This window comes from Ahaetulla prasina, chromosome 3 (genome assembly GCF_028640845.1).
Source record: "Ahaetulla prasina isolate Xishuangbanna chromosome 3, ASM2864084v1, whole genome shotgun sequence".
NCBI lineage: Eukaryota > Metazoa > Chordata > Lepidosauria > Squamata > Colubridae > Ahaetulla > Ahaetulla prasina.
The window spans coordinates 64961960-65034048 of NC_080541.1; positions in this window are offsets into that span (position 1 = coordinate 64961960).

Genomic DNA, 72089 nt, shown 5'->3' on the forward strand with positions numbered 1-72089 from the left:
AATTGTAAGTTGATTTCTGCTACCGATTCAAGCGAACTGGTCTGTACCAGCTGAATATCACCTCTGAAATAATTACATGCAACACGAATATGGTGGCAGAAGGAGGTTGTGTGTTTATGTCTACCTCCATTACTTTTACATGGGGTGAGCAGATTTTTATTTCTCTTTGCTCTGCTATAAAGGTTGGAAATGCAGATATTAAATGCTATTCTCTTTTATCAGTGTTTCAAAAGTGGAAATGCTTTTAGCATAATTTTCAAACTGCTCTGGTAGACCTGAAGAATAGAAAGAGTAGTGTTACTAAGGCATTTGTAAATAAATCTTACTGTATTTACAAAGAACTTCTTAAATTTTCAGGCAACAGAATACATTTAATAAAAAAAATAATTGTCTATTAAATAATCAGCTAAGAAATATTTGCATATCTAAGCATTTGTGTAACACTTGAACAATGGGAGAATATGTGGAAGAAAGGTTTAAAATTTACATTAAATTATAACTTAAAAGAAAATGTCTATAAGATGATGTATCATTGGTATTTGACTCCAGACAAGTTGTCAGGAATGTATAAAGGTATTTCAAATAAATGTTGGAAATGCAAATATAAAGAAGGGACTTTTTATCACCTATGGTGGACCTGTGATAAAGCAAAGAAATATTGGAGCAGGATTCATATCTTAATACAGAAAAATCTTAAAGAGAAAATCAGAGATTTTTCTTTTGGGTTTAATGGGAAAAAAAATTGGAACTTTGATGTTATATATGTTGATGGCAGCAAGACTATTCTACTATTTCCTCACAGAAATGTAAGGACATTTTGATCCCCACAATGGACGAATGGCTGCAAAAATTGATGGAGTTAGTGGACATGGCTAAATTAACTGCGTTGATCAAAGAAAAAGAAAACAAATACTTTTATTTCTACTTAGAAACTGCTTCTGGACTTTGTGCTTGAGGTGGGGAAAAAAATGAAATTTTGACTTTGGTTTTTCTGATTAGATGGATTTGTTGTTATAAAGATAAAGGTAAAGGTTTCCCTCACACATATGTGCTAGTTGTTCCCAATTCTAGGGGGCGGTACTCATCTTCATTTCAAAGCCAAAAAGCCAGCGCTGTCCAAAGACATCTCCGTGGTCATGACTAAACGCCAAAGGTGCACGGAACACTGTTACCTTCCCACCACAGGTGGTCCCTATTTTTCTACTTGCATTTTTTACATGCTTTCGAACTGCTAGGTTGGCAGAAGCTGGGACAAGTAACGGGAGACATGGCTAATTTAAACTATTATGTAAAAGTAAAAAGTTGAGGTTTGATTTTAATGCCTTATTCTACCACACCAAAGAAAGTCAGAAGTCAATGCTTTTTTTTTCTTTCCCCCCTTCTTTTCCTCACTCTTCCCTTCCCTTTTCTTTTCCATATTTTTCCTATTATTTGTTTTTGTATTTTCTTTGTACACTATATTATAAACTAATAAAAATAAAAAAGAAATATGTTTCAGAATATGTAATGTATGAACTAGGCATGTCACATTAACTAACGGATTGCCTTTTGTTTACTCTTGCCTCCTAGTAGTGAGAACAATGCAGAACACTAAAGTAATTTTTTTGTTTGTTTGCAGAAAATGGCTTATGTCTAAAGTTTTGACATTGCTATGAATGTCAATGTCACCATTTTAGAATAGCACACTTAGCACATTATTATTTTCTCTTGGATAGTAGATAGTTTTATGTAACAGGAAGAATACGTGGCGAGAGTAACATTAAAGCTAGGAAGTTAACTTCTTTATAGCCAATACCCAGAATCTATAGTATATACTCCTGCATTATGGAAAGAGTATGAACTAAAATGGTCTGAGTCAGACCAAGAAGAAAAGACAAAGGAACTGAGAAGGGAAAGAAGGAAATAAAATGAAATGAAGGTGAGGATCGAAGGAAGAAAATGATGAAAGCTTAGAGGATATCAATCTAATTAATTGTTAATAATAAATAAATAAATAATAATTAAGCCTATTTAAAATGAAAAATAAGTCTTTGAGAAAAGGAAAGGCCCTAAAAGGTAAGAAATAATACCTATTACAGCCTTGACTTACAGCCACAATTGAGCCAAAAATTTGTGTTGCTAAGTGAGATATTTGTTAAATGAATTTTGCCCCATTTTACGACTTTTCTTTCTACATTTGTTCAGTGAATCATTGCAGCTGTTAAGTTAGTAACATGTTTGTTAAGTGAATCTGGCTTCTCTATTGATGTTGCTTGTCAGAAGTTTGCAAAAAGGGATCACATGACTACAACCATCATAAATATGAATCAGTTGTCAAACATCTGAATTTTGCTTATGTGACTGTAGAGATGCTGTATCAGTCATAAGTGTGAAAAATTGTGGTAAGTTACTTTTTTCAGTGTGGTAGTAACTTCAAACGGTCACTAAGAGAAATGTTGTAAGTCGAGAATTACCTGTACAGGTGGTATATACAAAGGTGGTATATACAAAGTTGAATGCCAACATTCTCAAACAGCCTAGAATAGTAGTGCAAACAGAAAGGAAATCCAATTCCCATATTGTAGGGGAAGCATTTTGGCACCACTCTTAACAATGAACATGCAAATAATATCAATTGTGTAAAGTGTTATCCCAACCACTCACGTTATATCCTCGATTTATGTTGGATACTTCTATAATCTTCAAGAGTTTTGCATTGACCTGTTGCTAAAGTCACATCTTTTTTAGTCTGCAGCAACTAGAATTCCTGCTGGGAATTCACCACAAATGTCTATTACTTTAATACCAGCAATACTCACATTGCTTAATCTGAATTCCATAGGAATTGAATTGCATCTCAAATAAAATATTAATGATCATTGTGAATAATTCATTAATCAATGAAAGTGACTGCAGGATAATTAAATTTATCCCAACCATCTTCTCTATCCAAACCCGAGTGATCCAGTTAGATTTTTTTCCTCCTCTATAAAATTGGGAAATCAAACAAGAATTTGCAACATTAATGTTAACTGTACAATGAAATCATGGGAGCTTCCTGATGTTCAAGCATTCTGGTAAATTCACAGGATATCAGGAAAATAAATGATAGAAATAGCACCTAGATTCTGAATATTTAAAAGAATTATCCTACCCTACCCTACTCTACACTGTCCTGTCCTATTCTATCCTGGACTGAACTGGACTGGATTGGACTGGACTAGACTAGACTAGACTAGACTATTCTCTGAATTTTTCTCAATGAGAACAATTAATCAGTGACAGCTTGCCTTCAGTACTCAATCAATGGAGGTTTTAAAGATGAAATTAGACATCCATTTGTCCAGAATTATGAAAAGTCTCCTCCTTGAGCAAAGGGTTGGACTAGAAGATCTCTAAGGCCCCTTCTCCTTCTCCTTTTGCTATTCTGTAATTATGTTCAAGATATTACTTTAAATGATTTGTGTAAGGAAAAACTTTGTTAAAGTAAATTCTATACAACAGTGGAATAATCTACCTGGTGGAGTGGGGTGAGTCCTCCATCTCTGGAGGTTTTTAAAAAAAGGCTGGATATCACCTCTCAATGGATGGCTTGATAGGTGTCCTACACATTGCAGGGAGTTGATTTAGCTAATCCTTATAGTACCTGCCAGTTTTACTGTTTACATAATTTGATGATAAGTAGAACTTCTGGCCATGACAATAATTCATTCCATAACTTTAGTCACAAACTGATTCAATTGTGACACAATCCTAATTTTGGAAATTTGGCACTTACGAAAAAAAGGGTGCAGAAGGGGCGTTCCCCAAGGCAGTGTTCTTGGACCAACACTCTTCATATTATACATTAATGATCTCTGTAATTGTGTTCTCTTTGCTGACGATGTCAAACTATTTAACATTACCAACAATACGGCTACCCTTCAAAAAGACCTTGACTTTGTACCTGAATGGTCTAAAACTTGGCAACTCCAAATCTCAACCAGCAAATGCTCAGTCTTACATATTGGAAAAAAGAACCTAAACATTAAGTACAAGCTTGATGGACATTGCCTTACAGATGACCCCCACCCTGTTAAGGACCTTGGAGTTTTCATATCAAATGATCTAAGTGCCAAAGCCCACTGCAACTACATCACAAAAAAGGCTTTAAGAGTTGTAAACCTAATCTTGCATAGTTTCTTCTCCAAAAACACTACACTACTAACCAGAACATATAAAACATTTGCTAGACCAATTCTTGAATACAGCTCGACTGTCTGGAACCCATACCACATTTCTGACATCAATACAATTGAATGTGTCCAGAAATATTTTACAAGAAGAGTTCTCCACTCCTCTGAATACAACAAAATACCTTATGCCACCAGACTTGAAATCCTGGGTTTAGAAAATTTAGAACTACGCCACCTTCAACATGACCTGAGTTCAACTCATAGAATCATCTATTACAATGTCCTTCCTGTTGAAGACTACTTCAGCTTCAATTGCAACAATACACGAGCACACAATAGATTTAAGCTTAATGTTAACCACTCCAATCTTGATTGCAGAAAATATGACTTCAGTAGCAGAGTTGTTAATGCTAGGAATACACTACCTGACTCTGTGGTCTCTTCCCCAAATCCCCAAAGCTTTAACCAAAAACTGCCTACTGTTGACCTCACCCCATTCCTAAGAGGTCTGTAAGGGGCGTGCATAAGAGCACAAGCGTGCCTACCGTTCCTGTCCTATTGTTTCTTTTCATTATATCCAATTAATATAGTTATTACATACTTATGCTTATATATATGCTTATATATTGTATAGTTATTTTATTCTTATGTATATATATACTGTGTGACAAAATAAATAAATAAATAAAATAAAATAAAGAGGAAATTGTCCATGAAAAAAAAATGTGAATTTTTTGGCCAAAACCCGATCTGGTCATAGTCAGAAGTGTTCGTGACCAGAGGTTCCACTGTACTTCTGTCCTTTGGCTAATTAGAAAGATTATAGTCAGGTGAAGACTGGATAGTTGACCAATACTTTTTGACTGATAGCTTTAGAAAGAATCAGTTGGAAAGCATCCTAAGAAGAGGATTCTCACAGGTTCTGGAGAACTGGTAGCAGAAATTTTGAGCTTTTCGGAGAACCAACAAATGCCACCTCTGGCTGGCCCCAGAGTGGGTGGGAATGGAGATTTTGCAATAGCCTTCTCCCAGGAGTGAGGAAGAAATGGGGATTTTGCAGTATCCTTCCCCTGCCACACCTACCAAGACACGGCCACCAAACCACACCACACCCACCAAGCCACGCCCACAGAACTGAAATTTGGATTTTACCACTGATCCTAAGACTACTAATATAGAATGATCTATATGAGCTTCTGTGAAAGTATACCCTCATGAAAAATGAAGAATGCTGCCTTGCATGTAAAAATTATATCTGACAGTATGTTTAGAATGTTTCCAGCTGTTTGACTCTGCATAAAGATTAAAAGTGCAACAGCCCTGCCTGCAGATTGTCACTCTAATTAAAGAGAAAATGTAGGTTGGAATGTATTTATAATAGCTGTATCTGGCCATAGCTTGGTGCTTCTCCCACATGTAGGTCCTGGGTGTCAAACTGAATGTCAGGGTTCTAAGTAACACCCCCAACAAAAGGCCCATAGGCCACATCCAGCCCTTGGAGTGCCTTGATCTGGCCCGCAGGGCTGCCCTGGAAACAGCGAAGAACCGACCCTTGGTGCCTCTGCCAGTGAAAATGGATGTGGCCCTCCTGAGCTCTGTTTTCATTTGCAGAAGTTTGTAGGAGACCATCACAGTTGAAAACGGAGCTTGGGAGCCTATTTTTGCTGGCAGAGCTCTTGAGCCATCTCCGCCATCCCTGACATGAGTGAGGTGGTCATGCCCACCTTGGCCACACCCACCCCAGCCCAAGGTCAAATACAACCCTTATGCAGCCCTCAATCAAATTGAGTTTGACACCTCTGGTGTGGGGCCATTGTATGGGGGAAAAAAAGCCATATCTCAAATGAAAATTGTAGTGAGATGATTTGCTGACATGGTGGCTGGTATATTTCCCCCCCTAAAACCCATTCTTCTGAAAATGCAAGGTCGTTTAATTTCATGGTATCCGCTTTAAGCATAATATAGCAGCTGTCTTATTACTGTAGCAATTGTTGTTATAATAGAGTAATACAAATGGAGCATTGTTCGGGGCGACTAGGAACCCTGAAAGACATTTTGAAGCAGGTGGGAATCTGCATGTAATAAAAGAAATAAATATGTCTACAGCCACTACAATTTTCATTTGCTATATAAAATCGAACAGTTTTTCATGTCTCTATAGGAGTGCTTTAAAGCTATATTCACGGAGCCAGCTTGTTACTTTAATTCAATCTAGGGAAGAATACTTAGAAGATAAAATGGCATACTTTTCCAAGAATGTACAGCATGAAGCTCATCTGTGCCTAGTTAGGACCATGACACTCAATTATAATGTAAATGTCTAGTCCATTAGCATTATTATAATTCAAAGAATAGCAATAGCAATAGCAATAGCATTTAGACTTATATACCGCTTCATAGGGGTTTTGCAGCACTCTTTAAACGGTTTACATAGTCAGCCTACAGTATTGTCCCCAACAATCTGGCTCCTCATTTTACTGACCTCAGAAGGATGGAAGGCTGAGTCAGGACTGATCTGGTCAGGATTGAACACCCAGCTGTGAGCTGAATTATCCTGCAATACTGCATTCTAACTACTGCACCACCATGACTCTCTAAAGAATCCTCCCTAAACTTAAGCAGTATATTTAAAAAAAATAATACCTATATTATAAGTAGGTACCTTCCTTTTCTTTTCTTTTTTTTTTACAGAGTAATTTGTTTAAAAAGAAAGGAAAAAATGCCTTAGAAATGGCAAAGATTTTTGGTCAGCAAGACTGAAGTAGCTCTTTGCATTATTTAAAGTTGTCTTTGTTGTTTTAGCACTTTCGGGCTCCATTCCTCAATAAACTTGATTCAGCTCAACAAAATTGATTCAGACTTAAATTCTATCTCAATTGCATTAGCACTTGAAGGCCACCATATAGTGTTTAGGAGTGTGGTGGCTCACATGATTAGCATGCTGGGTTGATAAGTCACAAGTCCGCTTTCGAAACCCAAGTGCTACTTTGTGATGGGGTGAGCTCTTGTGATTTGTTCTAGCTCTTCTAGCTAGATAAATCTAGCTCATAAATCTAGATAGATAAATGTTCTAGCTAATAAATCTGTTTTAATAAATATATTTTACACTATGGAGTCCTTGATTCTCTCTGAGCTTGGTTGTTTTCTTGCAGACATTTTATTACCGAACTAAATAATATCATCAGTGTTCTACTGATCAGTGTTCTGCAAGAATACAACCACAGATCCCACAGTTCAACCCTGTGCTACAAACGTTTTCTTTTATTGATACTTTACACTGTCAGAATATTTTTTTTAAGTTACATAAGTTTTCACATTCCTTGACACAGATAGCTGTTCAATATTGGATTAAACAGCTTCAATAAGGAGAAAGAATGGGAGAGGTGGAGCTTCACAGTGTTACCATTCACAGAGAATGGAGCTCTCCATTCCTGTGCTGGCTTCTTCCTGTTTGTGGGCTCCGAAAGGAGCCAAAGCCGCCTTGTAGGAGTGGCAAAACTAAGGAGGGAAGCTCTGAGAGGTCACAGGAAAGATTGCAACTCTCCTGCTGAGCCCCAGGGCTTTTTTCTCTCTATGCACGATAAGGAGAAGAGGCAGTCTAAGATGGCTGCCATGAAGCTGGGACAATACAAGACTAAATTTATAGAGGGACCTAAGGAGGTTCTGGAAAATGTATGGGATTATTCAGAGGAACCGGTTGATCAACTTTGGGATACAAAATACTAAGAATATTGAATTTTTTGAGAAGTGACTATAGAATAGAATAGAATTTTTTTTTATTGGCCAAGTGTGATTGGACACACAAGGAATTTGTATAGATTTATATAGGTTTGAGTATATGGATTTTGGATTATTACAAAAGAGACACACAATAAAATTTAATGAGATATGTCACCAAGGAGAAAGGAGGTACCCATTAACCCATTTGTAGTGTTTTGTATCTCTTCTGACCATTATTGCTGAAATCTGCAAATCCAATTTCTCATCCAAGCTAATACTTAGCTAGGACACTGCCTAAAAATCTCAGGACTGCTGGATAGATTGGGAACTGGTGCATACTCACTGACTCAGTCACTCACTGTACTATTCACATACAAACACCATCTTGAATTAGGTAACGGTAAGCCACTTCTGCATTTTTTTTCCTCAAGAAAACAACATCAAGATGTCCATATAGTCACCAAGAGTCAGATTTACCTGTGAAATACTTTATATGTAGTTCTTGACTTATGATCACAGTTGAATTTGGGATTTTGGTTGTAAGCCATTTTCAAGCATTTACCCATGTGACTGCTTCACTCACCAACTACAATCCAAGCTCACCCATGTGGTCATCAAAAGATTGCATGGGTTAAGAGAAGCATAGGGGTGCCTTAGGGGGTGGCAAAAACCCTGGGACATGCGGCATAGGTCATGAATTTTCTGGGTGATGCTGTGTGGTACAAAGCTAGAGTTGCCCTGCACAGCAGCATTCAGCGACAGCATGAAGGCTGAGCCTGAAGTAGAGGACCAGGCCTTCAGCAGTCTCAGGCAGCTGCCACCATCCCAGGGCTCTTTGTCAACCTCGCACTACTGCCACCACCTGGAAATATTGCCTCTCACCATTCTCTAAGGAAGATCGTCCCTGCCACTTAGTGCTTCTGAGGAACTGATGCATTTCCCTTAACCTCAGGTGTTTTTTTCTTTGTGGTTGAGAGGATCACACAACATATCTGAGGAACTCCCAATCACACTAGACCTTCTTTCTTAGAGCTTATTTGCACACAATTTTAGAAAATTCTGGAAGCCCCGTGCTTTATTCTTTGGAAACCTCTGGAAGCCCACATGACTTCAAAGTCTTTGGAAGGCCTGAGAGAACAGATCCTGTTTGTACAGGGCTTCTGAAAGCTTCCAAAACAAGCTTCCAAAGATTTTGGAAGTTGCACAAAGCTTCTGAAAGTTTCTGAAATCACATGAGGCTTTTGGAGCTTCCAGAGATATCTAAAAAACAGAGCCCATTCATATGTGACTTTGAAAGCTTTCCAAAGCTTGACACAAACAACGTTCATTCTTTGGAAGCCTCAAGAATGGAGGCTCTGGAAGCCCCATGAGAATGGACCCTGTTTGCAGATGTCAAGAATTAGAAGCCCATTATAATTTCAGCAATTTTGGAGATTTTGAAATAGGTTCAGGAGTTCTTACATTTTGATTTCTGCCCCAACTAATGCAATTTGGATCCCTCTTTTTGGTGGGTTAGCTTATCTCCATGTTTTCTTTATTTATATAACTGTTTTGTTATGATGCTTCCCCCCACCCCCCCAATTGTGTGAGAACTAACTTTTCAACAGGCAACAACAACAACAACAACAAAAACTACAAAAAAAACACACACAAAAAAAACACCAGAGTATTTTATTCAGGAATGGTTTGACAATAATTTTCACTTATCCTTTGATACACTCTAACAGCAGTTATCTTTATTTCATCACCTTATTATACTTTGAAAAATAAATAAATGCAGTAAGTCTGCCTTTGCTACATTGTTAGCTATGCAACTAAGAGAGATATCGCTCTAGCTTCATATTCCTAGATGGATTCTTTCTGAATTGTTCACATCTCTATTAATTTAGGATTACTTGAAAAAAACTATAGGGCTTCACAGATGACTGGACTGAATGCAGATTTCCTGTTCTTAATTTATACAAGAGGGAATTATTTGAAGATATGTTTGCTGAAGAATTGCTTATCAACCCAATGTTTAAAGAAATACAATTCTTGATTATTTGCCATTGCTAAACAAAACAAAACATTATCTCCCTCTCTATAAATTCTTATCACTCACTCTTTAATACCTTTTGGTTCCTGGCCACAAAGAGTATAAACAGAATAGAGATAGAAAATTATTAATTTATTATATCTCCCTTCAATTCATCACTTGCTTATTTGTCTAATACAGTGTTGTTGTTGTTGTTATTGTTGTTTTTAAACTTGTCCATTTTATGAAGTATGGACATCAAATTCCAGGCTTCCCCACCAGCATGCAGGAAGTATTCTGAAAGTTGATGTTCCGGTTAACAATTCCAGCAGTACAATGCAGTGAAACATGTGCATTGGAGAAACAAAACAACCATTTCTCAAATGCATGGCATAACATAGGAGAACAAACCAATCAGGACAAGTTTCAGCAGATCATGTCCATTTGAAAGACAAAGGATATGTTTATAAGTCAGCAAAGTCCACGTTTTGGACAGGTGTCTATGTAGATTCTCAGTCATCCAGTTCATGGTTGTTCCAAAGGTATTTTTTCAGGATGCAACTGGACTTTCTTGTTTCTCTGTGAAGACATTTTGCTTCTCATCCAAGAAATTTCTTCAGCTCTGACTGGATGGTAGGGAATGAAAGGATTCTTCAGTCAGAGCTGAAGAAGCTTCTTGGATGACAAGCAAAATGTCTTCACAAAGAAACAAGAAAGTCCAGTTGACTCCTGAAAAAGCACCTTTGGAACAACCATGACCTGGATGATTGAGAATCTACATAGACACTTGCAGGCAAGCCTTGACTTTGTTTATATTATGTACTTTGTTTACATTCCTTGTTTCCCTATAGCTTTTTCAGCATAGTAGTAAACTTATATCGGTAATCATCCAAGAAACTGTGGATGAAGCACCCTAGTCATTTTGCTAAGAACAAGATTATACTGTATGTTCTGTAGTGCTTTGTTTTTTCAAGGTGGAGAATAAAGAGATATTATCATTATACTTGATATACAAAACCATTCATCTCTTCCTCCTCATCCTCAAATAATCATTCAGAGAAGCAATTAAGAAAGTGAAAAGACATTGGTCTTTTGTTCCCTTAACATCTAAACAATATTCAATTAACAGTATAAGCAATAGAAAGTGTTTTTATGACTCAACTATGATGGTGATCAGAATCTTCAAGGACTAAGCTGTCATATTTTGTAGATCTTCAAATCCTCTTTTTCAATAAATCATGATTATTTGCCACAGTTTTTAAGCTCTACAAACAGGTTTTCCTCCAAAAGTAGTTAATGCATTAATTTAAAATTTTACTTAAGATCACAAAAAATTGTTTTGACTTTTATGTGGGAGGGTATGATTTAACACACTAACAACATCAAAGGACTCTTGCATTGTAATTTAAAAAGAAAAATAGGAACACTATCACAAATCACATTTTGCAGTGGCACTTAACACTTACATAAAAATTCATGAATGTAACATAAACAAGTTTCAATGAATACAAAATAAGATTTCTTTGTGCTTTGAATAACTTGATGAACTTGTCAGAAATATTATAAAACTATTCTTGTTGTACAAAATTAGTCTTTATAATAGTTCATATATACCACTTTGTAATGGTTCACAGAATAGTGCTTTATAATGCCTTGATAAGACCGCACTTAGAATACTGCATTCAGTTTTGGTCACCACAATGTAAAAATGATGTTGAGACTCTAAAAAGAGTACAGATAGGAGCAACAAAGATGATTAGGGAACTGGAGTCTAAAACATATGAAAAACAGTTGCTGGAATTGATTTAATAAAAAGAAGGCTTAGGGGTGACATGATAGTAGTATTCCAAAATCTAAGGAGCTGTCACAAAGGAGAGGGAGTTAAGGTATTCTCCAAAGCACCTGAAGGCAGGACAAGAAGCAATGAACAATTAATCAGTGGAATAACTTGTCTCCAGAAGTTGTGGGTGCTTCAACATTGGAGATTTTTAAGAAGAAATTGGACAACCTTTTGTCTGAAATGGTATAGGGCCGTGATGGTGAACCTGTGGCACGCGTGCCAGAAGTGGCATGCAGAGCCATTTCTCTGGGCATGCCAGACGTTGTCTGTTGCTCTTCGGGTTCCGGTGTGCACATGCTAGCTGGTCTTTACAGGGAGCACCAGAAACTGGAAGAGCAGCTCCCTGGCCCCCATGTACATGCTGGGAAGCTGAGCTTCCGGTTTCTGGTGCACACATGCATGCCAGCCAGCTGGTCTTTACATGCACACACACTCCAGAAACTGTGTTGTGCCTCGTCCGCCCCCCTCTCCACAGCCGGGCCCCTTTCATCTCCTGTTATCTCAGCCAAGGACTGATAGTGCAGACGAACGGCCTGGCATGCCTCCAGCCCCCAGTCCTGGCACCATGCCCGGACAGACTAAGCAAATAAACCCCTCCCCCACAGCATGTGAGCCTGAGGAGCATGAAGCCAGTCACGAGATGGAATTGCCGGCAGCTGGAGGGTGGACAGATCCATGCTTCTGGAGAATGGAGAGGTGACGTCAACAAAAGGAAAGGAGGGGCAGGCCTGGATAAGTGCTGAGTCATGGAGCCACACCCCATGGCCTATATAAAGGATCTGCTTTCTGGCATTCTTTGAGTCAGGCAAAGTCTAATCTGATTGCTGAAGTCACACCTTGGATTCCTGCCTGTCCTGAGAACTCTGACAGAACTTTGGCAAAGCTGTAGAGGCTTTGTGGCCATGCTTGATACAGACTTCCCCGACCTGGCCATCAGAGGAGGAGTGGGACACGACAAACTGGAAGACCAGGCATCAGGCATGCATGTACATGCTGGAAACCAAAAGCTCAGCTTCCCGGTGCATGCATGCATGCCGGGAAACTGCTTTTTCAGTTTCTGGTGCTCTCCCACTTGCAAGCGCATGCTCCTGTTTCGGCACTCAGTGCCAAAAACGTTTCTCAACACTGGTATAGGGTTTCCTGCCTGAGCATAGGTTGGACTAGAAGACCTCCAGGGTTCCTTCCAGCTCTGTTATTCTGTTATACTTAAGGCCAAGTATCCAACAATGACAACAACAGAAATTGGGAAATGGTCAGAAATATATCTTCCATTGTTTCTGCGTGCTGCAGGTCTAAACATCTGAGTAGAATCTTGAAATTAATCCTGATTGATCTTAACTGCACTCACTTTTATGTATTTATATTAGTTTTTACAAACTTATTTAGGAGGATAAAACTGCAGTTCATTTCTTTTGCAACAGCTAATGCCCAGGAGGAATTCCAATACCCATTTGATCAAATGCCTATATTTTATGCATGGATGTATTCATTGATTGGATTTATATATGCCAGTTTATCACTGAAGCATGGTATTCAAGATTGTTAAAATAACACAGCAACATAAAAATAGAAACAAATTTAGAAATATAATTAAGGTGCAGTAGAAACAGATATTATCAATTATGTCCAATATTTTTTTTTAAAAAAAAACATCCAGTAGCTGTTTTAATTTAATCACCAAAGAAGAAATATCTAGACAAAATGTCTAGGTGAACTGCCATTCTGCACACGAGGCTTGGTAATTAGCAAACAAAACACAATTTGCGAAGTCTGAATGAAAACATGAAGACTTTCCTAAAGTTGTCGATTGCAACTCCATTAGCAACTTTCATTCTCCATTCAAACAATCACATATAACGAGCATGTGTCTGAGGGAAAATGCATTTCAAATGATTAAACTTTAAAACATGAAGCAAAGATCCACAAAGGAGATTTTGAACTAATTTATTTCTACCACATACCACGACCAATGGTAGTGGTATCCACTTTTGTCTCCCACACAGAGAAACAATGCTTTTCATTTGGGAACAATCTAGCTGCAGATTGTTTCCAAATGAAAAGATGTTTTTTTCTCTCTGTGTGGGAATATCATTGGTCGTGGTATGTGGTAGAAATAAATTAGTTCTAAATCTCCTTTGTGGATCTTTGCTTCATGTTTTAAAGTTTAATCATTTGAAATGCATTTGCCCTCAGACACATGCATGTTATGCGATTGTTTGAATGGAGAATGAGAGTTGCTAATGGAGTCTATTCACTGCTACCCATTCGTAACATAACTTTGATTGGAATGCATGGTGGGTAGCTTTTACAACTGAACAAGGTTAGGGAGGAAATTTCCAGGATAAAATTATCTGATACTTAGAGCAGGCTTGCTAAAGAGTAAAGGTGTCCCAATGAAAATATCAGAAGAATGACCAGTTAATATGCGGATAATGTTGAGAACAAATAGTTTGTGAAAATGAAAACAAAACAATATCAACATTTAAGATCATCTGTTTAGCTTTGCATGCTTACCACAACTTCTAGAAAATCTCCCCACCCCTAGCATGCCTAATATTTTTTTCTGCAAAAACAAATATTAGGAATGCTAGAATTTATTCATATGGAGAGACCAATAGAATTATGCTGGAATAAACCAGAGTCTGTTTTCTGTAATAGCTGAGGCTAAGATATGATAAAAATTGTGCATTGGTTTTGTCAAATGAAAAGTAAACAAAAAGTAAACATTGCTGTTGCTTTCAGGAGGGCAGAAATGGAGCATGGCACAAGTGATTGAAACATATTGGAATTTGTATGTCTGAAGGGATTGTCTTGGGTAAAGAACCTTTTGTTTGTGCAGAATTTCCCAATTTCCTGAAAAATTGAGTAAAATTCTCTAGATCGGGTACTTATTTACCAGTGATAATGGGCTAATAGAATGCTTACCTTAAGTAATAAAAAGACAACGCAGAGGAAGAATTGGCAAGTCACAGCATTTCTATTGTTGTCTAATGCAATTTAGATTCTGCCCAACTCCAACTGACCTTGGGCAGCTCACTACATATTACAACTTATAAATCCCAATAAAAAACAGAACAAAATGTGATTTAGTCATAAATAAAGGGAAACAAAGAGAGATCCAAAAGGAAGTCCCATCCATATGAAAGCAAGGCTCAGACGAACAGGTCTTCAAGGTTTTATGGAATGCAGAAGTGAGGCATGGCCAACGTCGTGGCATGACAGTGAGTTTTTTTGGGGCTCCAGAAGAACCACTGAGATCCTAGCTGATCAGGGGCTTAATTGACCTAAGCCGTCTCGTAGGGACAGCGAACTAGAGAAGCATGGACTGATCAACTCAGAGAATCCGCAAACTCCTGGGTTGTTCAGAGGTAGCTTCTTGAACTGGACAGCTGAGACAGCGGCCATAGGAACCGCTAAGAAGCTGGAGTGGAGAAATCAAGAGAAGGTGCATCATCTGGGTGACAACTTGACTTTTTAGATAAAAAATTTCCTTTCACTTGGACTTAATATAGATAGAATGGATAAGCGGCTAAAGCAAGGAGGGAGAGCAGGTGTGTATCAGCTCTCCATTGAAGCAGCGAAGAAAGTTAAAGCCCAAAGAGGGAAGAAAAAAGTTCTTTTTTTTTCTGAATGAACTAAATGAATTGATAAATTGATTGGGGATTGACTTAAAAGTGTGGATTTGGAATTAAGAAGAGTTAGAAAATTGTTTGACTATTCTGAGAAAGAAAGAGAAGGATTATGAATGGATTTAAAATAAATGAAAACTGATTAAAGAATCACAGCTTGGAAACATACAGTTTGGTTATACTGCAGTGCCATCTAGTGGCAAAAAAGAAAAGACTTTAAAAGGAATAGAAAGTGATCATAAGACTTAAAGCTGACCTTGACAATGCTGGATGTATAGATACCAAAACAAATGTTAAAGAGAGAAACGCATTCTGGGAATGAATGAAGAGTTTGGAGTGCTGAATTTATTTTTACTTTTTGAATTTTTGTTTTTCTTATTTTTCTATTTGTCTTTCCGAGCTTTTTGAAGTACTGTTTTGCAATTGGTGTTTTGTTTATTTCCTCTTGCTGTTGTATTCCCTCCCCTCACTTCCTGGTGTACTATTTGGTGTGGGAACAAAGCGTGGAAAATTTTTCTTTTTTTTCTTTTTTCCTTCTCTAAATGAGTGAAAAAGATAGAGGTGGACCATTTAAAATTTGGATTAAGGCAAGAAGAGCCTGAAGAAGCTTAAAAATGTTCTTTTTTTTAGTTTTTGGACTTTAGCTTTTGGTTTTTATTATATATTTTCCTTTTTCCTTTCTCTTCCCCTTTTCCCCCTTTGCTGGACAGCTTTTGTGGATAATTTTTCTCTTGGGGGGGGGGTGTATTGGGTTTTTCCATTTTTTCTTTATATTTTTTCTTTCTTCTATTTTTACTTTTTCTAGTTCACCCATTGGGATGAACTAGATATTTGGATTACAAATACTAACATAAGTGGATTACAAATTTGGGATAAATAACATTAAGAGATGAAGAAATTCACAGCACACCTGCATTCAGCAGCAGCCCCTCTATGACAGAAACACTAAAAACATCAGAAACAATGGATTTAAAAAATCTTATACAGTCGCTGCATGATAACTTGCAAGAATGCTTAAAAGAAGTGAAAGAGATGATTGGGAGAAATGAAGAAAGAATTCAAAAAGGGAAATGTGGATTTAATGGAAAAGAAGGTAGAAGAATTGGAGGAAAAAATGACATCAGCAGACAAAAATCAAGAATGAACAGTTATTTCTCTTGAGATGGACAGATCTGATTATTATATAAGATTTCAAAATATAGAGGAAGAGAAAGGGAAAAACTTGCCAGAAATAATGGCAGCAATGCTGGCAGAAGTGTTGGAACAACCCAAGGAGAAGATAATAAATGATATGCACGAGGTATTTAGAGTACACACGAGATATGCAATGAGAAATAAATTACCGAGAGAAGTCCATGTAAGATTCACAAAGAAAGCGATAAAAACAGAGATACTACAAATAACCAAAAACACTGCAACAAAATATAAAGATAAAGAGATAGTGGTGTTGAGACAAATACCTAAAAGAATCAGAGACTTGAGGAAGGAATATCATTTTTTAACAAGACTTTTAATTACAAAGGGAGTGAGTTTCAGGTGGTTAATACCAGAAGGGATACTGGTGACATGGCAAGAACAAAGACATAGATTAGATTCTATTGACAAAGCAAAATTATTCTATGAGCAATTTTGGCGACCATTAGAAAAGGGAAAAGTGGGAGAAGCAAGAGAGACTAGATATTAAGAGGGAAGTGTAAAAGGAAAGAAGAAAAAACAAAGGAACAAGAAGAGAGAGCGATGAGAGAAGGAGCAAGAGCAAAAGATGCAAAAGAAAAAGAGAGATAAGAGCGACAAGATTGAAAGTTAGTAATAAGTAAAATATGGAAGAAGAAATCAAAGCAATATTAATGTAAATGGGCTGAATTCAGCATTAAAAAGAAATAGATTCTTAAACAAATTAAATAAATAAAAAATGGACATTATGTTTACAGGAAACAACATCAGAAAACAACACACAAAACTATTGGAATATCCAAAACTAGGAGTTTTATTTACTTCATTGAAAAAATTGTTTAATTCATGTTTTTTCAATTGAATTGAAAAAACATGAATTAAATTTAACTGAACAAGAATTTTTGGCACATAAATTGAGGTCCACCAAACAGAACTTTTTTGAAAATGCAAATAAACCAGGCAGATGGTTTCATACAAAAGGAAAAAGGAAAAAGAGAAGAAGTTAATTAATCAACTACAAGATGAAAAAGGAAGTATATGTTATAGAAAGAAGAGAAAAAAATAATTCAAAACTATAATGAGAGACTATATAATCAAGAGAAGATACCTGATGGAAAGATAAAACAATTTTTAGAGAAATCTGATTTACCTAAAATACCTGAACTATATAAGGAAACCTTAGAAGAAAGAATATCAGTGATGGAATTGACAGAGGCAATAAAAAAACAAAACAATGGGAAAGCACCGGGCCCAGATGGACTACCAGCAGAACTATATAAATCATTCCAATAGAAGAGGGGAGTGTTAAAAAGGGGGGTGGTGACTGGGCAGGCCCGACTAAATGTATATAACTGTACATTGAATGAATTGTTTGACATGATTGTAAAAAAAATAAAACTTTTTTACTAAAAAAAAAAAAATCATTCCAAGATGCATTAAGTAATTAATTGTTGGACTTATTTAACAAACTACTGGTGAAGGAAAAGATTCCAGACTCTTGGACGGAGGCTTATGTCACACTTATACCTAAAGAAGATAGAGATTTACTACAAGTCAAAAATTATAGACCAATCTCATTGCTGAATGTGGATTATAAAATATTTGCTTCAATTATGGCGAATAGATTAAAACAACTCTTAAATGAATTGGTTCATATGGATCAAAATGGATTTTTATCTAAGAGACAAATTAGAGACAATATGAAGATAATTTTTTTTTTCCACCTAAGATGGCGCCGACGAAGGCTGCCTCGGTGAAATGCTCTCTAATTGTTTCTTTATTTCTAATTGTTCTCTGTGACTCACTACGGATTTCCTACTCACGAGACCATCTGCTAAAAATTAAGGAACATTTCTTTAAGGAGCAGCTTTCTTTAATCTCACCCCCGCCTGTCTTTACAAACACGGAGGAGATTCTAACACAGGAGGAGGCAATTCCCACGGAGCCATGGATTACTAAAAAAACCAAACGACGGAAACGAAGGAAACGAGGTAAAAGATCTGGGATCTTAATCAAGCTAAGAACTCGCACTAAAACTCCTCTGCCTTCAATTTTCCTAACAAATATACGCTCACTTGCAAATAAGATGGATGAAATACTCCTCTTAAACAAATACTATTCTGATTTTCGCAATTCAGCAGTCCTATGCTTCTCTGAAACCTGGTTAAATGAATCAATTGAAAATAGCAGCCTGAACATTCCAGGATTTCAAATTGAACGATCAGACAGGATTCCAGAAACATCTGGTAAAGGAGGAGGCTTATGCCTATATATTAATTCAACCTGGTGTCAAGATTTTAACATAATTTACAAATTCTGTGACAACAATTTAGAGACTCTAATTATCAACTGCAAACCTTACTATTCGCCTCGTGAATTTTCCTCATTTCTTCTAATTGCTGTTTATGTCCCACCACAAGCCTGTGTAAACGAGGCATTACGAACTCTAGCTGACCAAATCATGGAGGCTGAAGCCAAACACCCTGATTCACTGGCCATTGTTTTGGGAGATCTAAACAAGGCAAACTTAAGGAAAGAACTACCAAAATACTTTCAGCATGTCAATTGTCCCACCAGAGGCAAGAATACTCTAGACCACTGCTACACAACACTAAAAGATGCCTATCGGTCTTTACCACGTGCAGCTGTAGGACACTCTGATCATTGCATGATTCACCTTGTACCTGCTTACAGGCAAAGACTTAAAGCCATAAAACCAATAATTAAATCAGTGAAAACCTGGACGGAGGAATCAGAATTAAAGCTACAGGCATGTTTTGACTGCACTGATTGGAATATTTTAAAGATACCTCTGCAGACCTGGATGAACTCACAGATACTGTAACATCATATGTCAGCTTCTGTGAAGACCTATGTGTACCTACAAGGAACTTGCGAATACACAGTAATAACAAACCTTGGTTTACACCTAAACTTAAGCAGCTACGACATTCCAAAGAGGAAGCCTACAGAAAAGGTGATAAAATGCTGTACAATCAGGCCAGAAATGCACTAACAAGGGAGATAAGAGCAGCAAAAAGAAGCTACTCTGAAAAGCTAAAGAATCAATTTTCAGCAAATGAACCAGCAAACATGTGGAAAACTCTTAAAAATATCACCGCCTATGGCAAACCTCCTTCCCAGGCTGAAGGAAATCAACAACTGGCAGATGACCTGAATGAGTTTTACTGCAGGTTTGAAACGAAACTACAGCCACCTATCTCCACAACGCGCATCTCAGACAGACCAACAACAGCCAAGCCTCGTACAACTGATCCCATTTCATTGGGATCACAACCCCTAGTGATCACAGAAAAGGAAGTGCAGGACCTATTTCACAGACAAAAGCCAGGAAAAGCTCCAGGCCCAGACAAGATAACTCCTTCTTGCTTAAAAGTCTGTGCTGACCAATTGGCCCCATCTTCACCCATATTTTCAATAAATCACTAGAGATGTGCTATGTTCCTTCTTGCTTCAAACGCTCTACCATCATCCCAGTGCGAAGAAGCCCACCATCAAGGAACTGAATGACTACAGACCAGTTGCTCTAACATCTGTAGTCATGAAAACCTTTGAAAGGCTAGTGCTTTCCTACCTGAAAACCATCACGAATCCGCTTTTAGACCCCTTGCAATTTGCATACCGAGCAAATAGATCAACAGATGATGCTGTTAATATGGCTCTGCACTACATCCTACAACATCTTGAGTCTCCAAAGACCTATGCAAGGGTCCTTTTGTAGACTTTAGTTCAGCATTCAATACCATCATTCCAGTCATTCTTCTAACTAAGCTAAACCAGCTACAGGTACAGGAACAGACTTGTAAGTGGATCACAAGCTTCCTAACAAACAGGAAGCAGCAGGTGAAGCTAAGCAAGATCACATCAAATACCTGTACAATTAGCACAGGGCCCCCAAGGCTGTGTGCTCTCCCCACTTCTCTTCTCTCTGTATACCAATGACTGCATCTCCAATGATCCATTTGTTAAGCTACTGAAGTTCGCAGATGACACAACAGTGATTGGTCTCATTCGAGACAATGACGAATCCGCATATAGACGAGAGGTCGAACGACTAGCCTTGTGGTGCAACCAAAACAATCTGAAACTGAACACACTCAAAACCGTAGAAATGGTGGTAGACTTTAGGAGAAACCCTTCCATACTTCCACCTCTCACAATACTTGACAACACAGTATCAACAGTAGAAACCTTCAAATTTTTGGGTTCTATCATATCGCAAGATCTCAAATGGACAGCTAACATCAAAAACATCATTAAAAAAGGACAACAAAGAATGTTCTTTCTGCGCCAACTCAGTAAGCTCAAACTGCCCAAGGAGCTGCTGATCCAGTTCTACAGAGGAATTATTGAGTCTGTCATTTGCACCTCTATAACTGTCTGGTTCGGTTCTGCAACCCAACAAGAAAAACACAGACTTCAGAGGATAATTAGAACTGCAGAAAAAATAATTGCTACCAACTTGCCTTCCATTGAGGACCTGTATACTGCACGAATCAAGAAGAGGGCCGTGAAAATATTTACAGACCCCTCGCATCCTGGACATAAACTGTTTCAACTCCTACCCTCAAAACGACGCTATAGAGCACTATAGAGCACAACTAGACACAAGAACAGTTTTTTCCCGAAGGCCATCACTCTGCTAAACAAATAATTCCCTCAACACTGTCAGACTATTTACTGAATCTGCACTACTATTAATCGTTTCATAGTTCCCATCACCAATCTCTTTCCACTTATGACTGTATGACTATAACTTGTTGCTGGCAATCCTTATGATTTATATTGATATATTGATCATCAATTGTGTTGTAAATGTTGTACCTTGATGAACGTATCTTTTCTTTTATGTACACTGAGAGCATATGCACCAAGACAAATTCCTTGTGTGTCCAATCACACTTGGCCAATAAAATTCTATTCTATTCTATTCTATTCTATTTTGAATACTTTGGAATATTATAAGGTACACCCAGAAAAAGAAATGGCGATGATGTTTCTAGATGCACAGAAAGCATTTGATAATGTAAACTGGCAATTTATTATAGAACAATTACAGATGATGGAGTTTGGGGAGAGATTCATAAATATGATAAAAACAATTTATAAAAAGCAATTGGCAAAAATAATGATGAACGGACAGGTGACAGAAAAAGTGAACATAATGAAAGGCACAAGGCAAGGATGTCCATTATCACCATTGTTATTTGTATTAACATTAGAAGTGTTAAATAGAAATATAAGATGAAATGAAGAAATAAAAGGAATGAAAATTAAGAAAGAAGAATACAATTTACAGATGATTTAGTTTTTATATTGGAAGAGCCTCAAATAATAGGCCCCAAACTTTAGAACAAATAGAAGAATATGGAGAGGTTGCAGGACTAAAAATAAATAAAGAGGAAACAAAAATATTGGTTAAAAATATAACAGAAAAACAGAAAAAAGAATTGACAGAAAAACTAAATATACAAATTGTGAAGAAAATGAAATATTTAGGAATATATTTAACCTCAAGATGTGTAACAAAAAGGAAGATAGCTACTACAAGCTAAAGAAACAGATTGAGGAGGACTTGGAGAAATGGAAAAATCTACAGTTATCATTAATGGGAAAGATAGCGATAGTAAAGATGAACATATTGCTAAGACTATTGTTTCTATTTCAGACAATACTGATAAAAGTGGAAAAAACATATTTTGAATATCTTAATAAAATAATAAGGAAATTTATATGGCAAGGGAAGAAAGCGAGAATCAACATAAAAATGTTACAAGATGAGAGACTACATGGAGGATTTGGACTGCCGAATTGGGAACTATATTACAAGGCAGCAGCATTGACTTGGATGAGAGAATGGATAATGAATAAGAAATGCAAGATTATTAACTTTGGAAGGACACGATTTACAATTGGGATGGCATGCCTTTTTATGGTATGGCAGAAGTAAGATGCATACTTATTTTCAAAGATGAGGACCCAGATTGTTGGGGGCAATAAGTTGACTTTGTATATAAATATACAAATAGAATAAAGACTATTGCTAACATAGTGTAAGCCGCCCTGAGTCTTCGGAGAAGGGCGGGATATAAATGCAAATAAAAAAAAAAGATATTATGTAAGAAATGCATTATTATTGGTGTGGGAGAAGGTTAGAGATAAATATTATTTGAAAATACTAACATGGTTATCAACAATGTTAATACATCTAAATATTATCAATATTAGAAATATTCTTAGATATAAAGATATACTAACAGATAAGGGGGAATTGAATGGGAAACAAGACATAGAAGAATAAGGGATTGAGCTGGATTGGTATACTCATATGCAAATATGAACAAGATATGAAAAAGCTAAATTATATGGTTTTTATTTAGAAATGACAGAACTAGGCAGGATACTCACAGGAACAGATGATAAAATTATATATATATATATATATATGTTTTCTGAGGTTTTCACGGGTGTTTGTATGTAGGTCTTTGGTTGTTCGGGTTTTCTCCTGTGTAAAATTGGAAGTGTCTTGGTGACGTTTCGACGAAGTCTCATTCGTCATCTTCAGGCTTCAGCTTCGTGCTTCTGGGAGCAGTGTGTGATCTTATATATATATATCTTTATATATATATATATATATATATATATATATATATATATATATATATATATATATATATATATATATATATATATATATATATATATATATATAAGATATATATAATATATATATATAATTATATATATTATATATATCTTATTATATATATATAATTACTTACTTAGTATTGAATTAGAAGAAGAGCAGATTAAAAAAAACAATGATAGCTTGGGCAAAAAATTTTGGATATTCAATTGAGTTAGACAAATGGCAACAGTTATGGGAAAGGAATTACAAATAAACAATGTCCACAGCATATTTATTTATTTTATTTATTTTTATTTATTATTTAGATTTTTATACCGCCCTTCTCCCGAAGGACTCAGGGTGGTGTACAGCCAGATATAAAGAGAATCAATATAAAATGTTTTACAAATGGCACATGCCACCTGAAAAATTGGCAAAGATGTTTAAAGATAAATCAGCTAAATGTTGGAAATGCCATCAGATACCAGGATCGTATTATCATATGTGGTGGACATGTCCAGAAGCAAAAAACTATTGGATTAAATTAAAACATGGTTAGAAGAAATGCTCCAACAGTTCAGATTTTAAATGCTATTTAAAACCTGAACTGTTGCTACTGGGTATCCTACCAAAGAAATTTGGTAAAGAATATATATATTTGATTATACATGTAATAACTGCAGCGAGGATAGCATTTGCGCAAAAATGGAAAGCAGAGAAAATCCCTACAGAGGGAGAAGTAATTAAGAAAATACTGAATTGTGCAGAAATGAATAGATTGACTTTGACAATTAAAGAAAGAGAGGAATCTGAATATTTTAAGATATGGGGACAATTTTACCATTGGTTAGAGAAGAAATATATATAGGGTAATTTTGTAATGAAACATGGGAAGAAGAAAGAGGAGAGAGAAGATTGATAATAGTAAATAATATTAATAGTATTAGTATAGTATTAGTATTAGTAGTAATAGTATTTATAGTAAAGCAAGAAATGTGGGAGAAATGTTACAATAAATGAAACAATGATATTATGAAATGATTAACATTGGAGGAACAAGAAGAAGACACAAAAGATGTACTTAGATGATACACTGAACGACTGATTGTGTATTGTATGTTTTTCTGTTTATAAAATAAAAAAAATTAAAAAAAGATTTTATGGAATTCTAATCAGCCAAAGGTCACATGGATTTCAGAGGGGAATCTCATAAAATGTTGTGCTGTATTTTATTAAATTGTTTCTTTAAATGTCAATGCTTTGAATGCAGAATACTGTAGTAGCAGCAAAGTATGTGGAGAATTTAAACTCCTTCTGATGGCCTGAAGTATCTTGATCTGAAGGCTACTGCTTTCTAGCCACAGAACTATTGGAAATGAGTGCCAAGATATTAGAAAAAACTTCTCGGCAGAGGAGTTTGCCATAACCAAATATAGATTTTTAGAACTGAAGTCTGAAATCCTACATCTTGCGGTGAGGATTTAAGAAGGACATTTAGAAAACATTAAGAGAAAGCAATGGCACAAAACACTAATATGAGCCTGGCAGGGCTCATGATATACTAGATTCATCACAATGTCCTTCCATTTTCCTAATATTCAAGAATGTTTTATGGTCAGGAGGTGATGAACAGGGAGGCACATAAACAACAGATGTCTACAGAAAATACCAGGAATTTAAAGAAGAAATGGATTACGGGGGTGGGGGGAATGATGAATGTTTTTTAATTTTTAAACAGAACAGAACAGAATTCTTTACTGGCCAAGTGTGATTGGACACACAAGGAATTTGTCTTGGTCCATAAGCTCTCAGTGTACATAAAAGAAAAGATTTGTTCATCAAGAATTCTAAGGTACAACACTTAATGATAGTCATAAGGTACATATAAGCAATCATGAAACAATCAATATCAATATAAATCGTAAGGATACAAGCAACAAAGTTACAGTCATAAAATCATAAGTGGAAGGAGATGGGTGAGGGGTTCAATGAGAAGATTAATAGTATTTATTTTATTTTTTTATTTATTTATTAAATTTTTATACCGCCCTTCTCCCTAGGGACTCAGGGCAGTGTACAGCCAGAAGATAAAAAACATAAGAAATATACAATTAAAACAACAATTTAAAACCGAGCATATTAGAAAATGGCCAATTAAAAAAATTAAAATTTAAAATTACAACCCTAAAATAATAAAACCCCAGTTAAAAATTTTTAAATTATTTAAAAATATTAAAAATATTAAGCCAGTCCCGCTTGAATAAATAGATGTGTTTTCAGCTCACGGCGAAAGGTCCGAAGATCAGGCAATTGACGCAATCCAGGGGGAAGTTCGTTCCAGAGCGTAGGAGCTCCCACAGAGAAGGCCCTACCCCGGGGGCCGCCAGCCGACATTGTTTGGTGGACGGCACCCTGAGAAGACCCTCTATGTGTGAGCATATGGGTCGGTGGGAGGCATGAGGTAGCAGCAGGCGGTCCCGTTAGTACCCGGGCCCTAAGCCATGGAGCGCTTTGAAGGTGGTAACCAAAATATTAAAGCGCACCCGAAAGACCACAGGAAGCCAGTGCAAGCCGCGCAGGATCGGTGTTATATGGGAACAGCGAGTTGCTCCCACTATTACCTGCGCAGCTGCATTCTGGACTAGCTGCAGCCTCCGGGTGCACTTCAAGGGCAGCCCCATGTAGAGAGCATTGCAATAATCCAAACGGGAAGTGACAAGAGCGTGAGTGACTGTGCATAAGGCATCCCGGTCAAGGAAAGGGCGCAACTGGCGAACCAAGCGTACTTGGTAAAAAGCCCTCCTGGAGACGGCCGCCAAATGATCGTCAAATGACAGCCGCCCATCCAGGAGGATGCCCAAGTTGCGCACCCTTTCCATTGGGGCCAATAACTCGCCCCCGACAGCCAGCTGCGGCTGCAGCTGGCTGTACCGGGGTGCCGGCATCCACAGCCACTCCGTCTTGGAGGGATTGAGTTTGAGTCTGTTTCTCCCCATCCAGACCCGTACGGCTTCCAGACACCGGGACAGCACTTCGACAGCTTCGTTGGGGTGGTCCGGGGTGGAAAAGTACAGCTGCGTATCATCAGCGTACAGATGGTAACTCACCCCGAAACCACTGATGACCTCACCCAACGGCTTCATATAGATGTTGAACAGGAGAGGCGAGAGAATCAACCCCTGCAGCACCCCACAAGTGAGGCACCTCGCGGTCGATCTCTGCCCCCCTGTCAACACCGTCTGCGACCGGTCGGAGAGATAGGAGGAGAACCACCGATAAACGGTGCTTCCCACTCCCAACCCCTCCAACCGGTGCAGCAAGATACCATGGTCGATGGTATCGAAAGCCGCTGAGAGATCTAATAGGACCAAGGCAGAGGAACAACCCCTATCCCTGGCCCTCCAGAGGTCATCCACCAACGCGATCAAAGCTGTCTCTGTACTATGACCGGGCCGGAAGCCGGACTGGAACGGGTCTAGATAGACGGCTTCATCCAGGTACTGGGGAAGCTGCCATGCAACCACACTCTCTACAACCTTCCCCACAAAGCAAAGGTTGGAGACTGGACGGTAATTCCCCAAAATAGCTGGGTCCAGGGAAGGCTTCTTGAGGAGGGGTCTCACCACCGCCTCTTTCAAGGCAGCGGGGAAAACCCCTTCCACCAAAGAAGCATTTATAATTCCCTGGAGCCAGCCTCGTGTCACCTCCTGAGTAGCCAGTACTAACCAGGAGGGACATGGGTCCAGTAAACATGTGGTTGCATGTAACCTCCCCAGCAACCTGTCCACGTCCTCGAGAGCCACAGAATCAAACTCATCCCAAATAACCTCGACAAGACGAGGCTCTGTCATCACGCTTGGATCATCGCAATTTTGGTCCAGACTATCCCGAAGCTGAATGATTTTATCGTATAGATAACCGTTAAACTCCTCGGCACGTCCCTGTAAGGGGTCATCCCATCCCCCCTGATGAAGGAGGGACCGGACCACCCGAAACAGGACGGCCGGGCGGTTATCTGCCGATGCAATGAGGGTGGAAACGTAAGAACGTTTCGCCTCCCTCATTGCCACTAGATAGGTCCTGGTAAAAGACCTCACTAGTGTCTGATCAGCCTCGGAACGACTAGCCCTCCAGGTGCTCTCTAGGCGTCTTCTCCGGCGTTTCATCTCCCTCAGCTCCTCGGAGAACCAAGGAGCCAAGTGAGATCTGCACCGGGTCAGAGGCCGCAAAGGCACGACAGTTCTAATTATCCTCTGAAGTTTGTGTCTGTCTTGTTGGGTTGCAGAACCAAACCAGACAGTTATATGTAAGAAAAACACTGGGAAAAATTGGATTAAAATTGGTCAAAAGGTTGAAATATCTGAATTCCTTAACCCATGTCTCTCAAAGCTGATGTAAGATTCTTTCTTCAAAATATTGTGATTGATGAATCTCTATTTCTGTAAGCTATTTCCAAGTTATTAGATCTGGTTATCTATCTGAATATACAACTTCTTGTTGGTGTTTTGTTTTATTTAAATGAAAGTATCTGATTTTCTACATAAAGAATCATTTGGTTTCTCCTAGGGCTGTCAGAAATTCCTGACAATTCTGGTCACTTTAGTCTCAGTGCTCCTTGTTCCCGTGTCAAGTGGTCCAGTTTGATCTGAATCCTTTAGATTTTCCAATATTTGATGACAATTCACAGGAAGTCAGTGAACAAATATCATTTCTTGGTTACTTATATGGAAACTAGGTGAGTCATATGCTTAATAAAGACAGTTCCATCCTCTTCCAGAAAGTGTTGAGTCCCTGATTTTAATATATTGTCTCTTAATGCTGCCACTGATTTTACTGCAGTATAAGTAAAGGTAAAGTTTCTCCTTGCACATATGTGATAGTCGTTGCCGACTCTAGGGGGCGGTGCTCATCTCCGTTTCAAAGCCGAAGAGCCACCGCTGTCCGAAGACGTCTCTGTGGTCATGTGGCCGGCATGACTCAATGCCAAAGGCGCACGGAACGCTGTTACCTTCCCACCAAGATGGTCCCTATTTTTTCTACTAGCATTTTTACGTGCTTTCAAAACTGCTAGGTTGGCAGAAGCTGGGACAAGTAATGAGAGCTCACCCTGTTACATGGCAGCACTAGGGCAGCTGCCGACCATTCGATCAACAAGCTCAACGTCCTAGCCCCTGAGCCACCGCGTCCCTCCAATTTGATGTTAAGTATACTGCAGTATACTTAACATAAAATGGTATTGAAACAATGATATAATTTAGGATGAGACAGATGGTTCTTCCTAACAATTTAAACCTTAAAAGGACAGACATTCCATAATAGCCATTGCTCTGGAAATTTGATTTCATAAATTACTGTTCATCTCAGCATTGAATTATAGATTTCCTATTTTAAAAGCAAATATATTCCATCAAGACACTTGCCAATTCACATTCAGGATAAGTTTTGAGCTAATCACATATTGTTTCTCAAACAGTATGCACTGTCCTTGCTGTAGTCAATGGAGCCAAACCAATTTATATTAGACTGTTCATTTTATTTTGATATTTTATACTATTTGAAAATGACCTAAACAGATTTTCAATGTCTGTAGTAATTTCCCAGAGTACTTCATTTCCGGACTATATCAGAGCTCATGAAATTAGAATACTAATGTTTAAAATGAAAGTACACTTTTAACTTTTCCCAACAATTCTTGCCAAACATTAACTAATTCAGAAGTATGTTGCTAAATTTTGGTCAATACTTTTAGTTTTAAAGTTTAGTTTTAAAGAAATAATGCAATGGTTTTGGCAGAACATAAATAATTAGTTTAATATTGATTCTAGAAGACAAAAGAAATATTCTGGCTATATAACAACATATATATCTTTATAAATGGACTTTTGTTTGATCTGAAGTATGCTAGTCCTTAGATTTCTTAGATGGATAAAAGATACTGTATTTATATGAGGCAATAAGGTTATTTGAAAGTCATTATTTAGATAGGTGGACATAGCAGCTTTTCTAGTTTGAAGTTTGCCACTAAATCAACTGTTTGACACCTGTACCATCCAAACAAAGTATCTGATGTTTGTTAATAGCTCCCATTCAAAATCTAAGGTGTATTCTACCAGACAGATCATTTTCAAAGTATGATGTAGTTCTAACTCAGAGATCTTTAGCTCAAGAACTAAAAACCTTGCATTATGATACATATACCCAGTGGTGGGATTCAGCCAGTTCGCACCACTTCGGGAGAACCAGTTGTTAACTTTCTGAGCAGTTTGCCAAACTGGTTGTTGGAAGAAATCATTAGGGCAGAGAACCGGTTGTTAAATTACTTGAATCCCACCACTGCATATACCTGAGGCACATGACTTGATCTGGAAATTCCTGTTCATACGACCATCTCTCAAAGCACTTGAATAAGTTGAATTGAATTTATTTATTTATTTATTTATTTATTCGTACTTTTATACCGCCCTATCTCCCTAGGGACTCAGGGCGGTGTACAGCCATATAAAAAACACATAAATATACCAAGTAAAACATTCATCTAAAAAACTTATTATATAGGCCAAATATTTAAAATAGACATATAAATAATAAAACCCAATTTAAAACCAAATCTAAAATTTAGACATTTAAAATTTAAAACTCTAGTCCAGTCCTGCGCAGATAAATAGATGTGTCTTAAGCTCATGGAAGGTCCGAAGGTCAGGAAGTTGACGAAGTCCTGGGGGAAGCTCGTTCCAGAGGGTGGGAGCCCCCACAGAAAAGGCCCTTCCCCTGGGCGTCGCCAGTCGGCACTGCCTGGCCGATGGCACCCTGAGGAGTCCCTCCCTGTGAGAGCGCACGGGCCGGTAGGAGGCATTCAGTGGCAGCAGACGGTCCCGTAAGTAACCCGGCCCTATGCCATGGAGCGCTTTGAAGATCATTACCAAAACCTTGAAGCGCACCCGGAAAACCACAGGCAGCCAGTGCAGTCTGCGCAGGAGGGGTGTTACATGGGAGCCACTATCACCCGCGCAGCTGCATTCTGAACTACCTGGAGTCTCCGGGTGCTCCTCAAGGGGAGCCCCATGTAGAGAGCATTGCAGTAGTCCAGACGAGATGTCACGAGAGCATGAGTGACCGTGCACAAGGCATCCCAGTCTAGAAAGGGGCGCAACTGGCGAACCAGGCGAACCTGGTGAAAGGCTCTCCTGGAGACGGCTGTCAAGTGGTCTTCAAAAGACAACCGTCCATCCAGGAGAACGCCCAAGTTGCGTACCCTCTCCATTGGGGCCAATGACTCGCCCCCAACAGTCAGCCGAGGCTGCAGCTGACTGTACCGGGATGCCGGCATCCACAGCCACTCCGTCTTGGAGGGATTGAGCTTGAGCCTGTTTCTCCCCATCCAGACCCGTACGGCCTCCAGACACCGGGACAACACCTCAATAGCTTCGTTGGGGTGGTCCGGTGTGGAAAAGTACAGCTGTCAGGCCTGGAAACCATACTAGACTTTAGGTTTCCAGACGCTGCCACATTTTTCCCCTGAGGGGAAGAAGGGGGGCTGAGGGGTATGGTAACATTCTTCAGGCGGTGTTCACATCTGCAGGAAGAGTGGCGAGAAGATATTCAAATGAACTGGGAGAACATGGGACCATGTGACCATCAAAGGGGTCAGGGGGGTGGGACTCTTGGGGTTTGTATAACTGGGAAAAGAATCCGGAAGTTCAGTTTTGGAATTCCACTCATCGTGTGCCAGTTTCCTCATGCTAGTAAAGAACTCTTAAAGACAATGGCTTCTGAGTTTTCTTTATGCAGAAGAGGTTTTTCTGGAACCTTGACAACAGCTGAGTGTCGTCAGCGTACAGCTGGTACCTCACACCGAAACCACTGATGATCTCACCCAGCGGCTTCATATAGATGTTGAACAAGAGGGGCAAGAGAATCGACCCCTGAGGCACCCCACAAGTGAGGCGTCTCGGGGCCGACCTCTGCCCCCCCCCGTCAACACCGTCTGCGACCGATTGGAGAGATAGGAGGAGAAGCACCGATAAATGGTGCCTCCCACTCCCAATCCCTCCAACCAGTGCAGCAGGATACCATGGTCGATGGTATCAAAAGCCGCTGAGAGGTCTAATAGGACCAAGGCAGAGGAATAACCCCTATCCCTGGCCCTCCAGAGATCATCCACCAACGCGACCAAAGCCATCTCAGTGCTGTAACCGGGCCGGAAACCGGACTGGAACGGGTCTAGATAGACGGTTTCCTCCAGGTACCGGGGTAGCTGACATGCCACCACACTCTCTACAACCTTCGCCGCGAAGTGACGATAATTACCTAACACAGCTGGGTCCAGGGAAGGCTTCTTGAGGAGAGGCCTCACCACCGCCTCTTTCAAGGCGGCCGGAAAGACCCCCTCCAACAAAGAAGCATTTGTAAGCCCATGGAGCCAGCCTCGTGTCACATCCTGTGCGGCCAGCACCAACCAGGGGGGACACGGGTCCAGTAAACATGTGGTGGCGTTCAACCTACCCAGCAACCTGTCCATGTCCTCGGGAGCCAATTAATTGAATAAGTTTTTTAATGTCTGTTTTTAGTATTGTATGTGTTGTTGCTGTATTTTATCTTGGCTGTAAACAGCCCTGAGTCCTTCAGGAGAAGGGCGGTATACAAATTAAAATATTATTATTATTATTATTATTATTATTATTATTATTATTATTATTATTATTATTATTATTATTATTATTATTATTATTATTATTATTATTATTATTACTTAGTGAAGAGAAAATGAGATGAAAGCACAGGTCACTCTTGGGAATCTAGTTACCAAAAGTGGGTAGGACCTTATCCTGCATGAGTAAATAGAATTTGAGGGAGATTTTTGAATTGTTTTTGTTTTATTTTAGAACTATTTTAAGGATTATACTACAGTCTCCATCTGTTCTCCCCTCCAAACACTGAGAACCTATGCTGTCAGATATCAGCAACCTGAGTTAAAGTGATTTCCAAGGTGTCCTGTATCTGACTTGTATTTTTCAATTAACCCCTGGGAGATTTTTCAGACAAGCCAGCTCTTTCTATTTACTCTTGCAAGTTGTGACATAACAAACTTTTTTGCTGTAGCCCCAGTTAGATAATTATTTCTGTCTTTTGCCACAGCAGGCATCTAGTGTTGGACACTTAATCCCAATTAATATGTACTGATGTCTAAACTAAGCAACTCTGTGGGTTGAGGAAAAAGAGAGGTTACAGGGCCATAAAATTTGCCCAATAAGAAACAATCCTTTAGTGAGTCAACTTCTGGTTAATGTTTTTGCCATCCAGATATATTAAGGAGTGACTCCTTGGCACTGTGGTAGTATATTTGGAGAAAAATTCTTATAAACTTCAACGTTAGCATCTCCTGACTTCTCTCTTGGTGTTTTCATTCTTTTGTATCCATACTGCAAACCTAAATTAAGACTGATGCATAAATCACGCGGCAAAACCAAGTTTCCCAAAAGAGAAGTTGTAGGTCAAATGTGGCCTTGGGATCTCTATTTGTCCACATTGAATTAGCTAAATAAATCTTTTATCAGGGGGATTTCCTTTGAAATTCACTTGGTACAAAATGCCTTCATTTGATCTGGAATTATTCTCTGCCACAATCTATGACATTTATATCTACTGACATAAGAGTGCCCCATGGCAAGATCCACTCAACACTACTAGTTAAGTCATTATCACTTTGCAAGAGCAGGAAAATTTAAGTATAGCAAAGGGACATTGGTTATACTCCTCAGAAACACAGCTAAAATCATAACTTATTCTCTCCCTTGAGAAGATGAGAGAAAAATTCCTATGTTCTCTATCAGAAAAGTATGAATTTGGTCAACATTTGAGGTAGATATCTTCAGAATTCAGCCCTCAACATTTTCCATGGTAGCAAAGCGGATGACAATTCTTCTACAACATTCTCTAACAACCTGGGGGATGGGGATTTCAACCCCATTCTTTTTTTCTTGGAAGAATATTTTTTTATGTCTGTCCCAAAGTCTGCTGGGCAAAATTTGATACATAATTAGACAGACCCACTTGACACATGGCTATGGTGAGGAAAGTTTCTTAGAGAGGACAAATAAGTACAGGTGTGATGAGGTGTGATTGCTAGTTTGCCTCCTCGTGGTGAACCCTGGATAGTAGTAGTAGTGTGAAACAAATGACTAGCAACAAGTGGCAGCCAGACTACATTGAAGAATTGGCAGTTAACAATAGTTGGCAGCCAGACATCTTTGTAGAAGTCCTGGCTCTCTACAGATAAACAACTATAAGTCCACGTATTTGCATTACACTAAATAAATAAATAAGGGAGGTGGGGGGTCAGTGGCTAAGATGCTCAGCTTGTTGATCAAAAGGTTGGCTGTTCAGCTGTTCAAATCCCTAGTGCCATATAACGGGGTAAGCTCCTGTTACTTGTCCCAGCTTCTGCCAACCTAGAAGCTTGAAAGCACGTAAAAAATGCAAGTAGAAAAATAGGGACCACCTTTGGTGGGAAGGTAACAGTGTTTCGTGCACCTTTGGCATTTAGTAATGCTGGCCACATGATCATGGAGACATCTTCGGCTTTGAAACAAAGATGAGCACTGCCCCCTAGAGTCGGGAATGACTACCACATATGTGTGAGGGGAACCTTTATCTTTACCTAAATAAATAAATAAGGACAGACGCTTCAAGTGTAGGATAATTGTTTTCCAATATATTGCAATGGAGGAACTATATCAAGTAATCACACATAAAGGAACATCAATGCATTTTTGTCCATTCCTGTGTATCAGTAGGACCCCATCTTAGGCTACTATATCAGAGGAGAGAAAAAAAATTGGTTACCTATTTAGAACCACTTACTCTCACATTAGAAACATTCAACACACAAAACAAATCTATTGGGGTTTTTTTTCACTCCAATAAACAAAACATTTGTTCTAATGGACTTCATTATACAACGGCTTCAGTAGAAGGATAGATATATCAACATTTCTTATGTGATGAAATCAAACATCTTTTTTTATTTTTGAAGCAAAGTATTACATTTTAACTCATTCTCTGGCAATAAATGGAAATGATCTTTGCATCAGCTTAGCTAATGACAGTGTTTTTACTACTCTACAAGGATTTTACAGGAAAGAAGAGGCCCTGTATCTTTCTGGCAATAAAGGTTACGCTGACTATTAGAATGGCAGCCAAGAGATATTCCAGGAACAAGTTTAACTTTTTTTTTTTTAAATAGAAAATGCAAAACCCTGACCATCGATTGCATGCATATTATACAGAACCTCTGCAGAAACTTGAGGCCTGTTCAAATAATTAGTATTAACTTAGTATAAGAAAGAGACTGTGCATCTTTAATATAAGTTTAAGATTCATGATTCTCAATTTCATAACAGTGTCTTAGGTTGAGGAACCTTCTGAAGTTTTGCATGAAATGTCTCATTTTAAGGCTATGACTCTAAGATTAACTTATTTGTCAGGGGAATTTTCTCATGTTTCTCACATTATCAAATATTGTGAATGGGAAATCATCAAAAAAGATACCATTGTGAATTTGTCAGTCAAGTAATTGTGTTGCTTTCTTATATTTTCTTCCTGCATCTTGCAATATACTTGTTATGGAGATCATAATCTACCTGTAGAGGGGTGTGTTGGGGGAGGGAAAACAAAGGTAAAGTGAGATAAAAGCATTCTGAGAATCTAGAAAAGCAGGAGACAACTTGGGCATTGTGTAATAAATTAATGTTTTGTGACTGACATCATTAGAAGGCATGCATGCCAACCTCAGCCAGTTATGGAAACACCCAAAAGGTAATTCAAATATGTCCATTATCTTAAATATCTAGTGCATGGTTTTTTTGGTGTGTGTGTGTGTGTGTGTGTGTGAGTGTGTGCAAAGGGCGATTGGTTGGTTGGTTTTTGCTCACCAATGACCTGCTTTGATAAAGATAAAAATAATAGCAATTTGCAAAATGCAGTGGGTATCCCAGCAGAGATCTGAACAAGGATCTTTGAGCCAGGAAACCACACCTTGAAATTTCAAAAGCATTACATTTTATAGTTCTCCCCCATGCCCCTCTTACATCGGACCCAGTGACCGATCACAGTTAATTTGGGGTGCCTCCAGAGACTACATCATCTCTTTGTCTAATTACATGTTCATCAATACCTCCCAATGACTACCCACAAAATATTTTGCAAGCATGGCTTTTTCTTATCTCCCTCTCCCTGGCATTAAGGAATGTCCCCTTTGCAGGGCCTCTTTCTAAGGGGCCTTAAACAAAAGAAGTTCTATTCTAACACAACATTGTTACATATTGGTATACTTTCAGCATGCCTTGTCTCCAACTATCTTAAAGCAGAATAATGTTTATATATATTTCTAACCTATATACATACTATTTTATTTTTGAATTTTCTTACCATGTTTCATTACCTTCTACGGGAACCAAATAACTTCTACTTTTAAGCTATAACAATTTCATTATTCCAGCAATTCTCATTTATTTGGGATGTAGTTGGATTTATTTAGTGTTTACGACATCCATTTTGGAATGAAAAGTTACACATTGTTTTTAGTTTCCATTTTTAGTTGTTTGAAATATGTGTAACTCTTGAGTTTTCTAGTAAAGCATTAATTGTCTTATAACTGTAACTGAAACCCTACAATATCTCAGCACTCCTTGACAGCCCAAACAATCCATGCTGAAACCAGAGTTGGCAAATGGTTTACTGCTGCTGCAAGTTAGCTCCAAGGCAATGATGAGCTACAGTAGTTTAAAGTTGGCGCTAGGAGCAGCCGCCTCTCAGTGCCTTTCATAGGTCCACACAGGCCCCACCCATCCCACATACGATGAACAGCTGAGCTAGTCTCAGCTGACTGGCACATTCAAACAGGCCGCCAAGCATCTCTGCATTTGCCTGTTACATAATCAGCTGCCATTGTCATGACTGTCTCCATTTGTCGCTGATCCTCCAACGCATCCATTCATCACCGATCCTTTCCCTGGTGCATCAAGCTGCCTAACACCTGGTGCCACCATCACCACACACCATGCCTAAAGATATTTCTGGGAATAAAGGGAAAATGACTATTTCTACCCAAACAAGTTCCTTTGTATAAGGAGGAATATTGGTTGCTACTCTAAGAAAAGAGAATGCATCTGTCATGTTAATCATAATTGTGGTTATAAATTGTTCCATTATTTCCAACTTTGTGGGCATCATTTTGCCAGGACAGTCTGTCGTTGACCGTACAAACTTTGCTTTGTACTCATGCTTGTGTCATCAGCGACAATATTAAGTCACCTTGTCTTCTATCAACCTCTTTATCAATTGTCTTAGATGTGTTCCAAGCTTCAGATCTTCTCCATTGACTCTCTTCTTCACATTATGTGTCCAAAATAGTTTAGCTGTAGCTTCATGATAGTTCTTTCAGTGAACAGACTAGTTTTACCATCAACATTAAATGGTATTGACATTTACCATGGTTCTGGTAGCAATGGACATAAATCTGGGTGATACAACTTGGCTAGGAACAGTCTTTCTTTAAATCTTCTGTGTGTTTATGCTTCTGGAGCCCTAAAATACAGCCACTAAATCTTTCATAAAAGTGACTGATGTATTATGTATTAACAGACAGCTCAGCCTATAACATTTGTACTCACCTTGAGTGCCCTCTGTGAAAAAAACCAAAATATATAGCATCACCTTCTTCCTCATCCTCTTTATCTATCAGCCACAAACACAATATATTTACAGTGTTGGCAGTATGCCTTGATTTATAAGATTGTTTTCCATTTGAGAATCTTTTTTGACTGAATGAATATAAATTTGCCTAAGTGGATCAACCAAAGGGAAACATATTTTCATTAATACAAATCTTTGTCTAATTTAGCATATGCTATCATTGTTTATAAATTGACAAGCAATGATTTTTTTTTCATTTGTTTCGCCTGTATTTTTGAAGTTAAATTATCTTTAGGAAAAATGTCAGAAGCAGCAAACTCCCAGTATTTCAAATATTAATATACTTAAACGTGAAACAATTTAATAAATATTAACTTCTATCAGCTGTAATTATTTAACTCTTGCTTCTAAGTAATCATGATCACCTATGCTTTTAAAATCCACAGTAAATGAAGATGGTAGCATTCTAAATTTAAATTGTCTACTGTAATTGTACAAGGTCTCTTACTGATATCTAAACTGATTACTAAATCAGTTTAGGGCAGTCCTTGTGTAATGTTTGTGGTAACATCTGAAAGAGCATTTCTCAAGCTCGCATATCATTAAAAGCTCATCTACCTTATAGAGAGGAACACACTGAGCTTAATTTTTGCAACAAACAGATAATATGAACTTCAAGACACTGGGGCAGAAATTAATAAGGAGCACCTGCCAGTTAGATATATCAGAAAGTATTAAGCTTGTATGTCACTAAAGGTTAACTATGATGCATTATAGTACATTAAAGAAGGCACTGATAAACTGCATATACAAATGGAATCATAGTTGGGAATTAGTGCAAGTTCAGTATAAAAAGAAGAGTCTAGTTAAATTGGTAACTCTGTGCAAGACAGATCTAACAGATCATTTTTTGCTCATAGCTAAGGAGAGCACTAGCACTAGCAACAGCACTTAGGCTTATATACAGCTCCACAGTGCTTTATAGCCCTCTTTAAGAAGTTTACAGAGTCAGCATATTGCCCCCCAACAATCTGGCTCCTCATTTTACCGACCTCAGAAGGATGGAAAGCTGAGTCAACATTGAGAATGGTGAGATTCAAGCTGCCAAATTGCCAGCAGCCAGCAGCCAGCAGAAGTAGCCTGCAGTACTGTACTCTAATCACTGTGTCATTGTGGATAAAATAGTGTTCCTTGTCCGTTCATATGCAAAAGAATTTAAGATTTTTATTCAGCCCTGACAATAGAATCATATGCGTTAACAACAGAGGCAATTATGTAAATAGGCAGCATGCACAACTATTTCTTTCAGCATTGTATGTAAGACAGTAGTGGGTTCCACTTATCTTCACTACCAGTTTGGAATCGGGAGAGTGCATGTGTGCATGCTTGCTTCGCTCGCTCATGGTGCTTCTGTGCATGTGCAGAACCTTCCTGCCGCCACCCCTACCGGTTTACCCGAATCGGGATGAACCAGTAGAAACCCACCACTGATCTAAGAACATCTAAAAATTTGATAGCTGATATAGCTATCACACTGCAGTTGATGGTAGAGCTTTGATTATTTAATACATTAATAGTAACAGAATAACAATATGAGTTGGTAGGAACCTTGGAGGTCTTCTAATCCAACTCCTGCTTAGGCAGGGGATTCTGTACCATTCTGGACAAATGACTATCCAACCTCTTCTTGGAAACCTCCAGTGATGGAGCAACCACAACTTTTAGAGCCGGGGTGTCAAAGGCCCGCAGGCCAGATCCGGACCACAAGGTGCTTAGGTCTGGCCAGGGGGGACATCCTAGAGACAATGAAGGACTGGCCTGTGTTGCCTCTGTCAGAAAAAACAGGATGCCATTTTCACTGGCAGAGGGTTGCTGGAGGCCGTCACAACCAAAAATAGAGCCCGGGTGGGCTGTGCATGGCCCCCCTGGGCTCTGTTTTCACTGACAGAGGGCTGCAGGAAGCCATCATGGCTGAAAACGGAGCCTTGATGAGTGATGTCAAGCTGACCATCCCACCCTGCCCATGATCCCCCGTCTCCCTGAGGTCAAACACAATCATGATGTGGCCCTCAATAAAATTGAGTTTGACACCTCTGTTCTAGAAGGTTACATTATATTACATTACACACTATTACATTACCTTCCAGAGGTGATGGAAGTGTCTTCAGGTATCCTACAGGAGACAGTAACAGGCATAATGGAAATAAATTAGGAGCACCTGCCAGTTAGATATATCAGAAAGTATTAAGCTTGTATGTCACTAAAGGTTAACTATGATGCATTATAGTACATTAAAGAAGGCACTGATAAACTGCATATACAAATGGAATCATAGTTGGGAATTAGTGCAAGTTCAGTATAAAAAGAAGAGTCTAGTTAAATTGGTAACTCTGTGCAAGACAGATCTAACAGATCATTTTTTGCTCATAGCTAAGGAGAGCACTAGCACTAGCAACAGCACTTAGGCTTATATACAGCTCCACAGTGCTTTATAGCCCTCTTTAAGAAGTTTACAGAGTCAGCATATTGCCCCCCAACAATCTGGCTCCTCATTTTACCGACCTCAGAAGGATGGAAAGCTGAGTCAACATTGAGAATGGTGAGATTCAAGCTGCCAAATTGCCAGCAGCCAGCAGCCAGCAGAAGTAGCCTGCAGTACTGTACTCTAATCACTGTGTCATTGTGGATAAAATAGTGTTCCTTGTCCGTTCATATGCAAAAGAATTTAAGATTTTTATTCAGCCCTGACAATAGAATCATATGCGTTAACAACAGAGGCAATTATGTAAATAGGCAGCATGCACAACTATTTCTTTCAGCATTGTATGTAAGACAGTAGTGGGTTCCACTTATCTTCACTACCAGTTTGGAATCGGGAGAGTGCATGTGTGCATGCTTGCTTGCTCGCTCATGGTGCTTCTGTGCATGTGCAGAACCTTCCTGCCGCCACCCCTACCGGTTTACCCGAATCGGGATGAACCAGTAGAAACCCACCACTGATCTAAGAACATCTAAAAATTTGATAGCTGATATAGCTATCACACTGCAGTTGATGGTAGAGCTTTGATTATTTAATACATTAATAGTAACAGAATAACAATATGAGTTGGTAGGAACCTTGGAGGTCTTCTAATCCAACTCCTGCTTAGGCAGGGGATTCTGTACCATTCTGGACAAATGACTATCCAACCTCTTCTTGGAAACCTCCAGTGATGGAGCAACCACAACTTTTAGAGCCGGGGTGTCAAAGGCCCGCAGGCCAGATCCGGACCACAAGGTGCTTAGGTCTGGCCAGGGGGGACATCCTAGAGACAATGAAGGACTGGCCTGTGTTGCCTCTGTCAGAAAAAACAGGATGCCATTTTCACTGGCAGAGGGTTGCTGGAGGCCGTCACAACCAAAAATAGAGCCCGGGTGGGCTGTGCATGGCCCCCCTGGGCTCTGTTTTCACTGACAGAGGGCTGCAGGAAGCCATCATGGCTGAAAACGGAGCCTTGATGAGTGATGTCAAGCTGACCATCCCACCCTGCCCATGATCCCCCGTCTCCCTGAGGTCAAACACAATCATGATGTGGCCCTCAATAAAATTGAGTTTGACACCTCTGTTCTAGAAGGTTACATTATATTACATTACACACTATTACATTACCTTCCAGAGGTGATGGAAGTGTCTTCAGGTATCCTACAGGAGACAGTAACAGGCATAATGGAAATAAATTAGGAAGTACCACAATGTTGTATTAATTCCTTGAAATTGGTATAGGGCCAAAATTGATATCTCTAATATTTCTATTGCCAAAAGAGAGTTGAATTGATTCCACAAAAGTCATGATAACTTACAACATATTTATTGCTCAATGTCATATTGCTCTTCGTTGGAAAGTTTCCAATTATTATAAAAATATTTTCGTTTATAAAGACTATATTATATCAATAATTTCATTTTAAACCATAATTATCTTGATTAGAGATAGCTAGCTAGCTAGCTAGCTAGATGATAGATAGATAGATAGATAGATAGATAGATAGATAGATAGATAGATAGATAGATAGATAGATAAAGTTAAAGGAGAAGTATCCCTTATTAAACAATCTACTTACTCTTCCAGATTTGAGACATTGTTTTAGTAGAAGCGTTTTCAATCTATTTTATTCTAGAAAAATATTCTGGGTGAATCATACATATTTGGTTCTAACATAGTTTCAATTTGACTCCATTGTTTAGAAAAGTCTTCCATAATAAATGGTATCATATACCCTGTGCCACTCTACTTATACTTGATGCCTTTACACTACGTGGACACAAGCACTTGCTATATTTAGTTGTGTGCTAAGATTCTAATCTACTGTAACAGGCTAATGAGAGTTTTATGGGGCATCTACAGACCCTCAAACTAGCAGATTATCATCAATTTGTCTGATCTACATTACAGCTCCATTTTGCATCTTGCATGGTGTAATTAGTCACACAAATTAGTTTAACAATGTGCCCCACACCACCTTTTTATACCGTCTTCCTGCCAAGAGACCCAGAACATTGATTTGGCAGAGTCGAGAATGATTAGTCAGTCTCTGTAAAGTAGACAATAAATTGTGTCTTCTGTATGTATGACAGCATGTTTCCAGGAAAGTGAAATGAATGAAAGGTACCAGTGATCATAAATAAGATCATTAAAAATATTTTTTTCAGACTGATTAAAATATACTACTTAATGCACTGTTACCTCTTACCCCGAGGGATGATCTAACAACATTGTGAACAAGGAGAAATAAGTATTTGACTTTTGAATGCATAAGGAAAAGGATATATCAGCCATGAATAAATTGTTTCTACTACAGCATTTTGCTAGGGTGGTTGAACCAACAAGACACTATTTTTTTCTTAGTACAGATTTGACAACTGGGATCCTTCTTTTATCGACAGCAGTTGACATTATGAGCCAACATTATTTAAGGCACATTCTATTAATTTTAATTAAATTTATTCCTCATAGCTATATTGGTTTTCATGTTCAGAATCACCATCTGTATACAGCAGGGGTGTCCAAACTTGGTCCCTTTAAGACTTGTGGACTTCAACTCCCAGAGTCCCTCAGCCAGCAAAGCTGGCTGAGGAACTCTGGGAGTTGAAGTCCACAAGTCTTAAAGGGACCAAGTTTGGACACCCCTGGTATACAGGTTATATCTGATAGATAACATCACTTTAGATTTCAGTCCCATATATCATTGAGGATAAAATAGATGCTTCTGCTAAGAAGGGACTGTATACACAGGACTACATATTGGACTGCAAAACCATTATATGTTCTCAGGGTTATGTAGTAAGAAACAATCTGAAAAATAAATATGATGAATACCCACTTGCAAGATTTTTTTAAATCCTGAGATGTAACTCAAGGAAACTATTATTATAATTTATTTTTCTTTAGTCCAGTTCTACTAAAGCAAATGCTATGCCAAGCTGTGATGCAGTTTTGCTATTTTAATGCTTGAGGTAACCATGAACAGCTTTTAGATTTTTCTAAAAACAGAAATATAAAAAAGACAACTTTCCTCCCATTTTTGTTTCTTATTAGATGTGTGATCGTGTCTAATCACAATCCCACAGTGTTTCCTGTTCATTAGTTAAAATTCCCACAATCAGAAACATAGAATGGATTTTTGCACTTAAAGTGTGTGAAGAAACTAAAACCAGTTTTTCTATTCTCATTTCAAATTCAGTCTGAACGGATAATTTAATTGTGAGGAAGTATGAGTGATAAAACTCTTAGAGAATATTTGGTTTGGTAGAGTTAGTGTTATTGTTCTGGATGTTTGTTTCTGTATGGTTTTGTATTATATTGTCTTAAATTATGCCATGCTGTAAATCAGCCTGAATTATGATGGAGGTGGACAATTGATCAAGCTAATAAATAAATAATAAATAAATCTTCACATTCTACCTTTAGGGAAATACCAATCAACCTTACAAACTACATGTCAGTCCTGGAGGCCATCTTTTTCTTTGGATCTTCAGGGCTGCCACACTTGGTGCTGTGGGAAATTGGGAGGGGGGATTGCATGGAGTTGTCTTGCCCCTGGAGTGGCATGACTAGGAGGCATCTCCAGTTGGGACAGTGCATTGATTGGACCATGTAATGGACATGTGGTGCACCACAGGAGAAGGGACTTGAACTTTCCTTTGGGTGGGAAAAACCTGGAAGCTTTCAGATTCGGGTTTTCCCAAATGTGCCAATATCACATCTCTAATAAAATGGAACTTTGAGGAACTTCTAGCCTCCAAGTCTTCTTTCATTGTGGTGTTATTTGGAACCCTGACACTACAATTTATTTACTGAATAAGCTATTTGCTTTTTATCGGCTTTTTAGATATCTCACAAGAAAGGAAGAATGAGTGAAATTTTATCCATTCAACTCAGAGCTGATTCTGTTTGGTTTCTTCTGAAGTAGCAAAACTCTTAGAAAGAATTATGCATCAGACATCATATAGCCATTGCATTTGGAAGTGGAAGGCATGGCAACATGAGGTCCTGCCTACCTTGCTTGTAATTCCAGCTGCTGCTTTACTCCAGCTGAGTTACTTATAAAATAAATCTTCCAACCAAAATGTATGGATGGGGAACAGATGCTAAAAAGATGCTGCCCTGCTGTAACAGATCTGTTCCATTAGAGATGAGAGAATAAGGTCTGCTGTCCAAATGACCTTGTAGCACTGTGAGAAAGAAGTGCTAGGAAAAAGGTTTTGTTTTTTTTCCTCTTCTAGACTGAAAGATTAATCTAGAAAAAAAACTAGGGTGTTTATGTATTTATTACAGTTCATTGCAAAATAAAGCCGATTTAACTATCCTGTGACTCTCAGCATTATTCAAAAATAATTTGACTCCAGGCAGTGTACAAACTAAAGAAAATCAGAAAAACAGATCAAGTATAAAATGACACAGATAGCCCAAGCTAAAATGATCTTAAAAACAACAAAAAACAGACAAAACAGTTCTCTAAAATACTATGATACATTAAAACAATATTCCCAGGCATTAGATCAAAGCCAGGTATTATGAGTTTCCTAAATCTAGAAGAGAGGGTGCAATCCTTATCTTTGGGCTAATGCTGTTCCACAGGGTGTGATGATTTAAGCACTATTCTCCTTCCTTCCTTCCTATTGCTCTCTTCCTTCTGAGGGTGAATGCCAGAAAAATGAAGGCAGTAGAAGTGGAAGTAGACGTGTTTTCTCCTTGTTTTCTTCTAATTTCTTAGATAGGGAAAGCAATCAGCAGTAACAATAAAATAAAAACAAAAGGCAGGGGCTAGAGCAGGGGTTTCAAACTTGCGGCCCACGGGCTGGATGCATCACGCCCTGGCCACGCCCACCCCCATTTTAGCAAAGGGGAAGAAAGTCACAATATGTCACATGTTGACAACGCGACGACACGACTTTGACACCCCTTGGCAGGAGAGTTTGGGGCTTATCAGTGCTCAGATGTCGACCATTGGTACTTATCAACTTTTTCAAACATCAGCAGACTCCCTGCACTTCATGATATATACCTGTTATTATCTATGGGTATTTAAACAAGAAAAGGTAATAAAAAGTTGGACCAAACACATTCTTCAAATGAAAGTCCAGCATTAGCTTTGTGCTTGCTTGGTTGCACTCAAAGCATCCTTGAAAGGCAAAGTAGAGGGTTCAATGACATCGAGATGGTGGGCACAATTGAAGCCCTGTCCTTGTTTAGCATGTTTTGCAAATGTAAAAAAAGAAACATGGGCCAGTTATCCATTCTGACCATTGTTTTGACATAATTGACCTCCTAGAGATACCCTGATCTGATTTTATAGCATCAACACTTATATATACAACTTCATATTACTTTAACAACCCTCCCTAAGCAGTTTACAGCCAGCATATTGCCTCCCCAGCAATTATTTTACTGACCTCGGAAGGATGGAAGGCTGAGTCAACCTTGAGCCACTCAGAATCAAACTCCTTAAGTGAGCAATGAGTTAGCCTGGAGTACTGCATTCTAACCATTGCGTCACCACAGCTTTTTTATTCTTAGTAATCCTGTTTTATCCACAGTAATCAGGTGCCAAGAAAAGGTAACAATTTCTCTCTGGCCTTTAAGTTCTGTATTATAAACAGCTCAGGAGAACTGATTGAATCACACTCGGTTGCTTCAAAGTGACATCTATTAAGAACATTTTGACACTTGAAATGAGGATTGCAATAAGATTTGATCTGAAAGTAAAATGTTTTTTCAGAAAGTGAATCTGTTCTGCAGTTTTCAGAAAAGTTCTTGAAATACTTCAGGAACGGTAATTGTCAATTGCTTGCTGTTTCTTGTTGAAATAGCAAGGTGATATTCATCCTGAAAGAATACTCAAGAACATTTTGACCAGTTTTGAAGACTGAATCTATGACGATTAAAGTGCTTATCTGGATGGTACATCAAATCTATGTCATTCTGTTCCCATTTCTGATTTGATTTCTGATTTGACTGAATTCATTAGAAAGGTATGGTAACTGAACTTATATCTCTTACATTCCTGTATATAGACATTGTGGTTCAGAAAATGCCTTCACTTACAAGTGAGTAAACAAAAAGCAGAAACTGCAGCAGGTCTTTACTTACTTTGCTTATGATTTAATTTCCTAATTCTGTGAAATAAGGTATAGTTGCCAGAGAGTAGGTCTCTTGGAAAGTAGTGGGTTTTACTTCTAAGTAGTGGAAAGGGTGGAGGAGTGTCAGAAAAGTCATGATGGCAGTCAGTATCATGTAAATGAAGCCCTAATGTAAACACTCATGATACACATGAAAAAAAAATGTATCAAGTGGCAAAAGTCCATGGGACCATCTCTTACGGAGTTCTGCTGTCCTGAATACATAAATAGGACATAAGCAACAAAGTGATGGTAAATTTGCACACTCCTTTTAATATGGGTTTTAGTTCTATGTTTGGTATGCTGTTTTAGTTATTATTAACTACCCACAGACATGAACGTAAGATGTGTAGTCATATTAATTTAACAAACGAGTGAATGAATGAATGAATGAATAAATGAATGAATGAATATATATATGAATGAATACATGAATGGGTGAATTAATACATGAATGAATGAATGAATGAATGAATCAATAAATGAATGAATGAAATGATGTGTAATATTAAAGAGTGAATGAATGAATGAATGAATGAATGAATGAATGAATATATGTATGAATGAATATGTGAATGAATGAATGAAATGATAGCATGGATTCTCCCAATATGAACTGTTACCATAGTTTGTAAGGAGGTTTAAAGATTCTTTTCAGAATCAGCCAGAACTTCCCCCTCAGATGTTTTGAGGGAGGGGGAATAATGAACAATTGTGTTAGAAAAAAATTAACCCATCCTTTCTTCCTTTAATGAAATCCTAATCTGGACCAGCTCCTCCCATTCTCCAAAGTTCACTTTTGATTAAGAAAAAAAAATACACACAGCTACAGATTCAAAATTAAGGCAATTTATAATGTTAATTGAAAACTGAATAGGGGAACCCAGGGATAGCCACCAGTGGTAGGATTCAAAATCTTTTACTACTGGTTCTGTGGGCGTGGCTTGGTGGGCATGACATGGCTTTGTGGGCATGGCTTGGGTGTGGCAGGAGAAGGATACTGTAAAATCTCCATTCCCTCCCCACTCCAGGGGAAGATTACTGCAAAATCCCCATTCCCTCCCAATCAGCTGGGACTTGAGAGGCAGAGAATAGATGATGGGGGGCAGTCAGAGATAGTATTTACTGGTTCTTCGAACTACTTAAAATTTCCACTACCAGTTCTTGAGAATTGGTCAGAACCTGCTGAATACCACCTCTGATAGCCACAGACGATTGTTACAAGACAAAATGGCCACAGCAGTATATTTGAAGCTCTTTTTTTGTGTCTGACACATACAAAATAGTAGAGCTTTAATCACACCATCATGGCTGTTGCGTTGACTTTTTGAATACATCTTGTAGATACCCTTTGGACACTCATATCTTAGCTGTATAAATCCAGATGATAAATAGAATGGACACAAGAGTTTAGAATTATCTGCATGCCTTTACCACCATCCATTGGCTGCCCAAACTTTACAGCCAAAATCTGCTAATCCTAATTTAAGATTAAGCTCACAAATTCACAGCTTGAAGCACTTTGTTTAAAAATGAAAACGTTGGGCACAGAATATGGAATGCAAAACCATTACAACCCATTGAATCCCCTTGAAAATCACAGGAAGCAACTTCAAGGTGCTTCATTTTGATTTATTTTTTTTATGAATTAGCTATCCCTGCCTAAATTATCCCTTTCTAATAAAAGAAAATATTACCAGTCATTAACAAGACATCAAGTATCATACAAAGCGCAGGCCTCAAAGTTTCCTTTTAATATGTTATTATACTGAAACATTTGTATTGGATGTTCCTATTTTTCAGTTATATTATGCTCAGATGGATTACACCATTTGAGTCAGCAATAAGTCCTAGTTAGATGAGTTCAAGGATAAACATCAGCAAAAGAGTTTGTAAGAGGACTTTAATATATTATTAACAATCAACATAAAAAATCAATAAAACAATTCACATTAATTAGCATCCAACATTTAATAGCAAGACTTTAATATATTGATAAAAGAAGCAACGGAACATAAATATATTGACAAATAAATACCAACTGAATATATTATCTACTACATAGTGTAATATAAAATTAAAATGAATGGCTATGCATTCCTAAAAAAACATTTGGGAAAAATAAATTTCATTGAGTTTATTATTTTTTGGTAAATGGTACTATAATTTTGACTTCAGTTTCATACCAGATGTCAAAATTGAATTGGTGTGTTTTCCACTCTGTCTTACATGTGTGCTGTTAGATTAAGTGAAATGCTTTTTTTAAAACAATATACTTTTAAACAGACCCCTGCTTAAGTCACAGCACCTAACCAACCTTAACTGAATTAGAATTAAGAAGGTTTAGATCTAGCTAATATGATCAGAGATCACTGTTTCACCCCAGTACTATAAGCTAGAATAGGAAAATAAAAGGGTGTGTTTGGGGGTGGGGAATCCATCCTGAAAAAAGCAACAAAAAAAATTCATACTATTGCCAGGAAAACTGTGTGAGGTTGTCTATCAAGTCACCAGGAGACAAGATTTTGAAACATATTACCGTTATATTAAAGCAGAGACATCACCCTGCCAACAAAAGTGCGTATAGTCAAGCCTATGGTTTTCCCAGTTGCAATGTATGGCTGTGAAAGTTGGACCATAAGAAAGGCTGAGAGCCAAAGAATTGAGGCCTTTGAACTATGAACTTTGAACTTCCTAACAAACAGGAAGCAGCAGGTGAAGCTAAGCAAGATCACATCAAATACCTGTACAATTAGCACAGGGGCCCCCCAAGGCTGTGTGCTCTCCCCACTTCTCTTCTCTCTGTATACCAATGACTGCATCTCCAATGATCCATCTGTTAAGCTATTGAAGTTCACAGATGACACAACAGTGATTGGTCTCATTCGAGACAATGACGAATCCGCATACAGACGAGAGGTCGAACGATTAGCCTTGTGGTGCAACCAAAACAATCTGGAACTGAACACACTCAAAACCGTAGAAATGGTGGTAGACTTTAGGAAAAACCCTTCCATACTTCCACCTCTCACAATACTTGACAACACAGTATCAACAGTAGAAACCTTCAAATTTCTGAGTTCTATCATATCGCAAGATCTCAAATGGACAGCTAACATCAAAAACATCATTAAAAAAGGACAACAAAGAATGTTCTTTCTGCGCCAACTCAGTAAGCTCAAACTGCCCAAGGAGCTGCTGATCCAATTCTACAGAGGAATTATTGAGTCTGTCATTTGCACCTCTATAACTGTCTGGTTCGGTTCTGCAACCCAACAAGAAAAACACAGACTTCAGAGGATAATTAGAACTGCAGAAAAAATAATTGCTACCAACTTGCCTTCCATTGAGGACCTGTATACTGCACGAATCAAGAAGAGGGCCGTGAAAATATTTGCAGATCCCTCGCATCCTGGACATAAACTGTTTCAACTCCTACCCTCAAAACGACACTATAGAGCACTGCACACCAGAACAACTAGACACAAGAACAGTTTTTTCCGAAGGCCATCACTCTGCTAAACAAATAATTCCCTCAACACTGTCAGACTATTTACTGAATCTGCACTACTATTAATCGTTTCATAGTTCCCATCACCAATCTCTTTCCACTTATGACTGTATGACTATAACTTGTTGCTGGCAATCCTTATGATTTATATTGATATATTGATCATCAATTGTGTTGTAAATGTTGTACCTTGATGAACGTATCTTTTCTTTTATGTACACTGAGAGCATATGCACCAAGACAAATTCCTTGTGTGTCCAATCACACTTGGCCAATAAAAATTCTATTCTATTCTATTCTATTCTATTCTATTCTATTCTATTCTATTCTATTCTATTCTATTCTATTCTATTCTATTCTATTCTATGGTGCTACAGAAGACTCCTGCAAGTCCCTTGGACTGCAAGGCCAACAAACAAATCAGTCCTAGAGGAGATCAACCCTGACTGCTCTTTAGAAGGCCAGATCCTGAAAATGAAACTGAAATACTTTGGGCACCTAATGAGAAGGAAGGACTCACTGAAGAAGAGCCTAATGCTGGGAAAGATTGAGGGCAAAAAGAAGAAAGGGACAACAGAGAATGAGGTGGCTGGATAGAGTCACTGAATCAGTAGGCATGAGCTTAAATGGACTCCAGAGGATAGTAGAGGACAGGAAGGCCTGGAGGACCATTGTCCATGGGGTTGCAATGGGTTGGACATGACTTCGCAACTAACAACAACAACAACAACACAGTTACATTATGTGGGTTGAATTTGGAAAAGCTAGAGTGATCTCTTCCTCAGAGTATAGAATGATGTCAGATACCTCTTTCACTGTCCAAGACAATAACAATATCTATCACATGTGCAGAAAAAGATTGTTCACTTCATTCTTAGTTGTTCGAATCAATTTTGTTGATACAGTGAAAACATTTTGGAAGTAAAGAAACGGTCAAATATATCATTCCCACCAGCAATCTGAAACGAGTTGACCAGTGCATTGTAACCATTCAGAAATGTGGGACCTCACTCTGCTGACTTGACAGACTGGTTATAAGATTTAAAACAAGTGGCACATTTTAGTCAACCAGCCTTAAGTCTGCACCTTTGATCTTCTTGGTTTTCTGTATCTCACAATGGAGTGAAGAAGTGTGATTCAAAAGATTAGGGTTTCCAGCTCTTCATCAATTCAGCGGTAGATGGACAAATTAAGCATCCTTAACTTAATTGATATTAACATTTTAAAAACCATACTGATATTAATCTAAACCTTTCCCCCTTATCTTTAAAGGATTACGTTTTCTAAATCAGCACATTGTTAATGATCTCTGGTTAATGCTATATGAATAACACTGTACCCAAATAATATAATGTACTTCTTACATCTTATAACACAATAAAATTATTTTTTAAAGGAAATTAGTACTTTAAAAGACAGAGGAATTTTCTGCAAATTGTTCAAGGCAATGTTATATCAGATCTCTCTTTGCATGTACGTTCACTAACCTGAACAGTTCAACGTGTGTGTTTATGTAGGAGAGAGAGAGAGAGAGAAAGAGAGAGAGAGAGAGAGAGGGAGAGAGAGAGAGGGAGGGAGAGGGAGAATGAATGGGGGATGGGATGGCAGTGGGTATTGAACTGATTTGTCAAGGCATGTGTTATAGAAAGAATGACAGTGTTGTATTGAAGATCATGTCTCTATTAATCTGATACTCACTATACATAGGTTTCTTTACATTTTCAATTTTTAAGTATCATTTTAGGGTTCTTCAAAGAGAGTCTGTCCTAGTATTAGTACTAATATTCTGGTTTTCTACAATTTGACTAATATTTGATCTTCAGTGCAGATTCCTCCCTCTCCCCAACCTTTTTGAAATGCAGGAGCATGAATTCTTCAGATTAAGCTGAGATCAAACTCTTGTAAGATAATCATGTCTTAATCCAATTAATCCTTTAGCCATCATGCAGCAGGTGTGGGATAGTTTGATTAGCTTGCACATGCTAATGATAAGGGAAGAGCAGAAGTTCTCATTTTTTTTTATAGTCTCCTTTCAGCATGCAAGTAGTCTTGCAATCCAGTCACAAAGGACCTCCAAGATTGGCAGGGATTTGACAAGAATCTAGGAGAGAGGAGGGGAAAGAATGAGCAAAGGAAGGCTTCTCCAGTGCCTTTCTTCCTACAAGCTTCCTAAAAGAAAAGTAAATGGGAAGGAGGAAGGGACAGAAGGAAATAATGACAAGAAGGAACAGAGGGAAAGAAGAAAGGAGGGAGGGAGGGAGGGAGGGAGGGAGAGAGGAAGGAAGGAAGGAAGGAAGGAAGGAAGGAAGGAAGGAAGGAAGGAAGGAAGGAAGGAAGGAAGGAAGGAAATTATTTTAGGCTAAAATAATTGGAAATTTAGATTTCTAATAATCTAAATTATTAGAAATAATTTAGAAATCAAATCAAGTTTGATTTCTTGTGACTTTGTGGGTATATTCTAATAGTTTCTTTGCAAATAATGCCTTTTATGGTATTTTGCCTTCTCAGACTAAATTACAATGCAAGTCCAACCCAACTGATCTATTTTTCAAAATCAAGCAATGTCACTAGATGCTGTGTTAATTACCAAACAAGAAATTTCCTGTTCAGTCATGAAACTGAAATGTAAGATTCATAGCAGAAGAGAAAGAACTGGGGGGAAAAAATCACAACATACAAAGACTTGTAAATAGAAATGAAATGATTGTGGCAAAAGGAAGAAAAGATAGTACCAATAGTACCACCTTGGGTGCAATCCCAAAACATCTGGGGCACCAGTTGAGCATCATTAGCATTGACAAAATCATCATTAAGTTATAAAAGGCTTGGTACATCCTACCCTTAACACCATCAAACAACAATTTCTGACTATCCCAAGTCTTTGAGAAATATTCAAATGCCAAATCTAGTCTAAATATCTAGCTGACTTTGCAACCATCCATTATAATAATAAATGCAGACAAAGTTGTGGAACTGAAGAAAGATGAAATAACTTTGAGGATAAAAAGAAAAAAAAAGAATCACAGTTTGGAGAAAAGAATGAAAGAAACAAAAAAGGTACAGAAGAAAAGACTGTTATAAGGCTGCTGTGCAAATAATTAAAAGGGATGAATATAATATATCGACAGAGTGATATGCAGGTGGGTCAACTACAGAAAGTAGAGTAACAGTATAGAAGAACAAAAAATATGATCCAGGCAAGGAGATGAGAGAACTGATTGCAGACAAAAGCATATTATAGGTGTGGATGAAAAAAAAGAATGGATTCCAGAAATTGCAAGATTCCTATTTACTTGATAAAGTGTCTTTGCATTAGTAAAAATCCACAGTTGTTTGGGACTGGCACTTCATCCACTAGGGGTTTCATCTTTCTTTTGTATTTTCAAACATAGGAGCAATAAAAGCTTGATTGTCTTTTCAAGATGAGAGTCACACAATGCACATGAAAAAGAAGGCATCCCATCTTTTTACCACAACTGGATATTTCTCTGCCTCTTTTCCTTTTCCCTTGCATTTTGCTAATGTAGAACTTTTCAAAGGCAGAGACTGCTGTCTAGTTGTACCTGCAAAGTATTAAATTAATAATTGGTGAAATGGGACCCTCTAGTACAGTGGTTCTCAACTTTTATAGTGCTGTGACCCCTTTAATACAATTCCCCACGATGTGGCGACCCCAAACGTAAAATTATTTTCGTTTTGAATTTATCGCGCCTGAAGCTGTATTGGCTAGCGATCTGAACTGCTTGCGATTGCCTTGAGGACGGAGGCGTTAAAGCGGAGACTCCTCCCCTATTAAGTTTATCGCGCCTGAAGCCAGATTAGGCTAGCGATTGGGAGTGATTGCAGCTGGCTTGAGAGGGAGACATCAGAGCAAAGATTTCTCTCTTTTTTAATTCATTGTGCTTGAAGCCGAATTCAGCTAGTGATTTGAAGAGCCTGCAGCTGGCTTGTGGAGCCAACCATTGGAGCGTGATTCTTCGACTCGCAAGTATACTTCCCATATTTTCGATGGTCTTAGGCGACCCCTGGCAAATCGTCATTCGACCCCCAATGGGGTCGCGACCCACAGGTTGAGAACCGCTGCTCTAGTATGACTTTAAATGTTATTGTCCATCAGAAATGTGTCTCTTTAGCCCTAAACAAGTCCTTCAAATTATCAGGTTTTTGAAATGTTACCACACTAGCCATTCCACAAGTAAGGCACAAATGGGAACATACTCAAACAATGAGGCTTCATCAGGCCCGAGAACAGATAAAGCAACTCTCTCTCTTTTTTTAAAAAAAATCCTGAACTTTATAACCAAAACATGGGCTGAAATGAAGTTGCTCATTTTGTGGGATGAAAAGTTGGGTGTCTAAAGAATGCTGTATCTTCACCATTTATTATGCCTGTTTGACATATGCACACTGGAAGACTAATTGGACATTCAGTCCCCCCATGGCAACATCTGAAATTGTTATAAATGAATAAATCACAAATTGTCATACAAATTAAAAGCAATCATACATGTTAGTCTCTTGACTTATAGCTGGACTTTACAAACTCTATTCATTGTCATTTATGATAATCCTCAGTGGGTCTTTCTGTTTAATTACTAACCCTCTTGTATGCAGATGATTTAATAATTCATGCAAACTATCCTGCTGTTTGGTGTGATAAAATTTTTATCTGTGCACACTGGGAACAGATGAGAAGAGGTGTTATAGCTCAGTTTATTCTTCCCCAATAGTTCACGACATTTACATCAGTCTCCTGTGATACTTAATATGCCAATCCAACAGCTATTTTCAACCACGTTTGGGCTGATTGGCAGGCTGTCTATAAAATCTGTTTTAAGAAACAGGAGCTGACAATAGCCCAATTCGTGGCAAACTCATCATTTTTCCCCATAGAGAAGTCCAATTTGTTGGTCAGCTGTTTGTACTTCTTCTTTGATCTTCCTTTATTAGGTGACAAGCTTAAAGATTCATCTCCAAAGTGGAGTTATTAGCATGTTGATACTGAATAAGCTGACTTTATCATAAAAGTACAGGGTGAATATATTAAATATATATATTCTCTTTAAAGAGAAAATGGACCCATTCATTCTAACCTTGGTTTCCATTTGGTAGAGTTTCTTTGGGCTGCCCACACTGGTGTCTGTCATGCCTTGGATTTTTAGACATTGGTACTCTTTATTGTACTGATAGAAGATAATATTTATAGCTCAGGGTTGACATGTGGGATCCTTGATGCTCTCTGAGCTTGGTGGTTTTCTTGCAGATGTTTTATTATCAAACTAGGTAACATCATCAACACTGTGCTGATGATGTTCCTAGATTGGTAATAAAATAACCAGAGTCAGAGAGCATCAAGGACCCCATACCCTTTATTGTTTCAGGGGTAAATAAACTAAGAATGATAACTCAGTTTTCAGTTATATGCAACAATTAGTCATTTAATTAAAAAGAACACTAAAGTAACAACCAAATGAAAGTGCCAGGAGCATGCATGGAAGGGATGTTAGAAATGTTAAGATAGTAACAATAATCATGTGATTGAGGCTTTTTTGAATCCCAACGCTCCCATTCCCTATTGATGCCCCTGGGAAAATTGAACAAGATAACATTTTTTTAAAGTAGGAATTGGGATATTTTATTTTGATGGCTGAATGCCATCAGAATAATCTCAACTTTTAAATAGGAGGTGTTGAAAGTTTTGATTTTTATTTAGGTTTGGGATGGGAGGTAGTTGAAGTTAGCTTAAGTGGCTAAACACTTTTATTGTAGTTCATTTACTTGATTTTTATCTAACTATCGGAGGACAATCATGCAGCTAATTACTCAGTAACTGAATTTGGTAGCACAAAATAAGGATTTTAGCTTTTGGGTTTCAGCCTTACAAAAACCAGTTGTCCACTCCTGCTTTATTCCATATCCCCCATATCACTAAAATTGTTATTGACTAAAGAGAGAATCTTCCATTAATTCTTAGAGAGCTATAGAACTTTAGAAAATATAAGAGAGAAGCTGTTTTCCATTAGACAAGGCATACAATTTGGAAAACAAGGTTGGAACCCAACACTACCATTGCTGCTAACCAGCACAGGAGAAAAAAACCCAACATACATTCTTTTCGCAAGAGCATTTTTTTAAAAAAAGCTTAAGTGTAAAAATATATTGAATAATAGTTTATTGTTTATTGTTTATTTAATGTGTAGTGAACCCCTTGATATGTTTTTACTGCTGGTTTTATAACTGCCATAAAGAAAGCTTGTGATGCTCCTGTTCTTTTACATTAATACTGTAATTCTATCATTATCATTACTGACCATTTGGAATAGATGATGAGAAATGATAACCGAGTGCAGGTTTGATGAACTAAACAAAGTAAGCTTTGAACTGGCTCATCTCAGCCATGACATTGTTCGTACTACCATAATATTGAGCCCTGGTGACACAATGGAATGCAGTACTGCAGGCTACTTCTGTTGACTGCTGGCTGCCAGCAATTTAGCAGTTCGAATCTCACCAGCTCAAGGTTGACTCAGCCTTCCATCCTTCCAAGGATGGTAAAATGAGAAGCCAGATTGTCGGGGACAATATGCTGACACTGTAAACCACTTAAAGAGGGATGTAAAGCACTGTGAAGTGGTATATAAGTCTAAATACTATTGCTACATTTAAAAAAAAGAGTTTTGTCCTGCTTCTGAGCCTGCTAGACCTCTCTTCTTCCACTGATAACTATCCTTGAATTTGGATAAACATGGAAAGTGTCTCTCTATATATAGATGTTCACACACAAGATATTTACATCTGAGGACTGAGATAGGGAGCAGGACCACATGGAAAAGCTGTGCACATGCATTATTAGTCATCCAGGTCCTTCCCTATGCTTGCCAAAAGTGTTGATAGAAGAAAGCATTGTTGCCATGATTGATTGCTGCCCTAGTAAAATGTTTCATACCCTCTTCCCAATTCTTGTTACATGTGTGAGAGGGTTTGCAAACCTGCTATAAAGTGACTGTAGATCAGTGGTAGTCAACCTGTTCCTACCGCCCACTAGTGGGCGTTCCAGCTTTCATGGTGGGCGGTAGGGGTTTTGTTCGATACTGAAGCACTTTCCTTTTTTTAAAATTTAATTGACTTTTAAAAAAAATTCATAGTATTATTTAAAAACATTTTCATTAGGTTTTCATAAAATTCCCCGTGACAATTTAAATTTCTGAAAATATACTATTTGTATCGCCCGCGCATAAGTTTAGTTCACGTTACGTAAGTGAAACTAAATGGCGCTATAGTGCGACCGCAAAAAGAGAGCCTCGTCCTACAATAGCTTGCACATTTCCACCCACACCACCCAGCTGTAACAGACAAGCAGAGCTCATAGCTGGCACCCCTCCAAATCCAATCCATGATGCGCGAGAGGCTCTCGCAGAGAATGATACATAACGCATTACTGTGGAACCAGTGGGCGGTTAGAAAATTTTACTACTAACAGAGATACAAAAGTGGGTGGTAGGTATAAAAAGGTTGACTACCCCTTCTGTAGATCATGCCTGCAAAAACATCCACAAATGTTTTTACAAAGGAATTAATTTACAACCCCAACCTGCCAACCATTTCTAAACCTTGCTGCCACCAGCTCCAACACTTCCTCTGCTCCATTAGCTGGAAAACAGCTGATTGGCACTTTGTAGCCCACAAAAATGTTAGAATAGAATAAATAGAATAGAATAGAACAGAATAGAACAGAACAGAACAGAACAGAACAGAACAGAACAGAACAGAATTGTTTATTGGCCAAGTGTGATTGGACATACAAGGAATTTCTCTTGGTGCATACGCTCTTGGAGTATGTAAAAGAAAATAAATTATCAATGTACCCACTTCTCCTCAACAAATGGTGCAAGCAATCATACATTTCATAGTTAAATGTGTTTCCTGCTTTATTGTTTATCTGTATCTTTCTTCTCGTTGTACTGTATGTGGATTTGAGATTACTAAGAGTCAGGCAATGTAGAATGTGCAACCCACTAAGTCAAACATTATACTCACAGTATGAAATGACACTTCCATTTTGTTCCAAGTAATTATACTTCATTTTCACAGCATTTTAATCACTGTGAAGTATAACATTTAATTCTGCTTTCTTGACGTTCAAGGGAGAAATAATACTCAGACACAAATAGGACATCTGAACCAAGTACCTAATTTTACTCTGCCACTTTGCCAAGAGAGAAACTGCATCAATGTGATCCTTGCCAATGGATGCCACTTCAAACCAAAAGGTATGCTCTTCCATGGATGGGCACTTTTGTTAATAGACCATTTTATTTCAGATTATTAAAAGTTATAATGAGACTTCTCATTTCTTAAATTTCAAGAGTGTCTATGGAGTTTTTCGGTCATCCAGGTCATGGTTGCCCCAAAGGTGCTTTTTCAAGAGGCAACTGAACTTTCTTGTCTTTTCTTTGAAGATGTTTTGTTCTCCTCCAAGAAGCTTCTTCAACTCTGACTAGATGGTGGGGAATTCATATTCCTTGCAGATTGTAGAAAAAACAGTTGTCTCTTGAAAAAGCACTTTTGGGATAAAATTCAAGAGGTGAATCTCTGTAAGAGAATGTTCCAGGTCAGACTAAAGTAATCTTAATTGCTAGTAGATGTTGTTGTTTTTTAATCAAGAAGCCACACATACTTTTACCAAGAGTTATGGGCTTATAAGGAAGATGTAGCTGTTGTTGTTATACATCTTGAATTGATGAACTGATTGGTGAAGAGTTCCATTTCCTTAGTACATGTCTGTTGAATGTCATCTTCCACAGCAGGGGTCTCCAACCTTAGTAACTTTAAGGTTTGTGGACTTCAACTCCCAGAGTTCCTCAGTCAGCAAAGAACTCTGGGAGTTGAAGTCCACAAGCCTTAAAGTTACTAAGGTTGGAGACCCCTGTTCCACAGGGCTGGCAGCTCATATTTTTATGAACAATGATTAACTTCTATGTTAAAGGGTAAAAAAAATGGATGCATTTCCAAGGATATTTCCTGGGAAGTTTACTCAATATTACAACATGTTTAAATTTTATTTATTTGTCCAATTTAAATAGTTGCCCAAACAAAACAAGTCATTCTGGGAAGGGTATACAAAACTCCCAATAATAAAGGAAACATATTACTTACCTCTGATTTTGTTCCTTATAACCATATAAGATAAATAGGTCTATGTTGTTTGATTATATCTGAAATGAAAATTAAATGCAGTACTGACATCTCATGTTTGCCTTAAAAATGTAGATAAATTGAGTATATGTATAGCATTTAATAGAGACAGATGAAATGGTCATCAGGGGTTCCCATGGAGGAATAGATGGTTGCCATGGCCACCCAAAGCCCCATCCTTTTTGTATGTCCATTGAGGGACAGTTGCAACTGATCTTGACTCTTTTGATTCTCTCCCCAAAATCTTAGCTGAAATAGCAATAATACTTAGCACTTAGACTTATATACCACTTCATAGTACTTTACAGCCCTCTCTAAGTGGTTTACAGAGTCAGCATATTGCCCCCAGCAATCTGGGTCCTCGTTTTCCCCACCTTGGAAGGATGGAAGGCTGAGTCAACTCTGAATCTGGTGAGAACTGAACTGCTGAAATGCAGCCGACAGTCAGCAGAAGTAGCCTGCAGTACTGCATTTTTACCATTGCACCACTACAGTTCATCTAACGAAATCCAAGGACTTCTTTCCACTGAAATTGCACTGGGGGAAATACAGTCTGATTTTCTAAAATTGTCCTTCTTAGATGTGGGTTTCTTTATTGCAAAGACTTGGAAGTTTCTCTAAATGAGATTTAGGAGGGGAAACCAGAATTCCTGGAGGAAGACATTGGTACATTTTGCAGGTGGAAGGCTTTTTTTTATTGGATGGAATTATTTGCAACACACCTTAAGAGACTTCTACTGGTTTTTTTTTTTTTTTTTTTTTTACTAACTCATAGCATTTCTTTATTTGCATTTGCTGGCTTTTTGACCACTTGTTTCACAATTTAAGATTTATTGTAGATTTTTACTTATATTTCTGTTTTGTTTTGTTTTAGAATAGTGTGTTCTATGCGATAAAAACAATGGACTGACACCCAGTGATTTGTCTAGTCAGCTAAGGTGCTATCTCTGTATATTTAACAACTTAAATTGTTGCATTGGAATTGTGCTTTTAGAGGAGGGAAATGGGATAAAAAGATAGTAATTTCTCAAATACAATAAATCAATATAAATGAGGTTCTAAAAATGGGGTCAGCAAACCTTTAGAGTCATACATGTTTTTTGAGAGGAAATTGAGAGCTACAGTAATGATGTAAAGTGGGTGGCCTTGTCAGGTAGTTGATACACAGACACAAAGTTTAATGAGGCTAAACATATTGTAGAGTTACATTGCAATTTTAAAGTGCCTTTTGCTTCAAAATAGTAGAAAACTAAAGATCACTGATTCAAATCAGAAGGGACAGTGAGGTTGAGAAAAGCAGTTCTGTAGGCCAGATGTTTCAGTGCCTCTGTGTAAAATTCATCTGCATCCTTACATGGTTTTTTACCCAACCGTATAGAAAACCATTTCATGCATATTATCTACTAAAATGGATTCTAGCTCCAGGAAATGTGTGCTGTATCCTTAGAAAAGATGTACTGGCTTTTCAGATGCCATCAAACTTCTGTATCTGCCATTTTCTCTGTCAAAGACTAACACAATTAATTTGCTAGAACACACAACTCTGGAAAAAGTCCCATTAGAGATAATGTGGATTTATTTGAGGATATACAAAACAGAGATACTAATTAGAACCTAAAGTACTCTCAGCATGACAGCTTTAATTCTTTGCTATCTATACTTTCCCCACTGGTGATGACAAGCAATGGAGGGAAGCTCACTTTTTTTAATCAAACCTATTTTTCTTTGTTTTTATTTCACCCTATCCTCATTCTGTGTCAATTGTTTTATGATTTCAATAGAAGACAATCAACTGAACATTGCCTTTGACTCACGGGGTTCCATTTGCTTTTGTGTTTTCTAGCAGAAATGCACGCACCAGGTGGCTTCCACAAGTAATCAGCATTACAATTAAGAGGCTCACATAAAACTTTTGGGGATCATAGCCTCAGTAACCTGAGGCTAAATTCTTCCTATCATGACAATGTGATTATCCAGATATGGCTCACTATAAAATTAGTCCTATACCCATCTTCACGAAAGAAGGCCTCATTAAGTTCTATGGGTTGTATTCCCAGGCAAGAATGACTCAGTCAAGTGAACACAAGCCCAGGTAAATCTTTTTAACCGTCATTGATCATTGGAACCATTCATTAATATTATCAGCTAGCCAAATAAACAAATAGTAGTATTCTAAAAAAAGTCCCCCAGACCTACATTATGTATGATCACCAGATGAAACACTGCCTTTTGGCCTTGTATCCTGGCCTGCGCCAGCTTAAATCAGCTGACTTTTCAGTTTTGAAATAAGGAAATTACAATAACAGTTATTTTTATTGATGTCCACTAGGTCATCATGAAGGTGAATTGGTGTTTCATTTTCTAAGGAGCAATTTTATTAAATTGTTCTCCATTTTTTAATTATTATTTTGAGCAAAAGAAAATGTATATAACCATGCCTTATCTAATATGTTATAATTATATAATATTACATATTAGATAACCATGTTATCTAATATGTAACAATGGTTTCACTTCTTTTTGCTACTGAAGAATCTGCAAATCAAGCCAAATTCACCACAAGCAACCTTACTGTTATTTTACGCACTGATGAAGACTAGTAATTTATCTGGAGTTTCCTATACAAAGGTGTGTTTTCTCCTCATATGTCAAGAGAAAACATACAGTTAGCAACAGGCCAATGGGACAGCCAGACAAGCTTACAAGGTTTTCTCTAGACCAGTGATGGTTAACCTTTTTGCCATCATGTGCTGGGGGTGGGTGGGTGGGTGGTTGCACATGCGTATGCCCACATACATAATTCTATGTGCCCCACCCCCACGCATGGTGTGTGACCTCCACCCCCCCACTCCTGGCACACCATGGCCTGGTAGGCCTTTTTTTCTCTCTTGCTTGGCTCCAGAGCCTCTCTATGAGTCTGGAGAGGGCAAAAATGTCCTTCCTCATCCCCCGGAGCCCCTCCAGAGGCCAGAGACTCCTAGAGAGGCTCTGGAGGCTGGGGACAGCAAAAAAGTCATGTCCAACCAGAAGTTGATAAACGGGCCATTTCTGGCCTCCAGAGGGCATCCGTGGAGGGGGGGAAGGCAGTTTTTGCTCTCCCCAGACTCATAGACAAGTTTTGGAGCCAGGTGATAGAGAAAATCAGGCCTTCCCCACCACCACCCAGGCCCTCTAGAAGCAGGAAACAACCTGTTTCCCTACTTCTGGTGGGCCTAGAAGGCCCGAAAATCAGCTGGCTGGTGCACACATGCACGCTGAAGCTGAATTCATGTGCCCACTGATATGGCTATGCGTGCCACCTGTGACATATGTGCCATAGGTCCGCCATCACAGCTCTAGGCCATATCTTATCAATAAGGGCAAAACATTTCACATATTTCCACATTTCAACCTACTCTTTCTATTCATGACAAGTGTTGGAGATGTTAAGCCAGATCTAGACATGGAAGCATAGGTATGAATCACCCTGTGAATCAGCAGATAAAGAGGCCTTTGCCAAAGGAAGAAAATAATCAATGATTTCAGAACAAAAACTCAGAGGAAAACTGAAAAATTGGACCCTACTCTTTAAAAAAATAAAACCAAACCAAACCAGGGGAACAGATTACCATATGTTTGTCCATTCAAGACAAAGTTAGAATTCCACTAGGGCTGTGGCAAATCTTTATATAGGGTTTCACTTCCCATATAAGTGACACTATGCTTGTCTCTGCTTTACAAATTGGATTTTCCTCTTTGTTTTGATAATAGAATTATAACCCATCTACACTACAAATTTTTATTATTAGGTATAACCAAGTAAGCTTGCACAAATCTGCGTAATGGTATGAATCTAGACCATAATCTTGCAATATGTTATTATTAAACTATAATCAATATTTTACTATCATTTTGCTTACCCTATTATGTGGGTTTTATCTCCAGTAACCCTCCTACTCAAGTTAGTGTATTATAGCTAGCACTATGAGCACAAATATCTATTTACATGTAACTCTTCTCTATTAAAGATGGAATTATTTTAATGTATTTAAAAGTATTTAAATTATTTTAAGGTACTAAAATAAGACAAATTACAAGGATTGCTTGCAGTACAATTCTGAGTCCCCATGAGTTGCTGATTAGTGTACATTCAAAGCGACAATATAGTATTCTATTCTATTCTATTCTATTCTACCATTGTTGCATAAAAGTGTTTCATAATTTTATGTGGGTTTAGGGTTTCTTTTGCTCACAGCAAACCTCAGTTCTAAATATAGATAATCCTTGATTTATGTCCATAACTGGAATCAAAATTTATATTGCTAAGCAAGATGATTGTTAAGTGAGCTGCATTTGATTTTATGATCTCTCTTGTCCTGGTTATTAAGCAAATCACTTTATTTATTAAGTGAGTCATGTAGTTGCATTGACTTTGCTTGTTGGAAGCTAACTATGAAAGTTAGAAATTGCAATCATGAGATGCTGCAACTATCATAAATACATGCTGGTCCCCAAGTTACCAAATTTTTATCATGTGAATGGAGATGCTGCAATAGTCATAAAGGTGAGGACCAGTTGTAAGTTACTTCTTTCAATGCCATTGCAACTTCAAACAGTTGGAAAATGGATGATTATTAAGTTGAGGACTACCTGTGTTTGTATTGTATATATAAGATGTGGTTTTCTCCAAGTCTTTATTTTAAATTTCCTAAGTATTGAATATAAACGGAAAAATGAAATTGAGTTTTCACTTCTTTCTGTCCTTTTTGTTAAACAAAATGGGTCACCTTCGCAAAAGATTTTAAAGGGTTTTTCTTTTTGCTTCTAACAATTTGATTTTATGTTATTTTTTAGCATGATAGTGTGTTTTCATTACTAGCATTTTTCACCTTACTTTCTCTTTAGGAGATTCCATTTTTCTTCATTATATTGTTATTACATTGTTACTTTTGTTATCCTTATTATTTTATGAAACCATGGTGTCATTCTTTTTTCTTGATACTACTGCTATTCGATAACTCTTTTAATAGTGTGCATTTGAATCCTCAGGTTTTGCTACGTACTTTTTTCCTTTTTTTATATTCTAAACCCTACGAGCTAATTTGATTTTTTTTTTTAGTAAAAAAGTTTTATTTCCATTTTCCAACAACTTATTCAATATACAGTCTCTTATTCAACATTAGTCATTAACTTTCATTTGTTACTTATTTGGACCTGCCCAGCTACCACTTCCTTCCTTAACAAACCTTTCCTCCTCCCTTCTCTACTTTCTTCTACTTTCTTCATCCTTCCTCTCCTTCGCTTTTCTACATCCTCTCCTCCTTCCCTACTCTTCTCTTCCACCCTTTCTAACCCTCTCTCTTTCCCCTTTCTTCTTCCTCTCCTTTCCCCTTTTCTACCTCTCTCTTTCCTACCTACTTTCTTCCTTCACTCTCCTCTCCTTTCCATTCCTTCTGAAATGGCAGCTGAGCAGCCCGATTTCATTTCAAATTATTTCTATTTCTTAATTACATATCTTCAATCATTCCTTTACATTGATCCTTCATCTCCCCTCTCCCCTCCCTCCCTCCCCTCCCACCCCGAGACTTCCCAGAACAAAGTACAGGGTATAAGATTAACAATCATAAATTAAAATACAACATAAGTCATAATCCATAGTCACTCCTCTCTCTAAGACCTTAACTCCCCTTCCAGAAACAAAAAAGTACATTCTTCTTCCAGTCCATTATATATCAGTCCATTCCACTCCTAAAATCTTCAGAATCTTCCAATTAAATTAGTATTTCCAGTTCATCAATAAAATACAAAGTTTTAATATCCAATCTTCATCAATTAACACCAAATATATATCAATCCATTCCACTCCTGAAGTCTTCAGAATCTTATAGTTTTAATACCCAATCTTCATCGATCAAGACCAAGACGATATTCCATCTTCCAGTATTCATCAGAAATTCTTTTATAATATACCTTTCTTCCTTAAACAGTCTCCCAAATATAATTCATATTTCCAGCTTAAATTCTTAAATTTTTATCCAATCTCCAAAAATAAACAATATTCTATCTTCTCATATCTTTAATATCACTTACATAAATCAAATAACATTGCTAATATTAATATTTCTTCAATTTACCTTACATCTGTCAAATAACATTATTAAAATTATAACTTATATCCAAAATATATCAATTATAACAATTAAATTCTATTTAACCAAATACCAACATTACATCCATAAATTTTTCTATCTGTCCTCCAAAAGTTAAACAATATTCCATCTTCCCATTCCTTTATACCTCACATATATCAAATAGTAACACCTTATACCCAAAATAAGTCAGTTGTAAAAATTAAACCCTATATATATATATTAAAAAAAAAATACCATCAAAATCACATCTTAAGCATTCTCCTTCCCCTTGTCTTCTATCTTACACATTTTCCACCATCTGCTCACCAATCAGCTTAACATCTAACAATAAAGAATTTCCAATCTTTAATATATTGGTGTAAAAATCTCTTGTTTAAAAACTTATTAAGAAAAGATAAGCCTCCAAAAGTTCCTATAAAAAAAATATTCCATATTTGAAGTGAAGAAGTTTCCAAGATTTTAGTAGTTAGTTCTGTTTGCTTAAGAGCCATTCTTAAACTGTGAAATCTACCAAAAAAAAAAAAATCAATAAACTTTTCTTCTTAAACATTGTGATAAAGAAAAAGGTAAAAAGAAAAAAAATCATTAACAGTTCTTATTCATTCCATTTAAAAAGTAGCTTGTTATGTTCTTCTCTTCCTTTGTCCTTTTATAGTTTCACTTTCCTTTGTATATTGCAAATGCCATTTTAAATCCACTCAAGTTGAAAGTTAGTTCAAAGGAAAGCTATTTAAGAGCTGAAGTTAAGATTTATTACTTGCAAATTCTTGCTAGTCCTCCTACTTTGTTCTGTCTGTGTTGAGTTCTCTTTAAAAATAAATCTTGGCACAGAGATGGTCGCTTCGTTCTGTATAAACAGAAGCACCCTGGGCACGGAGCTTCGTCAGGCTAAAGGGAGCTCTCACCTTGATCCCTGGTTAAATTCCAGGGGCTCCCGGGGAGCTCTACCCAAACCTGACCACTCTTCCCTCCCCCTTCTCCCGGGGGAGAGAATTCCAAACTGTTTGACAGCCCATTTACGCTGTCAGGGATGGTTTGACGAAACCCAGGGCAGACGATCCCAAAGGAACGTCCACGAAGCCTGCGTTGCCGGCGGAAATCTGAGCTAATTTGATATTGACAACCATAACTTTCTAAATACTTTGCCTTAAAACATATAATCAGAAAAAGGAGAAAATAAAGTCATAATGCCAATACAAGATTATCTCATCATCATAGATTATTCTGCACTGAGATGAAAACACTATATAGCTTCTTAAATGTTTAATAATTATTTGACTTAATTAAATGAATCATTAAACATTAGAGTTATACCAGGCACCCACATAAGAAATGGATTTTCTGTGCAGCAAACACAGAAGTGTTAATAGAATTGGATAGAAGTGTTAATAGAATTGGAAATATTGATATTTTCTTAGGTCAAGTCTGATTTGGTGTTCATGAATTAGTTCTTTGGAATTGTATTAAGTTACTAAGACTAGCTGTATTGTATTTATCATTTACCCCATCAGAAATAGTAATGAAAATTACTGTTCTTTGAAAACATCTCTTTTAGTAAATTCTATTGGTTAAATATAATTTAATTTTACTTAATTTATTTTTACCTGTTGTATAAAAAAACTTTTAATTTGGTTACTGAATTAACCCTTTCTCTGAGTTCTTACAATATTCTTACAAGTTCATAAATGAACTTGTGTCATAGGAATCAGAGTTGTGTATGGTTGTAGAACGTACTCATTTATTTATTTATTTATTTATTTATTTATTTATTTATTTATTTATTTATTTATTTAAATTTTTATACCGCCCTTCTCCCGAAGGACTCAGGGCGGTGTACAGTCAAGATTAAAACAATTAAATATACAAAATTAAAATATCAATTAAAATACATATTCAATAATGGCCAAATTAAAACCGTCAAATTGACCCAGACTAAAATACCCCATATAAAATTACTAAAAATTCAAAATTTGAAAATTTAAAAATCAAGCCAGTCCCGCTTGGATGAATAAATAAGTTTTCAATTCACGACGAAAGGTCCGAAGGTCAGGTAGTTGGCGCAAACCGGGGGGAAGTTCGTTCCAGAGGGTAGGTGCTCCAACAGAGAAGGCCCTTCCCCTGGGGGCCGCCAGCCAACATTGCTTGGCGGACGGCACCCTGAGAAGACCCTCTCTGTGAGAGCGTACGGGTCGGTGGGAGGCATAAGGTAACAGCAGGTGGTCCCGTAAGTACCCGGTCCTAAGCCATGGAGCGCTTTAAAGGTGGTAACCAGAACCTTGAAGCGCACCCGAAAGACCACAGGTAGCCAGTGCAGACTGCGCAGGAGTGGTGTTACCCGGGAGCAACATGGAGCTCCCTCAATCACCCACGCAGCTGCATTCTGGACTAACTGGAGTCTCCGAGTGCACTTCAGGGTAGCCCCATGTAGAGAGCATTGCAATAATCCAGATGAGAAGTGACGAGAGCATGAGTGACCGTGCATAAGGCATCCCGGTCCAGAAAGGGGCGCAACTGGCGAACCTGGTAAAAGGCTCTCCTGGAGACGGCCGCCAGGTGATCTTCAAACGACAGCCGTCCATCCAGGAGAACGCCCAAGTTGCGTACTCTCTCTATTGGGGCCAGTGACTCGCCCCCAATAGTCAGCCGCAGTTGCAGCTGACTGTACCGGGGTGCCGGCATCCACAGCCACTCCATCTTGGATGGATTGAGTCTCAGTCTGTTTCTCCCCATCCAGACCCGTATGGCCTCCAGGCAACGGGACAACACTTCGACAGCTTCGTTGGGGTGGCCCGGGGTGGAAATATTAACATTATTCATTCAAGCGGGACTGGCATAATAGTTTGGTTTTATATTGGGGTTTTATTAATATTTTAAATTTTAAATTCATTTTAACTATCAGCCGTTTAGTAATTGCTATATTTTAATTGCGTTTTAATTGTATATATCTTGTATTTTATTCTGGCTGTACACCGCCCTGAGTCCTTCGGGAGAAGGGCGGTATAAAAATTTAATAAAATAAATAAATAAATAAAATAAAAGTACAGCTGAGTGTCATCAGCGTACAGCTGACAACTCACCCTGAAGCCACTGATGACCTCGCACAACGGCTTCATATAGATGTTGAACAGGAGAGGTGAGAAAATCGACTCCTGAGGCACCCCACAAGTAAGGCACCTCGCGGTCGATCTCTGCCCTCCTGTCAACACCGTCTGCGACCGGTTGGAGAGATAGGAGGAGAACCACCGATAAACGGTGCCTCCCACTCCCAAACTCCCCAACCGGCGCAGCAGGATACCATGGTCGATGGTATCAAAAGCCGATGAAGGATCTAACAGGACCAGGGCAGAGGAACAACCCCTATCCCTGGCCCTCCAGAGGTCATCCACCAACGCGACCAAAGCATGTGGAACACATTCAGAGTTGTTGAATTATTCAGAGCTTCTGGCTTTTCATCATTTTACCAGGATTTCTTCACAAAGGTTGTTTCCTTGACTTCTTGAAAGTTCATGCCTGAGTCATTATCTAGTCACCTTAGGATTGTCTATGGACATATTGTTATTATTATTTAATACTGAAAACCAGAAGAGCTTTGCTTTCAGCTATCATTTTAACGCCCATTTCTATTACTTCTTATCCTGCATTGTTTATGATTACATAATACATATTAAATAAATATGACAGTATGTCACTTTGGCACACCTCTTGCCCTATTTTAAATAATTTATCCTTTTTGTATGCTAATTGTTGCTTCTGGATCTCATTCAAATTCTTCAATAGGCAATAAAGGTAATCTTTTTAAAGAGCTATGCACCATTTCTTATTGTCTACAGAATTAAAAACCTTTGTACAATTAAAGACAAAGATATTGAAGTAGCTTTGGAACACACATGCTTTTTCCATTATGCACTGGATGTTGAAAGTATAATACGTGCCCATAACTTTTCTGAATTTAGCTTGCACAATTGGCAGTACTATTTCCTTGTGCCGTTGAAGTCTGAATACAAAATCTTGCACATGGACTTGTATGTGAGATAAATGCAGCTATTCAGAACTTTAAGCAGCCTAGAAGATAAAATATTTTTCAGTCCCTTAACTACTCCTGTGAATTTTATACTTTCTTACAAGCTCTGGTAGAATTTTAATTTCATTGTCTTGTAAGAATTCAAATACATTTGCAGCAGCTTACTTGTTAACTATTTTTTCGAGAGTAAATTTAACCTAAGTTTCCAGAATGTTTGCCTATAGTTTTGTGATCAAAACTTTATCTGTATCATCAGCTTTGGCACCAGCTTTGTCCCTTCCAATTCTATTATGTTTATAACATAATAGAATTAGAAGGGACCTTGGAGGTCTTCTAGTCCAACCCCCTGCTTGAGCTGAAGACCCTATATAATTTCAGACAAATTATTGTCTTTTTGAAAGCCTTCAGTGATGGAGCACCCACAACTTCTGAAGGCAAGCTATTCCATTGGTTAATTGTCTTCCATATATTCACACAATCTCTTCTTTCAATTTTTTTCTTGTTTTTTTCCCTTCTTATTCTTGCCTGAAATGCAGCATTTATTTGGCCAAATTGCTACTCTTGTCGTTTGCTTTCTACCTTTCTTCAGCTGTTTCCTTCAGCTAACGCTATTTTTCCTTTTGCTTTCTGAATTTCAGATATTTTTGTTTGATTTAACTTACTGAATCACAAAGTTCAGTCCAAAACTCTTCAGACACTTTAATCTAACTATTCAATCTATTCTCTATATTTATCGCATAACTATATGGAATATTGCTCAGCTTCTGTCTTGTTGGTAGAATGATTTTACTTCTTCTAAATTATAATTTTTGCAAGAAAAAATTTGTAGTCTGAGCCAGTCGGCATCCAGTCCTGTTTTTGCTGATTGAATCAGTAGTTCCCTATTTGCCCGCAGAGTATCTAAACAATTTGATTTTGATGCTGTCTATTCAGTGATATCCATGTGCAGAGTCATTTTTTTAAATTCTGGGAATAAGTTATTTGTTACAAACATTGTATTTGCTTGGCACACTCTTTTAGTCTCTCTCTTGCTTCATTTCATACACTAATTGATTTTTTTTTGCTTGTTATTCCAGATGTGACTCATTTCCAACTTTAGCATTTTAGTTCTTCTTTTATATATAATTAGCATGATGTCTTTTTGGGTGTTGTGTCAACAAGATGTTGAAAGTCATTACAGTGCTGCTCAGCTATTGTTTTCTCTGCATCAGTACTTTGATCAGATCACAGCCATATTGATTTATTTGCTCTTGAACATGAATTGAGATAATTTGATCATGTCGGAGGTGGTGGCCTATTTGGGCACTGGCTTTGACTCCCTTTTGTTAATAATGATGGCTATTTCATTTCTTTTATGATTTTCCTGGACTGTAGTAGAAAATTTGATGTTCCTCTGATGTGAAATGACCCATTTCAGTTTGCCAGTTCCAAAAACGTCAATATTCAGTCTTGACATTTCAGCTCTGACAAAATCAAGTTTGCCTTGGTTTATGATTTTGACATTCCACATACCGACTGTATGCATATCTTTGCAGCATCAATTTTTTTTCTTTTGATTCTTGGCACAGTAGCAGTCGGGCATCCTTTCAGTGTTAATCTAGCAACAGCGTCAGCACCTATTTATGCTATTTACTTTTGTCCTTGCTTTTTCCCAGTACCTTATTGAATATATTATGACCTAGATGGGTCATCTTCTAAAAAGCATATTCACATTGTTCCAATTGTGAATGTCAGTTCAGATTTCTGGACAGAATACTGTAGTGGGTTATCATTTGTATCATTTGTTTGTTGATTAATCATGGGTTATCTTTCTTAGAATGTACATTTATAACAGCATTGTTCATATCAAAAGTAAGGTACAAAAAGCAACAATCCACAGAAACCAAGTTTAGCATATAACACAACTATAAACCTATTGTCTGTACACTGTCAGGATGGAACCCCATAACTACATTGTGAATAGCTAGCTTGGTTTATTACCTTGGCTGAAATTTCTGGAATGAGCTGTAGCTCTTATCTGGTGAATTGATATATTGCAATTACAGAAGAAAGAATTTTATTATGAAGTTTTCCTGGACTAGTAGGTTTAAAGGTGTCATCTATAAACACAGATATAAATAGGAGATTTCTGCAAGCTTAGAGATGAACTAATGTCCAGCTTTTTATCTGAGGAACATTTTGAAATACTTGAAATAATAGTTTTTTTAGTCATTATGCTGAAAATCTGTCCCAATTAGATGTGTGTCAAGATGAAATTTACTATGAGACATCAGGTAGTTTCATGAAATGGATCTCTGTTGAGTTAATAATTGTTGTCAAATGCATGTGATTTAACCATCCTGTTTTATGTGCAGCTTCCTAAAATAAATGGTATGTTCTGATTTCTGTCTTGATTCTTTCTCAAATCAATAATGATTGACATAAATGTGACTAGGAAAGGGGAAATAAGAACCGGAAAACCTTGACAACGTAAACACGTTTTAGACATAATGAGCTCAAAAGTTTTCTAATTGGCACCATTCTTATATAGGAAAATAAGCAGTACTCCAAGAGCCATATTATAATTGTCAGTTGTCTTCACCCTATTGGAAAAGAAATACATAATTTTCACCATTTGGAAAGAAAGAAAGAAAGAAAGAAAGAAAGAAAGAAAGAAAGAAAGAAAGAAAGAAAGAAAGAAAGAAAGGAAGGAAGGAAGGAAGGAAGGAAGGAGAGAGAGAAAGAGAGAGAGAATGGTGGGAGGGAGGAAATTTTGAAGCAATTTTGGCATAGGTATACATTTTATTTTAATGTCACTTCTTAGCAATAGGGCTCTTTTCTTGAAACAAACAGATAACACCGCTCCTGCGCAGACTGCACTGGCTACCTGTGGCCTTTCGAGTGCACTTTAAGGTGTTGGTTACGACCTTTAAAGCGCTCCATGGCTTAGGGCCTGGGTACTTACGGGACCGCCTGCTGTTACCACATGCCTCCCACCGACCTGTACTCTCTCACAGAGAGGGACTTCTCAGGGTGCCGTCTGCCAAACAATGTCGGCTGGCGGCCCCCAGGGGAAGGGCCTTCTCTGTGGGGGCTCCCACACTCTGGAACGAGCTTCCCCCGGGTTTACGCCAAATACCTGACCTTCGGACATTCTGTTGCGAACTGAAGACACACCTTTTCATCCGCGCGGGGCTGGCTTGAATTGAATTTTAATGTTAAATTTTATTAATTTTAAATGGGGTTTTTTAGTGTATGGCAAATTTTTAATTTTCAGGCTAATTTAAATAAGTTTTTTAAATTGCATTTTAAATTGTACTTTGTATTGTTTGTTTTATTTTGCCTGTATACCGCCCTGAGTCCTTCGGGAGAAGGGCGGTATAAAAATCAAATAAATAATAATAATAATAATAATAAGATGGGAACTTTTTGTTTAAAGATATGAGTGAATATTGATTCCAAATTTCTGAAAAAGTTAAATTTAATACTTTCACTTAATGAACTGAAAACAGGTTAGAATCAGCTTAATTGACATAGGCATAACAGCTGTGTTAAGGTAGAAGTGATTTGGTAGCTCACTTTGCTTTCAGGCTAATAGTCACTTTAATAGATATACTATGTTCAGTATACAAGGAAGACATGGGTATTAAGTATGGGCAGTTTAGAAATAGGAAATACAAATAAATGTCTATGGAGTTTCTCAGTAATCCAGGTCATGGCTT